The 60948-nt window shown below is 37.2% G+C and overlaps 2 protein-coding genes across 2 annotated transcripts in view; one reads left to right on the top strand and one right to left on the bottom strand.

The window, feature by feature from the left end:
* The first annotated feature begins 302 nt into the window (after positions 1-302).
* Positions 303-22857, top strand: LOC149838915 (casein kinase II subunit alpha-2). Its single transcript, XM_090006877.1, has 10 exons — positions 303-602; positions 730-859; positions 3821-4015; positions 5255-5412; positions 17858-17948; positions 18087-18152; positions 21005-21087; positions 21253-21316; positions 21438-21506; positions 22518-22857. Exons 1-10 carry the CDS (start codon positions 517-519, stop codon positions 22575-22577), a joined length of 1002 nt encoding a protein of 333 aa, XP_089863003.1. The 5' UTR covers positions 303-516; the 3' UTR covers positions 22578-22857.
* Positions 22858-56320: 33463 nt separating this feature from the next.
* The window catches only part of LOC149838914 (uncharacterized), an 11203-nt gene continuing 6575 nt past the window's right edge, over positions 56321-60948 (bottom strand). Inside the window, exons 6-11 of the mRNA XM_090006876.1 lie at positions 60129-60350; positions 58620-58736; positions 58359-58502; positions 57759-57860; positions 57527-57595; positions 56321-56783 (exon numbers count right to left, since the gene is read on the bottom strand). Of these exons, the coding sequence (XP_089863002.1) occupies positions 56562-56783; positions 57527-57595; positions 57759-57860; positions 58359-58502; positions 58620-58736; positions 60129-60350 (876 nt within the window). The 3' untranslated portion in view covers positions 56321-56561. The remainder of the gene's footprint in view (positions 56784-57526; positions 57596-57758; positions 57861-58358; positions 58503-58619; positions 58737-60128; positions 60351-60948) is intronic.

Genomic DNA, 60948 nt, shown 5'->3' with positions numbered 1-60948 from the left:
ATCCAACTTAATCAGATCTGACCTAATCGTGTTTAGATTCTGATCCCAACTCGGATGAAAACAGATGAAACTGATTCCGGATCTGACTATTCTAAAACCCGATATTTACACTTAATAGGATTCGAGTTTTAATCAGATTTCAATGCAAAATTAATATTGAATCCGAATGCAATTTTTAATCGGATTCGGATTTAGCTATCGAATCCGATTACATCAGATCCGCTGACATCTCTACCTATATCGACGTGACACTGACACGGTCAATGTTATGTTGCTTACCCCATTTATCGCCTGGCTGATTCATCGTCATCATCTTTCATCTCTCTCAGCTTCCCACGATAGGAAGTTGAGATGGGGAGGGGACGTCGGCGCTCCTCCGATACCTCCTACTGATCCTGGTGCACCACCACCATCATCACCCATCATCATCACCATCGTCTTCTTCCCCATCTCGCTTCTCGACGAATATCAACAGAACCAGAGACGTCCAAGGCAGATCCCTGAGGAGAAAGAGCCATGTCCAAAGCTCGCGTTTACGCCGACGTCAACGTCCTCCGCCCGAAGGACTACTGGGACTACGAGTCCCTCACCGTTCAGTGGGGGTACCTATTCAGACTCTCTCTCTCTCTCTCCCCCTCTGTTTAGGTTGTTTCGATGGAGGGAGAAGGTGGGGTGCGAGGGTTTTGGTTCATAGGGTTTGATTCTTCTTTGTTGGTGTGGAGAATGCAGGGAGCAAGACGATTACGAGGTGGTTCGGAAGGTTGGGAGGGGAAAATACAGCGAGGTGTTCGAGGGGATCAACACCACCAACTCCGAGCGGTGCGTCATCAAGATCCTCAAGCCCGTCAAGAAGAAGAAGGTGGGGTTCGTCAGTTCAGCCCCCTCTTGGGATCACGATTTTAGTTTTTTAACATTTTCTTTTAATTCGAGATGAATTTGTGATTTGGAGATTGTGAATTTTACGACACTCACAAATAAATGATGTCGGGATTTCTGCTATCAGATACTAACTCGATTCGTTTAGAAACAACACCAATTGAAAGAGAAAATCGTGTAACTCTTTTGTTTACAAAGTGGTAATGGGATTGGTGGAATGATTTTGGTGTGCCCTATTTTGGGGAAGGCAGTTTTGAAAGAAAAACATGAGATGGGACAGAAAAGATGTAAAAGGACATCCTCTATCCGGTCTCATGAGGACCCCATTTGGAAGGGAGCTTTAGTAATACCAGGTGTAATTTTGATCTTCAGTCACATGTCTGAGTTATGAATCATAAAACGCCATCCAGATTCATCGTTGTAATTTGGTGTGTGTGGGGGGGGGGGGACCGGCTATGTTTATGTATTCTTTTTCTTCTTTCCTGCTTGCTTTCTACTCTTTTTTTTTGGCATTTGTGAAGGTAGAGGGTTTTTTACTTGTTGTTTCACATCATTGCAACCTGAGAAATAGTGGTGTTTTAGCTTGTCCATAAGCCCAGTGCTTGGTGATTTTGGTCAAGGTGTTACATAAGCTAGAACTGATGTCTGATGCATGGAAGGCCTTCTATAAAAGAAAACTTTGAACTCGTGGTCTTGAGATTCAGGATCATGATAGGGCTTATTTAAGATTACTCAAATTACTTGGCTTAACTCAAATTCTAGATCACTTGGTATGTATTTAAGATTACTCAAATTACTTGGTTTGGGTGATATTAGTCCATAAGCAACTTACATCATTGGTAATACTTCTGCTTAATTGTCATGTCTTTCCAAACCAATTTGGCTAGGTAGCCTTATTCAAAAGTCATCAGCATTCTACCCTTTTTTGTTACCCATTCATAACATTCCTACTTGGTGGACTTGCAGTGAACATGGGTAACGTAAGCATTTTTGCTAGCTTTTTGACCAGGAATACTGACCTCTTATTTTTTGTCATGAGACCTTTGTTAATTAAGGAGGTTTTCTGAAAATTAAGCTGACAAAAGCTAGTAAGCATTGTAATTTTATTTTGTTTAGCTTTGGTTGTTTGGGTTGAATAAGTTTGTAGCTATCATGCATCATCCAATGTTGTGAAAAATGTACCTTGAGATGTATAAGAATGATCTTGAGTGTGCAAATTTATCTTACAGTACCTTATCGTTTTCTATGATATGATAGGACCTACATTAAAAAAATGTAACAAATAAAAATGCCAAAAAGAAGAAGATCATGACTGACAATGAGTGAAGCACATTGAAGAAAACAAAATATTTGAAACATTGAAGCATGAACAGAGTTTATAATTAAGTGCCTATAACAATGAATACAGAGTGAATTCACGTTATAATATGAGTGTAAAATTGTGAAATTCTATCACAATAATTAATTAATGAACTTGATGCACAATCTTAACAGTCGTAGCTCATTACATGATAGCATAAATAAGAATGGATGAAGCATACATAAAATATTAAGTAATATGTAACTTGAAAGCATAGTAAGTATCTTCCAGAACATCTTAAAACTTTTCTACATCTTCCAAACTTGCCAAGTTTGACCTCTCACTTCTTGTCAACGATTCTCTGCACCACTTCATTACATGCTTGAGAACTTCCTCCCACTTCATATTGAACCTTGCCTAACTTCTAGTGGTGGTGTTGGTGGCTAATGGCTATGTATCTTTTAGTGGTGATGGTGGTCGGGCTTCATTTTCCTCTATCTTCTAGCATCAGTTGCACCCTTCTTCTCTTCCTTTTCTTGCATGTTTGTTGTCATTTTTTCTCATACCTCGTTTGAAAGTTGATGAGATGAACCTGGCCTTATGAATCCATTCTCATCTGCAAGATGATATTTAGACGATTATATTCCACCTTAATTGAAGTGAAACACAGAAGGCAATATACATCATCAATGCCAACCTATCCGTAAAAAGCCTCATGTTGGGTCATTTTTTTTTCTCTTTGCCAATAGGTTATGCTGTCTTCCTTAAATGATGAGTAAACTTCCCCACATAGTTTTGACGATCACATGGCCGGATTGTGGAAATAATAAGAATCCTAAATTTGGAAATCAAGATGACCAGAAATAGGTGGTGGATTTTGGTTTCAAGGGATTGAGTGTAAAAATGTGGCAATGTGCAGATCTAATTCCCCTCAGCATAGAACAGGCTTCCTGTCCTGAGTTAGAAGGTTTGAGTTTGGATTAGAATATGGGTCAAGCTTCCTCATCTCCCAATTTAGATCATGCTTCTCAACGAGGTTTGAATTTGAATTATAATATGGACAGAGCTTCCTGTTTAACCTGAGAGATTTCAAGGTCAGATCGTGCAAAGGAAAATACCATTTGTGTTAAAAAACCTTGTAATAAGTGGTGAAATTCACATGATACTAGTAAGATCTTAAAGATCTAGCAGGAATGGAAAATGAAAAAATGGCAATGCAGAACACATGATGCTAGTAAGATGCTGACTTATACAGTAACATATGACATAACACGATACAGTAGTGTATTTATGATAAGGTCAATAAGCCTCGATGTATCCATGTTTCAATATGGAAGGGTTTATTCTATTGTAAGGTGATACAATGCTATGATTTGTTGTATCATATTGTGTGATAAATAAAATATTTATAACATAGGTATGTCCTGCAGTTACTTGAAATGGCAGGTCAAATTGTATAAGCTTTTTGTGATTTTTTCCCCATTCTTGTTTGTAATGGGAATATCTAAAGTTTCATGGTTTCCCAGAACTTTTCTTCAGTGTTCCGTCTTCCCAGGATTTGATGTCTAATGTGATATTTGCTTATATTTTGTTTTATATGTTACCACTTGCCAGATACATGTGAAAATTCTGTTGTTGGTGCAGATAAAGAGGGAGATCAAGATACTTCAAAACCTTTGTGGAGGTCCAAACATTGTGAAGCTACTTGATATTGTCCGTGATCAGCACTCAAAAACTCCTAGCCTGATTTTTGAATATGTGAACAGTACAGACTTCAAAATCCTATACCCAACATTGACAGATTATGACATACGGTATTATATATATGAGCTTCTTAAGGTTTGTAACTTTGTACATCTTGATTAATTTTTTTGGATTGACTTTTCCCTTTTAGTTCTTATTTTCTGTCGTCATCCTTTTTCAATGAGAAGTAGATCCTTCCTTTCCACGGAGACTAACTTGCTAGCTGACTAAGAATCTACTTCTGGCTATTTAGATAACTAGCTTTCTGATCTCTATTTTGATGTAGCCTGTTTTCTCTGATCATCAGTGGTTCTCAACCTTTTCTGTAGATTTTCTTGTGGCTATGTCTAACCTCCTTGTTGTCACCTTTTTCTATCTTATTTTAAATGAAGTTTTACCTTTTGAAAGGAAAGAACAATATCAAATCTGCTTCATTTCCATTGTTCGGGTATTTATTATATCAAGAAGTGTTTCTGTTATTTGAACATGTCAATTTGAAGATTTTCATACTTTTGTTTGGTTAAATACCTCATTGAAATATTTTTGGATGTTAATAATCCCTCATTTAACTTGAGAAGCATATGCTTGTTTTGTTTCTTTTGTCTTCTCCTTCTCTCTCTCTCTCTCATGGTTTATCCTCTTATTTATTTCTGTTTCTTAACTGACATTGATCTGGCTTCTCATATTAGTCATTTGACTGGATCTTGTTTGTATTCGGACTTTCAGAAATAGTGATTGATGTGTTATGTCAGTATGCTCTAGAGAAGATTGACCATAAAACCTTTTTGTGAACTGCAATTTTTTAAAACTTTTCAAAATTGGATTGTTTTTTGGAGTCACATGAACAAATCAGGAATTTCTCTTTTGTTCATTTAGTCATATTGACAGTAGAAATAGAAGTTCTATATGGTAAAACCTTTAACATGATGGGCATGTTTCACAAGAGCTGGTTTCATCATCAAGCATGTTGGTAATCAGGATTTGAAACAAGTGAATATCTGGAGGGATTGGGTTTATTTTGTTTTGGTGGATGGTTTTCTTTTGCACTTTCATATTTGATTGCATTTTGAGTCTTTGTAGTTTCTGTCTTAAATTCTGAAAGTGAATTGAAAATGCATATATGAATTCTGTTCATTTTTCACTATATTTTATCTATAGAATGAAGCAGTTGGGCAAGCTTTCCTGCCCTTGGAGTTGGTATTTCATGATTGTGGATCTATGCTAGCTGAGACCACTTGTACTCTTCACTTGAGATATGTCCCTGTTGGAATATTATTACTACAATTGTAAACTATTTTACCTCCATGTATTATTCGTTAGCTTTTATCTTCACAGGCACTGGATTATTGCCATTCACAAGGAATAATGCATCGAGATGTTAAACCTCACAATGTTATGATAGATCATGAACTGCGAAAGCTTCGTTTGATAGATTGGGGACTTGCTGAATTTTATCATCCTGGCAAGGAGTACAATGTGCGCGTTGCTTCAAGGTAATGCTTAAACTGAGTCCATTTGCTTATCTCATTTTGTGTTTATTATTGAATCTTCTGGCAAATATTGTCCCGTATTTTTCAAATCTTGTAGCCTTGTGTTGTAGCATGTGGCTATATGTTCTAAGTTCTACTTCTACTTAAGGATGAAACTATGAGTTCAGAGCTGTCTACGTGGATACTTAGACTTCATGTCCTATTTCAACATGTTGAGACACTAACATGGACATGTTAAAATGTAATATATATATATATATATATATATATATATAGAGAGAGAGAGAGAGAGATTTTTGTAATACCCTATAAGGGAAAAATAGTCTTTTTCATTTTTACGCATATTCTTTTTGCTCTTTTTCTTTTTCTCTTTTGTATTTTTCTTTTTCTTATTTTTTCCTTTTTTATTTTTGTTTTTTGCCATTGAGGGCCCACATCATATAGACGTTGGGCCCCTCCAACGGTCAATAATATGACCATTGGAGGGGCTCCAGTGTCTATATGGGGAGCCCCTCCAAGGGTTCTATGGTGTATAAATAGGGGTCTCACCCCATTGTAATTCTTAAGCTTTTGTAAAAGCTCTTTCAAGGATTCAATAAAGTTTCTTTTTATTTCATACCTTTGTGCATGTGTATTCTATAGTAAGTGTTCATCTTGTGCCTTTGTGCACATATTTCAAGTGTTCATTTTGTGCATTTGTCCACACATTCACGTTAAGAACTTAGTGCATTTGTGCACATAGTCTCTTTGAAGATATTTTCACATGGTATCAGATCTTGGTCTCTAGAAGAATAGCTCATGTGTTAAGTCATCACGGTGGTAGCCTCAAAGAACGTGCTCATTCCTCATTCTTGTTCTTTTGGCGTGGAAAGCTCTTGCAATTTATTTCAAGTGAGACACACTACATCAAGTAAGCTCAAAGAAGACCCGTTGTGACAAGCTTTCAAATTAAGAAGATTCTTTCTTTCTCATAAAAGCCTCTCCATGGGGGAAAAGAATTCTTATTTTTTTCTTGGAGTCAAACTCAATGGGTCAAACTATCATGTTTGAGGCTTGAGCCGGTATTATGGAAGCTCATATCAAGGGAAAAGGACTTTGGGGCTATGTCAAAGGTACGATTCTCCAACCCGAACAAAAAATCACTATAGTTGATAAAGGTGAAATTAAGGTTCTTGATGGAGAAGAAAGAGAGAAAGCCTTTGAATAATATAACAAAAAACATAAATAATGGAAAATGAAGAATTATAAAATACTTTCATGGATTTTTTCTACGGTGGAGACTAGGATTAATGCCAATATTTTGAAATTTAAAAAGGCATTTCAAGTTTGGGAATATCTTGAGAGGATGTATACCTCAAGAGATTTATCTCATAAATATTATCTTCAAAAAAGGGCATTGACTCTTCAAGAAGGGAAATTATCTATTAGAGAATACTTTGCCAAGTTATCATCCATTTGGGATGAACTTGCACTCTTTGAACCAAAATGGAGTGGAGAAGCTATTGAGCTACGATAGAAGCAATTAGAAGAAGATCATTTCTTCAATTTTTTGAATGGGCTTAGATCCGAATTTGAGCGAACTAGATCCTTTCTTCTATTTTCTTTTACCTCTCCACCTTTAGAAGACGTTCTTACTAAACTAAATTGAGAAGAAACTAGATTGTGAATGAACAAATCTAATCAAAATGTGTTAGTTGTTCCTTCAACAAAAGATGAAAATGAAGGAGCTTATGTTGTTTCTAGAATGGGGAATAATTTGAAAACATATAAACCTTCTTATTTTAATAAATTCCAAAATCAAAATCAAAATCAAGGAGCGAGAGAAGATGGTGGCCAAAATGGAATGTACTAAGGAAGAGATTAATGTAAAATCATTTGCCATTTTTGCAAAGAACCGAGACACATTAAACCGGTTTGCCCAAAACGGAAGAAGAAAGTGGCCATGTCTACAACATTTCAACCACACAAAGAGGAGGGTTTATCTACTTCCAACAATGGAGCACTATCAGTAAGTCAAATTATCAAAGCTCTTCAACCTCTTCTTAAGAGATCTATTTTCGGGGCCACCATGTCAACCTTCTCTCTTCCCGGTAAGACTTCTTGGCTTTTAGATTCGGGTGCCTCCTTTCATATGACACCAAATATTTTTGCTCTTTCCGAATATACAAAAAATATATCTCATTTTGTCTAATCTGCGGATGGTGCTTCTCTTGAAATCAAAGAGATTGAAAAATTTGAAAATCAAGGATTTTTTATTCCTAAAATTAGATTTATACCTAAACTAAATTTAAATTTGCTTTCGGCCTTTCAACTATCGGACCATGGATGTGAATTTAAGTTCTCATCAATTAAATGTTGGATACATGATCGTCGGTTCGAGAAGTTGATTGGGGAAGACTCTACAAAAATAGATCTATACTATATGGAATTTCTTCAAATTCTAAAATACTCTTTTTGTAATATTGCCCAACATAAAGATATAAATGTTTGGCATAAACGTCTTGTGCATCCCAATATTGCCAAGCTTTCTTATTTGCATTTTGTTAAAGATCTTTGTAAAAGACTTCAATTGTAATGATTGTATTCTTAGCAAAATATGAAGCTTGCCTTTTGAACAAAGATCTATGTTTACTACTAAACCATTTAAACTTGTGCACTCGGATGTACGGGGACCGACACCCGTTATATCTAAAGGAGGATTATTTTATTATATCATTTTTGTTGATGATTATTCTAGATATTGTTGGATATATTTTCTTAAACATAAACATGAGGTATTTACGTCTTTTAAGACCCATCACATGATGATCAAAAATCAATTTAATGGCAAGTTAAAGATTCTTATAACCAATTCTGGAGGAGAATATCTCTCAAATGAGTTTAAAAACTACCTTGAGATTAATGGAATTATTCATAAAAAATCATGTACCAAAACACCTCAACAAAATGGCTTAGCCGAAAGAAAACATAGACATATAGTTGAAACCACTAGAACCCTGCTTATTTCTCAAAAAAATTCTAAAAGATTTTGGGCCGAGTCGGCTCTGGCATCCGTTTATCTTATAAATTGTCTTCCTTCAAAAAATTTAAATAAAATATCACTTTTTGAAATTATGTATAAAAAAGAACCCAATTATAATATAATAAGAGTTTTTTGATGCAAATGTTTTGTTCTTACCGACAAAAAATGATAAAATTTCACCACAAGCTATTCCTTGTGCATTTCTTGGATATTCAGAAACACAAAAGTGATTTAGGTGTCATGATGTTAAAAATGATAAATTATATGTTTATAGAAATGTAACCTTTTTAGAAAATGTTAGTGGTTTTGAAGATTATGAACCTCATGGAGATAATGTGGATTATTCCTTCTTGTTTGAATTATTATCTAGAAATGATGATGTTTCTAGTGATGATGAAATGATATTTGATGCTTTTTGTAATTGTTGAAGCCGGCTAGGGTTTCTAGCAAATCAGGAAAAAGGAGGGAGAGAGAGAGTGGGAGGAAGAATCATTAATTCTCATTAGGTCTAATCTCACTTAAATAGAGAGATTAGACTAAAACATTGTTTACAATAATGCCCCTGACCTCTTAAGTAGTTACCAAACTACCCATATAACACTCTTAACACTCCCCCTCAAGCTGGAGCATATATATCAATAAGGCTCAGCTTGTCACAACATTTTGAAAAATTTGAACTCGCTAAGGGTTTTGTGAAGACATCGGCAATTTGGTTCTTTGGAGATATGTGCTTGGTGCAAATGTACCCAGTCTGGACCAGGTCACGTACATAGTGACAATCCACCTCAATATGCTTTGTCCGTTCATGAAACACTGTGTTATTTGCAATATAAGTAGTAGCTTTATTATCACATATCATCTCCATAGGTAATGAGACTTTCACTTGGAGATCAGTCAACACAGATTTAACCCACATCATCTCAGCAGCAGTTTGAGCTATAGCCCGATACTCTGACTCAACGCTCGACCTAGCAACAACAGTTTGTTTCTTACTTCTTCAAGTAACAAGATTCCCTCCAACAAACACACATAATCCGGTTGTGGACTTTCTATCAACAATCGACCCTGCATAATCTGCATCTGAATAGGCAATAACATCTAAAGAGGGGTTTCGTTTAAACCATAGTCCTTTGCTAGGGGAGAACTTTAGATATTTGAGAATCATCATTGCAGCCTCCCAGTGAGCTTTTGTAGGTTTGTCCATAAATTGACTTATCTTGCTCACGGCTAAGGATATGTCAGGTCTGGTCAGAGTCACATATAATAGCTTGCCAACCAAGGAGCGATAACTGCTACAATCCACATACTCGGATTGTTCATCAAACAGATGAGACTTGGGATCCATAGGAATCTTTGCAGGTTTGGCACCTAACATCCCTGTCTCCTTCAGCAGGTCCAAGACATATTTTTGTTGTGACAGAACCAATCCTTCTTTACTCTTTGCAACTTCTATGCCTAAGAAATATTCGAGTGGTCCCAGATCCTTAGTCACAAAGTGTTTCTAAAGATGGGACTTTGTCTCAGAAATGTCTTTTTCATTGCTTCCTGTGACTATAATGTCAGCAACATATACTATCATGACTACAATCCCTGTGCAAGTTTTTTTAATAAAAAGAGAGTGGTCAGAAGCAGATCGGACAAACCCAAATGCTGACATGACCTCAACCAGCTTGGAGAACCACACACGGGGACTCTGTTTGAGACCATAGATTGCCTTGTTCAACTTGCATACCTTCTGATACTCCTCTTGAACCTCAAACCCCAGAGGTTGCTGCATATAAACTCTCTTCCAAGTCTTCATACAGAAAGGCATTTTTCACATCAAGCTGGCATAGAGACCAACCATGGTGCACTGCGACAGACAAAACAAGACGAATAGTCCTAAGACGAGCAACAGGAGAGAAGGTTTCAAAGAAGTTCACCCCATAAGTTTGAGTATAGCCTTTTGCAACCAGGCGAGCTTTAAACCTTTCAATGGATCCATCGGAGTTATACTTAATAGTATAGACCCATTTACAACCAACAATATCAGCCTCAGGTGAAGGATCAACTAAGTCCGATGTTCTGCGAGAAAGCATTGCGTCCATTTCATCCTGCATGGCCGTCGCCCATTTGGGGTCCAGAAGGGTGTGATGATGATTGAGAGGAACTGATGCAGCAGATAAGGCGAATACAAAATTCTTCATATTTTCACCAAGTCATGCCTCGGAAACAAACTGAGAAATAGGATGAAGTGTACATTGTCTTTTTCCTTTCCGAAGAGCAATAGGTAAATCACCATCTACAAGAGGATCGTCAGTAGGGTCAGGAACACTCACTTCTGGAGAAGCTGATGGCATAGGCATAGAGTTGGGTGGAGCTCGATGTGTGTACACCATAGGATGATTTTTGTAACGAGACGGAGTCAGACTGGAAACAAGAGGCTCAAAATTGGCAGATTCTAATGGAAAAGGAAGAATAGGAAGAGGGAATGAATCACCTTGACTATCATGTATTCTCGGAGAGGTACTAGAAAAATATGGGATAGGCTCAAAAAAGGAAACATCCGCACGGACATACTCTCTCTGGGATATGGGATAATAACACCGATATCTTTTTTGGTGTTTGTGATACCCAACAAAAACGCATTTGATAGATTGGGATGACAATTTATCGCGGTTGGGACCAAGTTTATGAACAAAGCACACACAGCCAAACACCTTTGGAGATATAGGAAAAAGAGGAGCTTCAGGTCTGAGAATTTGAATGGGAATACGATCCCCCACAGAGGTTGAAGGCATACGGTTTATTAGGTATCCCACAGTTAGAACCGCATCTTCCCAATAAGACGCAAGCATATTTGATTGAATCATAAGACAACGGGCAACATTTAGAATGTGTCTATGTCGGCGCTCCGCTACTCCATTCTGTTGTGAGGTATGAGGACAAGAAGTCTGATGTTGGATCCCAAGATTTTTGTAAAATTATAATAATTTAGATGATTTGAATTCAAGAGCATTGTCAGTGCCAGCAACTTTGACGCAAGAATTAAATTGAGTTTTTATTTCAATAATCAAGGATTTAAGAATAATAGGGGCTTCAACCCTATTTTTTAACAAGAATACCCAAGATAATCTGGAAAAATCATCTACAATGACTAAATAATAACGACACTTAGAACGACTAAGAATTCTACTTGGACCCCAAACATCAACATGAAGAAGATCAAACAAATTTTGACTTGAAGCACTCTGACTAGACGGAAATAAACTCCTATTATGCTTTCCAAGCTGACATGCTTCACATAGTAGAGTAGTGGACGACGAGATATGAGGAATAACTCTACGCAATTTAAGCAACTGAAGATGATCAAGACGATGATGCCAAAGCAGCGAACTACAAGAGGGATCAACTGCGGAATGAACAGAGCCAACTGGTTGGTGTAGATAATAGACTCCACCTTCCTCATAGCCTCTACCAATTGTCTTCCCCGTCAGCAAGTCCTGAAAAGTTCAACAGATAGGATCAAATATTACTCGACAATTCAACTCTTTTGCAACACGACTAACTGATAACAAATTTTGAGGGAATGAAGGAGCATGGAGAACATTTAATAATTGAAGAGTAGGGGAGATGGAGATATTTCCCTGACCAACAATGGGAGAGGAACTCCCATCAGCAAGAACCACCTTTTTATGATTAGCAACACTATGCAAGTTCGAAAAATCACATTTATTTCCACATAAATGGCTGAATGCCTCTGAATCTATGTCACATGGGTGCGGGTGCGGGTGCGACACAGGTGCGGCACAATTTTAAAATTTTTGGACACGGGGACTCGGCAAAAAATATATATATATATATAATTTTATTTTATTTTTAAAATGCCACAGCACAATCCGTGTGACTGTGCACAGTCACAGACTGTGCACACTGCACAGACTGTGCACTGTGCACACTGCACACACAGTCTGTGACTGCAGCACAGTCACAGTCTGTGACTGCAGCACTGTCACTCTTTTTATATATTTTTTCTAAATAAAAAATATAAAAAATTGGTTTTTTAGGGACATTTTTGGACTCGGTCAAAGTTGACCGAGTCCAAAATGTGGACGGACTCGGCCTGGACTCGTTGACCGAGTCTGACTCGGCGTTGACCGAGTCCGGGCCGAGTCCGAAGCCGCACCCGAGTCCGCACCCGTGTCGGGGCGTGTCGACTCGGGTGCGGCACCTCGTTAGCCGAGTCCGTGTGACATAGCTCTGAATCAATAATCCAACGACTACCTTGGCAAGAAAATTCATCACCTGCAGAGCATGCAATATCAGCCACGAGGGAACTAGATGGAAGATGTGCCAACAAATCATCATACTCAGCACGAGTGAGAGTGACTGAATTACTAGGAGGAACAGTGGGGGACTCGAGTTTGGCCACTTCTGTTGTAGGAGCAACTTTAGCTGAAGATGCAGGAGGTCGACCATTCTTGTCAAAACATCTATCTTCTAAATGCCTAAATCTCCCACAATAGGTACACTAGAGCTTGTCTCGTCCTCCCGTGCCTCGACCACGTCCACGACCTCGAGAATTAGGAAGAAAACCTCGGCCTCGGCCATAAGAGACAGACAGAGCAGAGGTTTGTGATTCCGATTGAGATGAAGGAAGGGACATAGCAAGCCTGCTAAAACGATTATATGCCTCAGCCAGAGTGGGAACATCTGAGCCTGTCAACATCTGAACTTTGGCAACAGAGAATTCAGCTGACAAGCCAGTCAGGAACCGTGCTACCATGGTATGCTCTTGGTGTAGTTTTTGTTTGTCACAACATAACGGTCTATGAACATTCAGTCTCTCAAAAGCTGCCTTCACGGAGGCATAATACTGGGCTAGAGTTTGTTCTCCTTGCTGCAATTTATAGATCTCCTGTTCTACTTAAAGAATACGATTAACATTGGTTTCTTGAGAATAAGTATCTTGCAAATTATCCCACATTTGTTTTGCAGAGGTGTAATAAATAAGCCCGTCAGCTATGTGAGGTTGCACACTATTCATAATCCAAGACATGACAATATCATTGTCTTCTTCCCATGTAGCATACTTTTCAGTTTTTTCCATAGGCTCATTTTTCAACAAAATATGTTTTCTACGATGCTCTGAAACAGACATCATGAACGTACGCAACCATCTAACATAGTTAGTCTCATCCAACTTTATAGATGATCTATATGAAAAAGGGTTTGCAAAGGCTTTATAATCAGACACGGTTTCAGTCTTCATGTCTGACTTCTGCATTTCAGCCATGGAGATACAACCACACGCAACTACCAGCTGCTGAAAACTTGGATCTGACGAGCACACCAACTACCAACTATGAAGCCGACTCTATCAGATTTTAATCATATTGATAAAAACTGATATATATATATATATATATATATATAAACTTGTAATACGCTGTTCAGATCGAACACTAATGTGCACATCAACTTCCAACTAGGAAGCAAACTCTACCAGATTTTAACCACCCTAATAATAAAATCTGAACTATTCATCTTCAAAGAAAATTGCAACAACTTGCATACCACGACTGCCACAAAAAAAATCTGACAACCTGCATACCACGACTGCATCATGATGGAGACTACAGGCCTTTTTGGCATTCACACAACCATCATCTGCCACCATCGACACGGTCAGGGTCTCCTTGCTGCTACGTGAACATACTTGCTACTACACACACAGCGCACGCCCGATCAGCGTTCTTGCTGGAGAGGTTAATCGTTGTTCAGATCACAGAGCACCACGTTGTTCAGATCATGTTCCTGCTGGCTAGAGAAGTTCCAGATTACGGTACACCCTGTACACAACAATCGTTTTAATCACTGCACACAGCGATCAGCTTTGACGCAATTCGAATCGCTCTTCACGATGTGCACAGCACCACCCGATCAACGTGTGGATCGATCACGTAAGATGTCCAGAGCTGCGTCCTGCTCTAATACCATGTTGAAGCCGGCTAGGGTTTCTAGCAAATCAGGAAAAAGAAAGAGGGAGAGAGAGAGAAGAGAGGGAGGAAGAATCGTTAATTCTCATTAGGTCTAATCTCACTTAAATAGAGAGATTAGACTAAAACATTGTTTACAATAATGCCTCGGACCTCTTAAGTAGTTACCAAACTACCCATATGCATATGTACGATGACTGCTTCTCAACACTCTCAACAGTAAAGATACACAAGAGAGTAGTAATTCTCAATTTGTTGAGCAACCTATCCAAAGCGAAATATCTTGTGAACCAATTACTCATATCCATAGAGATAGAAACACTTTTAGAAGTGCAATTGAGAAATATAGTGAATCTAGTGAACCTACCTCAATAAATAATCCTCGTAGGACCAAAAGAACTATGAGAAATCCTTCTAGATTTATATCCTATGAATCATTCTCACCTAAATATAGAGCATGTCTTAGTGTCATTCATTTATATGTAGAACTTAAGAATTTTGAAGAAGCTAATAAATTGGTAGAATGGAGGGATGCAATTGATAATGAACTTAAAGCTCTTAGAAAAGCTAAAACTTGGGAATTTCAAAATTTACCTAGAGGAAAGAAAACAATAGGATGTAGGTGGGTCTTCAAAGTCAAAACTAAGAGTGATGAGTCAATTGAAATGTATAAGGCTTGTCTAGTTGCCAAGTGGTATAGTCAAGAATATGAATAGATTACGATGACACTTTTGCCTCCATTGCGCGAATGATCACTGTTAGGTGCCTAATTACAATTGCTTCTATTAAAAAATGAAACATATATCAAATGGATGTTAAAAATGCATTTTTAAATGGAGACCCAAATGAACAAGTTTATATGGATGTTCCTCCGGGTATGGATGTTCCTAAAGGTAAAGTTCTTTATCTATGAAAAGCTCTCTATGGTTTGAATCAAGCTCCCAAGGCTCGGTATGATCGGTTTAATAATTTAATGATAGAAAATGGTTTTATTTCATGTTATACTGACACTGCCCTGTTTGTAAAAAAAACTGATGCAGGAATTGCAATTTTATTATTATATGTTGATGATATGTTAATCACATGTGATGATGCCAAAGGGATTAAGAGTATCAAGTCTACATTAACAGAAAAATTTTAAATGTTAGACTTAGGGTTTCTGACATATTTTTTAGGAATAGAAGTTGTCTACTTTCACATGGGTTATTTTTTGTCTCAAATTAAACTTGCTTATGAGATTATTGACAGATAAGTAATTACATATGACAAAATTTGCGAAACTCCTGAAGTAGTAGGAACAAAGTTGAAAATTGATGATGGGGTTCCTCTTAAAGATCTCACTCCTTACAGGCAACTCGTTGGTTCTTTGATGTATCTTAGCATCACTAGACCGGATATCTCTCATGCTATTCATATTGCGACTCAATTTCATCATGCTCCTACATCAGTTCATATGAATGCTATTCTTCAAATTATTCGATATATAAAGGGATCCATAAATAAGAAAATATTTCTATCTTCATTTTTTGAATTAAATTTAATTGCTTATACTGACTCTGATTGTGGAGGTAATCCAAATAACCGTCGCTCCACCACTGGTTTTTGTGTCTTCTTAGGTGAATCATTAATTTCTTGGAGATGCAAGAAACAATAGAAGGTGTGTCTGTCATCTAGTGAGGCTGAGTACCAAGCCATGACAACTTCAACAATGAAAATTGTCTGGATTCGGCGGTTGCTATAAGATATGGGGGTTCATGTTCATGGACCTACAAAGCTGTGTTGTGACAACAAGAGTGCAATATATAATGTCAATAATCATACATTTCATGAATGCACAAAGCATATCGAGATGAACTGCCACTATGTTAGGAAAGAATATTTAAAGAAAGTCATTGATCTACCTTATGTAACATCATAATATCAATTGGTTGACTTCTTTACTAAGGCGCGTTGTTCTCATAGATTCGTTTTTTTTTTCTTGGCAAACTTTTGGTCATTACACTATAAGTTTGAGGGGGGATGCTAAAATGTAATATATATATATATATATATATATATATATATATATAAGGGCAAAATAGTCTTTTTCATTTTTACGCATATTTTTTTTGCTCTTTTTTCTTTTTCTTATTTTTTTCTTTTTTCTTTTTGTCTTTTGCCATTGAGGGGCCCACATCATATAGACGTTGGGCCCTCCAATGGTCAATAATATGACCGTTGGAGGGGCTCCAACATCTATATGTGGAGCCCCTCCAAGGGTTCTATGGTGTATAAATGGGGGTCTCACCCCCTTTGAAATTCTTAAGCTTTTGTAAAAGCTCTTTCAAGGATTCAATAAAGATTCTTTTTATTTCATGTGTTTGTGCATGTGTATTCTTTAGTAAGTGTTCATCTTGTGCCTTTGTGCACACATTTCACGTTAAGTACACACATTTCACGTTAAGAACTTAGTGCCTTTGTGCACATAGTCTTTTTGAAGACATTGTCACAGGACATAGGCCATGACATGATTAAAGGGAATGGTCAAATCTTTGCGGACACAATCAAGATTAGCTTCAATATTTTTTTGTTTCCTTTATTCTTCTCTCCTTAAAAATTTGCTATTGGTTGTTGAAAATTTTTGTATTCTCAAAGAAAGAGATCAGAGACAAAATGGGGAACCTTCAAAATTTTTATTTACAAACCCATCTTTGGATGGCTGTTGATTATGAGAGTATGTAGCTATGATTTTTCATAAGGTAAGAAGAGAAAGAGGAAGAGAGAGAGAGAGAGAGGGAAAGAAGACAAAGGGATTCTTTGAGTCTCTGGGCTTTCAGCTCTCTTGTAGCTACCAGTTTCTCTTGATCAGATTCTCTCCTTATGATTTTGATCTTTTTTTAATCTTGGTATGGGATTTTATGTTTTGCCTTCATCTACTTATGGGCCCTTGTATATGGGAATTCAGAGTACATGTTCCTCGAGTTTAGTACCACCACTATGATGAGGTACCTTTCATAGTTGGTGCAATTTTGTTTGTTAGGTTGTCATCTGACAAACGCGACTGTATTTCCACTGGCATCCTCCTTCATGCTTCTCTTGAAGTCTTCATTCAAAGGAACTTGCTAGGATGTAGATATTATTATGGAAGAATGTGTAACTGAAGGCTAGTAGTGGGTAGGTACTTTCAAGCTGGGGTTGGATTTTGGGACTTGTACAGTGCAAGTGTATTTTTATTTTTACCATTACCTGCATATAACTTGCAAGTTTGTGTTTCGGTTTTTATTATGAATTTAGTACTTGCATATGTTCAAGTAATTTAAGACTTGCACAAGTGAAACTGCTTTATATATTTCGAAAGCATTGGTAATCATTGAGTGGTGTTTCATTGTATGTTTACTTGGTTAGGCATTATTGTCAGTACGTTATATACTTAATGTTTTTCCGTTTTCTTTACCTCGTTACTTTGCAGATACTTTAAGGGCCCTGAACTGTTGGTTGACTTGCAAGATTATGATTATTCTTTGGACATGTGGAGCCTTGGTTGCATGTTTGCAGGAATGGTTAGTGTCTTTCTTGCGTTGGTTTACATCTGCCACTTTAAAATTCTTGAAGGATATGGTCTTGTTTTAATATGAGATTCACACATTGTCTCTTTCATTCTTGTTGGGTAATTAAGGAGCTTTTCTAATAACTTGCAGATCTTTCGAAAAGAGCCCTTCTTCTATGGCCATGATAACCATGATCAACTTGTTAAGATCGCCAAGGTACTTATGAAAGGAAAATTCCATTCTTATCCACACAGATATTTGTGTCTTCTTGGGGCATTGCTATGCTTATGTTCATAATTGACCCTTCATGGTTGGAAACGTCATAATGTTGCATGTGTTCAGGAATTATTCCAAATCCATAATATTATATGTTGGTTTAATTAGAAATGCCCACCACACATATGCCAAATCCCATCTCCCCCTTTCATGACATTTCCAGCCATCAGCCTTCAGTGGTGGCTGCTGCGATTTGGATAAAAGGTCTCTCACTAACTTTTTCCCTCCAGAACGATTCATTGCAATCTGCCAGTAATCAGAGAAGATAGAGGGGTAGCGGGCTAGGACTAGGTAGTCATTTGTTTGTGTTCTAAACAATGCTTCCCTCAAGTTTTGTTTCCTGGTTGCCTGATGAATGATCATTGTTGTAAGAAGTGCCACACAGTTAGACTATTTTGTGATTTGATGGAGGTCACCATGTGGGATGTGGTGAATAAAGAGTGCTCATGGTTATTTTGGCCTAATGTCACTTCAATACACACACGAACTTATTTCCTCCATCTAGCCACTATTTTATCTTGTCAACAACTAAGAGTCAAGCTTGGAGACTAGGGTTCAACCCAGTGTTGTGAAAAGCGTTGAGGCGTAGCGAGGCGCTCCACCAAAATCTGAGGCGAGGCATAAGCCTTGAGGCGTAAAGCGTAAGCCTCAATTTTTTTTTGAAAACTTAAAAAAAACTATAAAAATATCTAAAATTATAAATAAATAAAAAATTCTTTATTGATGAAGCAACAACCAACAAGAAATAAAAAATCTCAAATAAATACTGAAAAAATATGAGATTAACATGTAAAAGTAACATTAATGCAACAATTTGATCTAATTAAGTATCTAAGAAACCAAAATTCTCTCACAACATGAGATCTTCTTATTTATGTTGTTTTTCATACATTAGAAACCAAAATTCTCTTCAATTAAATTGATCTCTTGCCGCATTTGCAGGGAAAAAAAACAGAGCTAAAAAAATATCCAGAGAATAGCCATATGTAGTAGAGAAAGCATGGGCCCCTTCTGTGTTCAATCCAATTTCAGCAAGTAATGAAGTTAACTGACGCAAAACCGAAGCATAAGTGTTATCAAAATCCAAATAAAATCTCTCTCTCTGGATCTCGACTACTTGCCATTCTTCTACAGAGGAAGAACCGAAAAATCATTTCCTTCTCCCAAAAACCCTTCTTCAGATTTCAAGGTATGTCGGTTCGTCTAGATGACGAGTTGTGGAGCCTGATTCAAAGTTTTTGCCCTTGCAGTAGGGGATCAGGGGGGGCCGTAGGGGGGCAGCGCCGCCACCCGAAAGAAATTTTTTTTTGGGCTTATGTTTGCGATCCGGTTTCTTATGGATCAGACCCGATCTGATGATCAGCCCATCTCCATCCTCTTGATTAATTGGGGGTGCCACCATGACCTGCGGTGGATTCTAAATCTGGGGCCGCTTGCTCAGGTTTTCGTTGTCGACAACCATCGACTGATCCATTTGCATAATCTCAGCAGCAGGAACAACCAGGTCATCGTTCTCTGCACTCGGAACGATGAGGCTATTGCCGATGTTTCCTATGGTGTCTACGTTTTGAAGCTCGCTGATGCAGTAGATTTGGATAGCGACCCCATTTGACCAAAACAAGGTGAGGCCCGTACGCCTCACCTTGAGGCACGCCTCACCCTGAGGCGTACGCCTCAAGGCGTATGAGGCGTGCGCCTCAGGGCTTTTGCGCCTTATGCCTGTGCCTCAAGGCACAAAGCCCCTTGCCTTGAGGCGCGCTTTTTGTGCCTTGAGGTGCGCTTTTTGCGCCTTGAGGCGCGCTTTTTGCGCCTTGAGGTGCGTTTTTAATAACACTGGTTCAACCTAATTAGCTTTCGGAGGGGCTTGAACCTGGCAAGATCCGTCCCAGTAAGCTGCTGGGCTAGGTTTAGGCTAAGACCTTTTTGGGTTCGAGTACAAACCGTTTCCATGACCTTCCTAGCGACCGACTGGACTTCCTATCCCAGATAAGAACTGTTTTTTTTTTTCAAATACCACATTTTTTACTCCTATTAGGGATGTCAATGGGTCGGATATTATCCAACATCTGACCTGAATCCGAATCTGATTAGTCGGATCCGGTAGCCAAGGGAGGAGCCCATTGATAATTGTATCCGGACTCAGTATTGGATCTTTCATCCGAATTCGAGTCTGACTTTGAATAAGCTCCGAATTTGACTAAAATCCTAATCCAACTACATTTAATTGTTGGGTTTTTAGTTAGTCAGATCCTGATTCGGTTTTAACTGATCCCATCTGACTCTATATCCGAATCTGATTAAGTCAGATCTGATTAGATGGGACTTGGTATTCCCTAGATCCAACCCGAGTCCAAACCATTTACATCGCTAACTTGAATGCTCCCTCTTTAACAGAAATAGTTAGCGAAATGTATGAAGATTCCATTTGAAAACACAAGCAACTGCATGAGAATGCTGGATGTTAATGTAATAACATCTTATTTTTCCCAATTTTGCAAGTCCTGCTACTTTTTTGGTTTGTTGTAAAGACTCAAAGTGGTTCATTTTTCATTGGGTGGAAATATTAGGGAAAACCTAAATATTTTAAATGATTAATTTTGATGCCTTTTCACAATCTTGTTCACATGTTATTCTAAAATTTTCCTCTGCTGCAGGACTGATATACTTCCTGTTAAATGACATTTAGCATTAATAATATTGCACAACTCTTTCAGCACCTAAGATTTGGGGTTAGCTACTGGCTGTTTTTATTGCTGTCTGAAATCTTGTTTCTTTTGCTTAATTCTTTTCAGGTGCTTGGTACTGATGAATTAAATGCTTACCTAAACAAATACCGCTTAGAACTTGATCCTCAACTGGATGCCCTAGTTGGCAGGTATCATTGACACAAGACATCTAGCTGCTTTCTGTTTTACAGAATGTTCTAATTTTACTTGAGAATCTAAAGTAGTTGCACAGAATAGGATAGTGCTCTTCTATTACGTTATAAAAAAGAAGCTAAATTTGTGACCATGTTTCTTCCTTTCTGCACACTTTTCAGGCACAGCCGAAAGCCCTGGTCTAAATTTATCAATGTGGATAATCAGCATTTGGTTTCCCCAGAGGTTCTATTGTTTCCTCAGAGGAGTCACTTTTTTTATTTATTACTTCATAATTGATCCATTTAAGTTTAGATAATCTCGTCCTTTGGTTCTGTCAGCTAACTCAACAGCTTCTGACATACAGGCTATTGATTTTCTTGATAAACTTCTTCGTTATGATCACCAAGATAGACTGACGGCACGGGAAGCAATGGTAATTCTAGTTCACAGTGACTTCTGAGTTCTGATTGATTTATATTAATGCTTAGTTATTTATCAAATTTCATTCATTTCTCCATTATCAGCGGGTTGAAATCCTTTTTCCGCTTTTTGATTTGCACCTGTTCTCTGCTATTTGAGCTACCCTTTCATGCATATTCAATATAATGACCATCTTGGATGTCTTTTGAGGCCTTTGTTTTGGCTGTACCCTTTTGAGGCTTAATTTTGGACTATAAGAGGGTTTGCTAGTATCCTTGCAACCAGTTCGTGTACATGAAAATTCCCGTTTTTACTTAAATACTTTGATGATGTACTCAATTGAATTTGTGCTATCACTACCGCATGCACTCTTGTGTAAAATAGCTTTCAGGACCACCATTAAAAACATTTTTGTGTTCTTTTGAGTAACTTGCCTGTTGCCTCAATGGTCAAATACCAGCAAGAGTCCTTTTCATTACTGATGTTAAATGTTTAAAAGTGCATTAATTTTTTATACCTTTTTTTATAGAAGAAACTATGCAGCCTTCTCCCATTAGGTTTAATGAGTTTTTTGGGTGCTTTCATCATTTCTACTTTCAAGAGTCCATCATTCATCTATTTCTATTTTTTATTTCTTGCCAAGTTGCGAACAGCAAAAACATATGCATCATTTTCTGGAGGATAGAGAATCAGGGTATTTAGTATTTACGTCCAAGTTCAATGCAGCGAACTGGGCCATGCCAGTTGGCTACTCCTGCATATGAAAAATCTGTTTATGCGTTGGTGTGTGATCCATCACCTGATAACTCACAGTGGAGTGTACATAACTTGGTTCTGTTTTGCAAATCAGTTTGTAAGATCTGGCATGCACTGCTCTCCATTTCCTACAGTTGGATGTGGCTTAGCCATGCACTGTAGAGCTAATTCACTTTCTCTGCCTCTAAACAGAGTAATTTTAGCCTCGTGATGCTTTGTTAAGGGTATTTACATCCTGATAATGATGTTTGGCTTCCATCCTTTGCAGGCACACCCCTATTTTATTCAAGTTAGGGCTGCAGAGAACAGCAGAACTCGCACACAATGATTGTGTCATTTTAAGATTCACTGGAGTCGATTTTTTAGATTCACAAACTTGTGTATGATTTATCCTACTATAGGTTTTAATTGAGCAGCCAACTGTTGGGCGTTATTTCGCTGATATGTATTCCAGCAAAGCAGTGCTTGCAGATTGTCTATTTAAGGGTTTGCTGTACATCAGGAATGGTATGCTTGAATGTACGATACCGAAAAATTGTTTCACATGTGTATTAGGCAGCACTCAACGTACTTGATCAAATTAAATGAACATATATGCCCGTCTGGAATTCTTCTTTTTCTTGGATTGGTGCAATTTTAGGTGCAAATGCAGCAGATGCACTTTTGGACATAGTTGTTGGAAACGGGTACAGGTAAGGGAATGGGTACGAGGTACTGGTACTGGTGAGGATTTCAAAAGTTTCAGATATGTTTTTGCTCGCATTCTGATACAGTTTCAAAAGATTCTGATAAATTCTCAGTAAATATTGGTACGGGTTTGAAAAGAATTTGTTCGAGTTTATAAACAATTGTTAAGAGTAAAAAGTTTCATAAAGATACCGACAAATTAAATTAGTTAAACTTGCTCATTTGATCATCATTTTCTATTTTTTTATGAGTTGTAATATTTGAAATTCTCAATTAAAATAGTGTCTGTAATTATTTGCGTGTACAATGTTGATAGATACAAATAGAGACACATTTCTACTAAAGATGCCGAGTTTCTCAAGTAATCGGCTTGAGTTTCTTAAATTACTAGACCTAGTGTTACCACATGTTACTACTCAGTGTTCAGATTGCACCACACCTTATCGGATATGATTCTGAGAGAGGATTTGGTGCAATGTGATTGCACACTCACATTTGGAAGTGGAAAAAAACTAGTTAATGTTAAGGTAGGAAAGAAAAAATTATAACTTTTTCATATCTTCCAATCAAAAGAAAGTTTTAGAAAGAAAAGTTTTTCTAAAAAGTTTGATTTTTTATAACGAAAATTCCTCCACCTAGAGTGAGGGGGTGGAATAATTTTTTTTTATAAAAAATTCTTTTTGCATTAGAGCAATCATTCACCCACAACTAGGGGTGGCAAAACCTGACACGACCCGCCAACCCGCTTCTTAGGCGGGCTTGGCTTAAACGGGTTCGTGTCATAAATGGGTTGACCCGCCTAACCCGTTTATTAAACGGGTTGGGTTCATGTTAGGGGTATGCCAACCCGCCAACCCGTATGACCCGTTTAATAAACGGGTTAGGCAGGTGGGTCAACCCGTTTATCCGACCCGACCCGCCCACCAGCATGTTTACCTGACCCCAACCCGCTTGCCAACCCGTTTACCCGAACCCAACCTGCCCACCAACCCATTTATTAAACCTGGACATCTGCTCGAGAAAACCCTAAGTTCAATTGTTTGAGGGATGCTCTGTGGTGGGAGTTTGGGAGATCGAGAAACAGAAGATCTGCAGATTCTGCACGGAGTTGATCGTGGCGAACATCGAGAGAAGGCGTCGGATCGAGGAGGAGGTCTGCAGGGAGATCACGCTCGAGCAAGAGCTTGTGCTCCTACGGGAGAGTCGGATACTCGATGTGATGGCTTCTCCAGTCCCAAAAATTAAGGCAGAGAACTGCTTCTCGCTCGCTCCTCAACCGTTGCCGAAGTTGAGATCGGTAATCAACCGGTTTCGGCCAGAGGTAGGAGCTTTCCGGTCGGAGGCGGGGGATTTCGGCTGGTGGTTTCTGGAGCCGAGGGTTGTGGAGAGAATGTCGGCGGCCCGCCCGAACTCGTTCGAACTTAGGGTTTTTTGTAGCTCGTTCGAACTTAGGGTTTTCTCGAGCATATGTAGCGACCCGCCCGCCAACCCGTTTACCCATTTACCCGAACTCGACCCGCCAACCCGCCCCAACCCGACCCATTTATTAAATGGGTTAACCGTGTCATGTCGGGTTACATGTTTAATAAATGGGTCGGGTTCGTGTTTGCCACAGCCGACCAGTTTAATAAACGGGTCGGGTTCGTGTTGAGGTATGCTGACCAGCCAACCCGACCTGATTGCCACCCCCTACCCACAACACATCTCATTCCTTAGGCTGCCATAAGAAGAGCTTCCTCCGTCTTCATCTTTTTTCCAACCATTGTCATTTTCAGGTCTCTTTCATTTTTTCACTATGCTCTTCTCATACTATATAAACAAGTAAAAAAAATTCATTTAAAAAAGTTGTCATCAAAACTTCTCATAGGCAAAACTTTCTTTTACTATGAGACTTTTTCCCGCTTTCAAACCTTTAAAAGTACAGCAAACTACCCCACAACGGCTGCCTCAGCTGCCATCCAAATTGTCACTCTCACATATGGAAAGGGCAGTCCCGTGCATCATCATCCCTATCCCATTAAAAGGAAATTGAAAAAAAGAACTCACGTGCCGCCCGATGGTTCGGATTGACTTGCCTCTTCTCTCCAAGTCCGAGTTTATTTCCTTCTCATAGAATTCAGATCATCAGATGCGAGTCATGAGTATCAAACGGATTAGGATAAGAACAGATTCAGATCCGAATCCAAAATATAAACAGTAGATCAGAATCTGAGTCCACATTGGGATTGAATCTAAGGTCCTAGACTCAGGATGCATGTGATAAAACTGGATCCAGTAAAAAAGAGATTAACAATGTATGCAATATGATCAGATTATGGATCCAAATTCAAAGTTAACATGAGTCAGCAAATTTGAATCCGATCCAAATGTACATTGGAGTCATAATTAAGGGTCCATATCTGAAAAATAATACGCTGTATTCAAATTGGATATCTTACTATATTTGATACATTTGCACCTAGAGCAACCTAATGACCTTGCTTAGAAAGTCGGACGAGTCACAGACCTAGACCCATGTGAACGCTAGTTTCTACATCAGTCAAACCGGGAATGAATCGTTTGGGTTGACTCCAATTCCTTTGTCGAGTTGGTCATCTTGGTAGATTTGTTTGAGCATGATCCATTTCCATTTTCCCATTTAAAATTCTTCTTCTCACACTCATCTAACCGGGTGCAGAATTACCACGCCAAGACCCAATCAGCATCTCCCTAATAAGGCGGCTTTTGTTACACTCACTCATGAAAAGCTTCTTTCCTTTAAAATGGCCACATTGGAGGAAAGTGCATTCTCAAGGGGCAGAAAAACTGTTTATGTGGGTCCCACTATCTATTTCCCATGAACATGAGAGAGCCTCTTTCGTCTTTCGTAAGAAAGGGCATGAGAGAGAGATTTTCCCGCTCCCTTCTTGAACGTTCAGTTTCTCTCTCCTACTTTCTGTAACCGCCAATACCTAAAACATCCACTCCCACACAAAATGGTCATTCAGGAGGCGAGGGAGGGAAGGGAAAAGTGTGGGGTCTCTCTCTCTCTCTCTCTCTCTCTCAGAAAACAAGAAGAGGAGGGGGATCACCCATTGGGAAGGTAAACTCTGCTTTATAATCAGATACCCATTTCTAATTATGCCACGGAGTTTCGGTTTTGCGTGTGTGTGCACGTTTGATGTGGTCTCAGTCATGCCTATGGCATCTTTCGTCAATTGCATTGCCAGAAACTTCTTTTGTTCCCTTTACTTGCAATTCAGTTACCCTTCAGAACGTGATCGATTTTATGAATTAACAGGAATTGGTTGGCCGTCGTTGATTCTTGTTCCTGAAAATGAGTCACGTCGTCAGGGTTATCCGGCTTTTCTTGTTGCTGCATCATCTGTCTTCTTTCGGGTTTGTGTCGGATAATGGTATGCAATAATCCAAGAAACTGCATCTGATTTGGAACTCCCATCCAAATGAGCAAGAGTACAAAGTCCTGCACTTTGTAAAAGAGTTGCTTCAATGAAAATTCTGAGTAGAAAGTACCCATATGCACCTCCTAGTAGATCATGAAGCTTCCGATCCGTTTTGTTTCTTTTGATGCATTTTAGTGGTACTTATAATGAATTCTGTTTCGTATCTATAAATTTGGGGTTCACTGCATCAGTTTCTTATTCAAAAGGTGTAGGACAAATAAGGCTACCAACTAATTGCTTATATGGAGTTGGATCATCTGCGAGTATTCTTTCTAAAGTTTTTATCTAACACACCTCTTTAGGGGTTTTAAGAAGTGTGGGTATTTAGCAACAACAGATAATGTCTGAAGTGGTCAAACAGCAATATGATTGATAAAGTTGGTCATGATATAACTCCTTTCCCCAATGGAGATGTTGCTGCTTTTAACCTCTCCATGAATGGAACAAACGGAAATAGTTCGTATGTGTCAGGTATCTCATCAGCTTTCGATGTAAATTCTACATCTTGGACTATTACATTTATTCCATTGGTCTTTGGGTTATTTTCTGCAAATATCAGTGCTGATTATGTTGGACTTTGTAATTCTTCACTTCACTTTAGTGTTACCGCAGGCATTACTTGCACTACCCTTATTTTATTAAAGCTGCGATTCTTAGTTTTTTTCTAGTGCATCAGTATCTGGATTATTTTCCAAGATGCAGCTTATCTTGTAGTTATTCCCTGGAAATTGAATTAGTGACCCAGGTGCTTTCACCACTTTCTTGAAGATGATGATTAAAAGAACATACCGTGCACAGTGTCTCTTACATATCGGATAATCCTCGGTACAACAGCTAGTGAACTGTCCTGGGAGCACTGATAAATTGACTGGCTACATGAACTGTATAGGTGATATTAGGCCTGAATAAGGTCAAGTATATGAGACTTCTAACTAATTGTCTGTAAAAAGAACTCAAAAAAAGGCCGGGCTAGTGAACTATCCTGAGAGCACTCATAAATTGACTGGCTACATGAACTGCATAGGTGATATTAGACCTGAATATGGTCAAGTATATGAGACTTCTAACTAATTGTCTGCATACTACATGATCTTCTAACTCAACACCATCTCTGACTCTCATCTTTAAATTTGTTTTCATGAGAGAATTGACTCTTTGAGTCATCTGTCAGTCTTGCCTTTACCACCAAATATGTAGCATATTTTTGTTGAGACAAATACAATCCTCTTGGTGAGTATGCTATCTCCGGTTCAAGAAAATATTTCAAATGCCCCGAGTCTTTCATCTCAAACATGTTGGCCAACTTCTTCCTGGTCTCCTTAACTCTCTCCATGTCATCTCTCGTGGGTATCATATCATCTACATGAATAAGTAATATGCATTTTTCTAGCTTAGAGGAAGATACAAACAAGGCAGGGTCATGATGACTTTGCTCAAAACCAAGTAATTTCACTGCTGAACTAAACTTCTCAAACCAGGCTCGTGGTGCCTGTTTGAGTCCATATAACACTACGAAGTCTACAAACACTACATTCTGGATCTGAATATCCCTGTGGTAGTTTCATGTACACTTTCTCTTTCAGGCCTTCATTCAAGAAGACATTCTTGACATCTAATTGCCACAAATTCCATTGTTGTACTGCAGCCACCGCAAGCAATGTACAAATAGTTGTCATATGAGCTACATGAGTAAAGGTTTCATTAAAATCAATTCTAAACCATTGACTATAGCCCTTAGCTACTAATCTTTTCTTATATCTCCCAACTAACCTATTTGCCTTATAAACCCACTTGCTCCCAACAATATTCTTCCTTAGTGGAGGTTTTACCAAATCTCACGCCTGCATCCTCTCAAGTGCGCTCATTTCTTAAGCCATAGCTCTTTGCCACTCTTTTTTTTCTGTTGCCTCTACATAAGACTCAAGCTCAATATAAGAATGGATTAATGCTAAAAATGCATGATGTTGAGAGGAGAAAGATCCATAAGATACAAAACAAGAAGAAAGAATCAAAGTTTTAGAGCTTCTACGTACCTTATGAGGTTGAACCTGCTCCCCTTGAATATCCACCCTTTCATTCACACCTTCCTTTTCACCAAAAGAAACTAAGGATAAGTCAGTCTCATTTATCGTCCCAATAAGGGTCTGCGGTTTTGCTTCTCATTAAGTATGCACAGGTACATCAATTAGGGTACGAAAATACCCATTACATAATATACTAAAATTACAACATGCCATTAATGAGCATGTGTTTTAATAAACAAGATGAATTGGGTCTGGATCCTAAGATCCAGACCCAGTCGTGAATGACGTCTTTTCACCCTCCCTCAAGTTGTACATGGTTTTGAACCATGAACAATTTGCCTTTTAACATCCAAAATTTGTCATTGATATGTCAGCAACTTGATCAGCAGTCCGAACGTATTCTGGTTCAATTTTCTTTTCTTCGACCTTCTGTCGTACAAAATGTTGATCAATTTCAATATGCTTGGCACGACTGTGGTAGATGGGATTGAATGACATATTGATAGCACTTTGATTGTCACACAGGAGAACGCTTTTGGAAATCGATTCTCCTACTTCTGTCAACAGATGTCTGATCCATGTTACTTCAGTTGTAGCCGCTGCCATTGATCTATATTCAACTTCTGTGCTCGACCTGGCTATGTCCTTTTGTTTCCTATTGCTCTAGGAGATAAGATTTAGGCCAATAAAAATACAGTGTCCTGAAACTGACCTACGCTCATCTGGATCTCCTGCCCAATCTGCATATGTGTAAGTAAGAAGTTCATGCATGTGATGGCCATGCATACTCTTTCTGTACAGAAGACCATCTCCAATAGTTTCCTTCAAATATCGAAGAATACATTTAACAGCTTCCATATGCCCAATTTGTGGTTCATGCATGAACTGAGATACTTGATTGACATAATAGACAATATCAGGCCGAGTGAAGGTAAGATACTGAAGCATTCCTACTATCCTGCAATATCCTGTAGGGTTCTCATACAAATCTCCATCTTGGGAACTGAGTTTCTGATGAAGTACATTGGGTGTGCTTAGAGGCTTGCAATCAGTCATACCTGCCTTGCTGAGAACATCAACGGTATACTTATGTTGAGTAAGTGTCATGCCTTGAGTTGTCCTGTCAACTTCTACTCTAAGAAAGTATCACAGTTTACCAAGATCCTTCATCTTGAATCTATGATTCAAAAGTTCTTTAACCTGCTCAATATGTTTATTAGAGTTACCTGTAATGATAATGTCATCAACATATATCAATAACAGGGTAACTACATCTTTGCATTTGAATATGAAAAGAGAATGGTCAAGAAGAGACTGAATAAAGCCATATTTTTCTACTTCAAGCGAAAAACTGTCCAACCAAGACCGAGATGCTTGCTTCAAACCATATATAGCTCTATTTAACCTCCACACGTATTCTTTAGAGTTTCCTTCTGCATACCCAGTGGGTTTCTCTATGTATACTTTCTCCTTTAGAGTTCCATGTAGAAACACATTTTTCACATCCAGTTGGCTGAGAGTCCACTGCTGCTCAACAGCCAATGATAGTATGATGCGGATAGTGCCCATTTTCACAATCAAATTAAAAGTCTCATTGTAGTCTTGTCCTTGCTCCTGTGTAAAGCCTTTGGCAACCAACCTAGCCTTGTATCGCTTGATAGTACCATTTGGCTTATACTTTATCTTATACACCCACTTTTACCCAACCACATTTCGATCGTGTGGTCTAGGAACAATATCCCAAGTGCCACATTCATAAAGAACCTCCATTTCTTCGTTCATAGCTTCAATCCATCTCTTAGAATTTATTGCTTGATAAAATTGTAATGAAGTGGATTGAATCTGATACACATGCAAGAACATGTAAGAACACACTTTCAATCAAGTAGAATGCTTGATTGAATCACTGAACCACCCACACAATGGTCTAGCAAAATTAATATTGCATATAATCTCTCAAGAGAGTGATACAAAAATACAAGGCCTTCAAGGCCAATTTATAGAACAAGAGGGGGCTGTTGGGGCAGCCCAATGTGACTGTTGGGCTGCTCCCAACAGTTAGAATTCCAACTGTCAGAATTCTGGCTGTTGGGAGCAGCTCCAACAGTCATATTGGAGCTGCTCCCAATGACCCAAAAAGTAACTTTAAAAAATACAAAAAAGAATGAAAGAAAATAAAAATGGGATAAAAAAGGGTTGTCAGCCCCTATTGGGTCGACGCCTATTACAGTGAAAGTACTGAAATACCCTTGATGGGTATTTCGGTTTACAACATATGTATGTGTTTACATATATACATATACATATATATATATGCATATCAAAACAACATAATTTAACACCCCCCTCAAACTCATGGTACAACCACCGAGAGTTTGCCAAGTAGGAAGTGAAATCTAGGAGATGGTAGCGCTTTGGTGAAGAAGTTTGTAAGTTGGAATTCTGATGGAACATAAGGTAGTGTGATAGTCTTTCGCAGGAACTCTTCACGAACGTAGTGACAGTCCATCTCAATGTGTTTCGTTCTTTCATGAAATATATGATTGCTTGCAATGTAAATAACGCTCTTGTTGTCACAACATAATTTTGAAGGTTCTGCAGTATGAACCCCCAAATCTTTGAGAAGTTGTCTCAGCCAAACTAACTCCGACGTAGTGGTTGCCATGGCCCTATACTCAGCTTCAGTCGAGGAGAGCGACACCTTCTACTGTTTTTTGCATTGCCATGAGATTAGAGAATCACCTACAAAAATACATAGACCAGTGGTTGAGCGTCTATCATTGACATCCCCTCTTCAATCAGAGTTAGAATATGCAATGACTTCTAGTGAGAAAGCGGATGATAAAAACAAGCCAAAGTTAATAGATTTTTTAATATATCTAACAATTCTCATTACAACACTCATATGTACTGTAGTGGGAGCATGCTGAAATTGACTAGCAGAATGAATAGCATGAGATATATCAGGACGAGTAATGGAAAGATAAGACAAAGCCCCAATCATTTGTATGTAAGGTGTTGGATCTTACAAGTGCTCTCCATCATCTATCTTCATTTTAGTATTTATGACTTCCGGAGTATCAACCAATTTTTCATCCGAGAGTCCTGATCTTTCAATGATCTCCGTTGCATATTTTGTCTGTGACAAAAAGTAACCACGATTTGAGTAAGCAACTTCTATTCCAAGAAAATATCGTAAAAACCCAAGATCTGTCATATCAAAGTTGACTTTAAGCACATCTTTGATATGGTTAACTCCCTACTTATCATCTCCAGTGATTATCATATCGTATACGTACAGTAGTAGAATCACCTTTCCTACATTAGAAGACTTAAGAAACAATGCAATATCAGTAAAACAAGATTTAAAATGAAGTTGTGTCATCATATCACTGAACCTATCATACCAAGCCTTTGGAGCTTACTTTAGACCATACAAAGCCTTACGTAATCGGAGAGTTTTTCCATATGCTAAAGACAAACCAGGAGGAGGATCCATGTATTCTTTTTCATCTAGGTTGCCATTTAAAAAAATATTTTTAACGTCCATTTGAAATATAGGTCATTTCCTAATTAATGCTATAACAATGAGAGTTCTAACAGTAGTCATGCGAGCAACTGGGGCAAATGTCTCATCATAGTCAATCTCATATTTTTTACTGTATTCCTTAGTTACTAACCTAGCCTTATATCTTTCTAATGTTCCGTCGTACTTGGTTTTTACCTTGTAAACCCATCGGCATCCTATAGTTTTTCTTCCTTTGGGTAATGTTTGGATCTCCCAAGTTTTTGCCTTTTCTAATGCTTCCAACTCGTCATTCATGGCCTTAATCCATTCATGCCGGTGTTTAGCATCATGATATGATTGAGGTTCAGAATACGAGTGAATGTCCATTAGGCAGGATCTAAACATGGGTTCAAAGGAATCATATGATACAAATCTACTAGGAGCTTTCAAAATTCTTATGGATTTTCTAAGGTTGGAAGAATCTTCTTCTTGGCATTAGGAGTATCTTTCTAAAGCACTTTGTGGGTGATCTTCAGTACGACGAGCATAGGTTTGTAAATTATCGTGAGGTGGGTCCACATTGTCAAGACTCCTACTCATATTCTCATTTGCCTGATAAATGTTTTGACTCTCATGAATACATTCACTGTTGTCATTGACTAGGTCAAATAGGAATGAATAATCATAACTCTCTTGGATATTATCTTTGGTAAACCCGTTTTCATTTTCAAGAAACGTAACATTTCTAGAAACATATAACTTGTTTCTTTCAATGTCATAACACCTATATCCTTTTTGGTTTTCGACATAACCCAAAAACACACAATGAATGGCTTTTAGGGAAAGTTTATCATTTTTGTTGGTAAGAACAAAGCATTTGCTACCGAAAACCCATTAATCTTTTATAATCGGGAGACATTTTATAAAGTTTTTCAATAGGAGAAATGTTTTCAATATTTTTTGAAGGCATTCTATTTATCAAGTAGACTGTCGTAAGGGCAACTTCAGCCTAAATTTTTTTTGAAACATTTCTAGATACTAGAAGAGTTCTAGTGGTTTCAATAATGTGTCTATGCTTTCTTTCGGCAAAACCATTTTGTTGAGGGGTATAGGGACATGATTTTTTATGAACAATCTCAATTGTGTCAAGATAATTTTTAAATTCTCTTGACACAAATTCTCCCCCAGAATCATTTCTAAAAATTTAGATATTGGTTTTAAATTGATTTTGTATATAACTATGAATTTTTTTAAAACAATAAAATACTTCTGATTTGTGTTCTAAAAAGAATATCCAAGAGTGTCTGCTAAAATCGTTCACAAACACAACATAGTAAGAAACACCTCCTTTGGATATGACTGGTGCAGGTCCCCATACATCCGAATGCACAAGTTCAAATGGATTCTTAGTTATAAGATGTCTTGTTTCAAAAGGTAAAGACTTCATTTTGCCAAGAATGCAATCTTCACATACAAAATTTTCCCTTTTACAATTTGAAAGAAATGAAAATAATTGTAATTTAGTCACACTAGGATGTCCTAGTCTTTTTTGTCAAATTCCTACATCTTTCTTTTTCACAAAATTACAAAAAGATTGTTTTGGCAATTCAAGATTGTCCATAATATAGAGATCTCCTTTTCTATGGCCTTGCCCAATTGGCTTCTCGGACTAGAGATTTTGTATTAGGCAATCATTAGATGAGAAAACAATTTTGCAACTATAGTCCGCAATTTGAGAAACTGATAAGAGGTTTAAATTTAATTTTGGTACTACTCTAATATTTGGTATGTGAAATATAGGCGTTTTTCGATAAATGCCAAAACTTTTGATTTTTAAAGAGGTGCCATCGGCAGTAGAAACATAAGAATCATTTGAGTTAAACTTGCATTCAGACAATATAGACTCATTAGGGGTCATGTGAAATGAAGCACCAGAATCTAAGATCCAAGTGGTCTTACCACAATTGTCACTTGTCGATACAGCCATTCCCGAATAAAAGGGAGATTGAGCTTTAAATATAGGTTGCAATGCTTCCATCAATTGAGCCAAGGATAGCGAACCGATGCATTTGGAGTCGTCTACTTCACTCCTTTCCACCGAAGTCACTCTTTTGTCTTCTTTATAATCCTCCTTCTTTCTTTTGGGACAAAAAAGTTTGATGTGTCCCGATTCATAGCAATGATAGTAAATATTTTTTTCACCTTTCTTTGACTCATGATCACCCCTCTTTTCATAGTTGTTGGGGTTCCTTCTATTCTCATTTCTTATAAAATAAGATGGTTTATAACTCTTTGTATGGTTTTCGAGCTTTGACATAGCAAACACAGATTCTTCATCCTTAAAAGTGGATGGCCTTTTCAACCTATTCTTTTCCATAGTTAATTCTTTAAGTGTCTCAACTATGGAAGGGACCCCTCCTCTATGAAGAAGAGCAGACTTAGTTCCTTCAAATTCGGGCCTAAGCCCATTTATGAATTGATAAAAATGCTCTGCTTTGATTTGATTTTCACGGAGCTCAACATCTTGTGGGCAATGCCACTTTGGCTCAAGAAGAGCCAATTCATCCCAAAGGAGAGAGAGAGAGCATTGTAGTACTCTCTTATGCTCATCTCTCCTTGAATCATGGTTCTTACTTTATTTTGGACATTACATATATGCGCAATATCCTTAAGACTATACATGTCTTTAAGGTATTTCCAAGCATCACTAACGAAGTCAAACTTCGCCAAACTAGAACATTTGTGAATATCCACACTATTGATGAGTCATCCAATAATTTTGAAGTGACCCATCCTCCATTCTTTCCATTTTTTCTCATATTCGTAAACGACTTTAGCCATTTCCTCTCCTTGAAGCGCAATTTCTTTTCCATTCTCCAACTTTGTAAAGATGAGTTTAGGCTCCTTGTCGGTGCCGTCAACTAACCCCCAAAGCCCTTTTTCCATATCTTATGTTTAACTATGGATGCCCACATCACATAGTTGGTGTCATTTAGGCGTATGGGAATGGAGACAATCACTTCCCTTTCATTCTCCATATACAACAAGCGTGAATAAAAAAACAAGAGAAGATGGGGAAGAGTGGAAGAGTGGAAGAGAGAAGAAGAAAGTGATACAAGGCCTTTTTGGAGATGGTCCGCTTCCCGATGCGACTCTCAAAATTTTCCCAAGTCCAAGATCCTCCTTTTGATCACGACCTTCTTTCTAACAAGCGTCTTTTGGAACACCAAAGCTCTGATACCATGTAATGAAGTGGATTGAATCCGATACACATGCAAGAACATGTAAGAACACACTTTCAATCAAGTGGAATGCTTGATTGAATCACCGAACCACCCACACAAGGGTCTAGCAAAATTAATATTGCATATAATCTCTCAAGAGAGTGATACAAAACTACAAGGCCTTCAAGGCCAATTTATAGAACAAGAGGGGGCTGTTGGGGCAACCCAATGTGACTGTTGGGCTGCTCCCAACCAGAGTTACCGGAAGCGCCCCTATAGAAGGGGAAGCGCGCTTCCCCGATACGCGCTTCGGAAGCATGAAACGTCGCGCTTCCGAAACGCGTGGGGAAACGCACATTTCAAATGGGAAGCGCGTCCCCCTTTAAAGGGGTACGCGTCGCCCTTTAAAGGGAGACGTGCTTCCCTTTAAAGGGGTACGCGTGTCCCTTTAATGGGGGACGCGTACCCCTTTAAAAGGGGTCGCTTTCAAAGTTATGACTAGTTTGCCCTTAAATATTTTTTTTACACGTGTGCTTTAAAAATCAACACGTGAATATGCCCTTTAACTAAGGGTAAAATCGGCATTTTACATAACCCGTGAAAAAACAAAACCCTGAGGGCTTAGGGTTTTATTTTTTCACGCATCCGAGTCCCTCTCTCTCTCTCTCTCTCTCGAGTTTTCGGCGAGTTTCGAGTTCCAGCGACCTCCGGCGACCTCCTCCCTACTTCTGGCGATGAATCCATTCAGGTACGCTCACTTCTCTTCTCTCACTCTATTTCTTTTTTCTCCTCTCTCTCACTCTCTCTGTTGGGTCCTTGGTGAAAAGGGGTCGGCATGGGTTTTCTATCAGACTTGCCGATGTGTTCCCCTTCATTCATGCTGACCCCAGGCTGGCTTTTTGGGAAGCTCATTCCGACCTTGCTAATGGCCATGCTGGTATGCCAACAGCTAATCGGTCAGGTGGGATTGAGTTCCCACCTTGCTCTGCTGGCCTGCCAACAGTAATCGGTTAGGTGGGATTGAGTTCCCACCTTGCTAATGGCCCTGCTGGCCTGCCAGCAGTAATGAAACTTCAACACATTTATGGATGGTATTAGAGTATTGTGTTGGTGGAGATCTTATGACCCTGCTAAGACAGGTAGTTCTCTTCTCCTATTCCTATTTTCACCACAGAATTCCACAGAATTAAATATTCCATTAGCAAAGTTTTTTTATTATACTTCCTAGGTCCATGTCGTGCTTCATATTTTTTGCTCATGACCTTTTAATGGTCATTTTTTTTGTTGGAATAGGTAACAAGACACACAGACATGATTTATATTGCTCCTCATATTGGACAAGAAAATCATGCCATTTTAGTTAATTTTTATTGCTGACATTCTCAGAAGATTCCCCCTCTCTCTCTTGTCCTTTTTATTTCATGTAACTGATAACAAGAATATTTAATGTAGTTTTACATTTTGTAGTGGAAATTATATAGTTAATCTTGACTCCAATTTTGGCCATGTGAAACTCGGTGTGGCAGCCAGACAATAATATTGTACAACATTGTGAATATTAATTTTGACCAAATGCATAAAATGTTTATATCCCCTATATATGGCCATATCCATGTGACATTGAGATAAATGTAATCTCATTGTCTCAGCAGTTTGTGGAAACAGGAGCTATTTAAATTTTGAAACACATGCCACGGGGTAACTTATTTGGTTTTAAATGTAAAGGCCTGTCAACAAGAATTTGATTTCATAATTTAAATGGTTGAGAGTGTCAAAGATAATACCTATTTATGTAATTCATACTTAATAGTGTTATAAGTTGATGGGCCTTGGTTAAGCTGTCTATAGTTCAAACTTGGGACCAAGTCTTTTTTTAAACCACGTTTACCAAAACCCATCTTCTTCATTCATCCCTCTAGAATTTTCTAAGCATCAATAGCAGAAAGGTTAATCAAAACCATTTTCTAAGCCCCATTTTTTTCATTTTTTTCGCTTCCCCCTCGCTTCCGGTTCACTTCCTAGGTCGCTTCCGGTTCGCTTCCGAGACGGTTCGTAATTTTCTTTTAAGTGGTCCCACGCTTCCCCACTTCCTAAATTTTTGAAAGTGCCTCGCTTCCCGCTCCCGCTTCCTTGACTGGTAACTCTGCTCCCAACAGTCAAAATTCTGACTGTTGGGAGCAGCTCCAACAGTCATATTGGAGCTGCTCCCAATGACCCAAAAAGTAACTTTAAAAAATACAAAAAAGAATGAAAGAAAATAAAAAGGGGATAAAAAAGGGTTGTCAGCCCCTATTGGGTTGACGCCTATTATAGTGAAAGTACCGAAATACCCTTGATGGGTATTTCGGTTTACAACATATGTATATGTATACATATATACATATACATATATATATGCATATCAAAACAACATAATTTAACAAAAATGTTGTGGGTTGATCTTCCTTGCCCAAAGAGGCTAAGAAGAGTTGAAAATCCATCGTAAAATTCTCATAACTAACCCACCTATCAATTAGATGTCGAGATCGGGTAGACCTTCTGTGAATAGGTGATTGAATAGAAACAGAAGGAGGATTCTGCTCCTGATTATAGCTGAGGGGTATCTCCTTCTCACGTCGAGAGTAAACAATACCTTTATACCTTTCTGGGGCCGATAGTGACTCAAAAATCACACTTTCCTGAGTTCTTTGCTCAGCAGTAGATACGTTTCCCTCATCTCTTTGATGACATTCAGAGGAACAAACATCATCAATACTAGAAAAGAGATCTGAGTTCAACCAAGGGTGATAAACTTCAATTTTAGGAGTGATAGCATTATGAACAAAATTTGATTCATCAAACACAACATTTATGGATATTTTGATGCGCTTGCTTACGGGATCATAACATCTGTAGCCTTTGTAATCATCAGCGTACCCAACGAATCTGCACTTTAAGGCCTTATCCTGAAACTTATGCCGCATTGAACTGTCAACATGAACATAACACATACACCCAAATACACGCAAATCATGATAATTTGGATGCACATCATGCAAAGAGAAATAGGATGATTTGTTTTCCAAGATGTTCATGGGCAATCGATTTATGACATAGACTGTTGTATGAAAGACTTTTGTCCAAAAGGTAACTGGAAGATTACTATCATGCATCATGCTCATTGTAGTCTCGACAATATGGCGATGCTTCCGTTCAGCAATCTCATTCTGTTGAGGTGTATGAGGCAAGACACCTGCCTACTTATCTCATTTGTCTGGAGGAAACTAATAAAGTCATTTAAAGAGAATTCACCCCCTCCATCACATTGAAAACAAATGATATTCTTAGAGAATTGATTTTGAACAAAGGAATGAAAGTTCTAAAATAACTTAAAGGTTTCAGATTTACTTTTCATAAAGAAGATCCATGTTTATCGAGAATAGATATTAACAAAGATGAGATAATATCTAGTGTCAGACATGAAAGAAACTGGAACATCAGAACATATAATCTTAAATGGTCTTGAAGCTCTTTTATTAATGAAATGAAAAGGAAGAACATGACTCTTACACTGAAGACAACTAAAATATTTTTTATTGTCGACACTTAAATTTAGACTGGACTTGGGAATAAGACTACTTGAAACAAGCTTATCAATAAAACGACTACTACAATGACCCAAACGACCATGCCAAAGATTCGACTCAATACATTCAGAAAGATTAAAAACACTGTCAGGAGGAACTGAGGATGATGATGTAAGCTTCAAGGTGGAATCAACAAACTGAACACGAGAGGAAGGATTCTCTTGGAACACATACATATTCCCTTGTCGTTTTCCTTCAGCGAACGTTTCCCTCGTGTGAAGGTCCTTAACACAAACAGAGAAAGGAGTAAACTCAAGTGAAACATTAATGTCATCTACAAGCTTAGAGACAAAAACAATATTTTTCTTGATATTAGGAGCATTGATGACATTTGAAAGAGCAAGAGAAGAGTTGGACATAGGAATTACAGAATTTTCAATGTGCGAAATATGGTGGTGAGACCCATCTCCAGTGACTATACTATTTCTACCAACATAAGGAACAAGATTTAAGAGCTTACCAGCATCACCAGTGACATGAGTGGCTGCACCAGAATCAACATACCAAGTGCCTTGATCATTCTATTTGATATTTAATTCAGCCAAAGCAAATAATAACAGTTCTTTGACTTCTCCACTATTTTCAATGTATCTGTTCTCTTTCTTGTCTCCAATTGCTTTCCTCTATTTTGTGGGTTAAACCAGCAATTTGCCTTTATGTGCCCCCCTTTGTTGCACAGAAAGCAGGTAGGTATTGTCCTTTGCCTTTGCAGAAATAGGTAATATTCCACGAGCTCCTTGTCCATTCCTCTCTTGACCTCCTATTTCTCGAGATTCATACCTGCCACGTCCTCGACCATAGGTGACTCCTGTGGCAAGAATGTCATGGACTCCAATGGGGTTGTGATTACCTTCAGAGAATCCTTTCAAAGTCATCTCATACTGTAAGAGCTTAGCACAAAGATCTTCAAATGTAGGTAAGTCTGGTAAACACAAGAAGCAAGTAACCATCATATGATAATTGGGTCCCAGCCCGCTCAAGGTTTGTTGCACCATATCTTTGTCACTGACCGCGCAACCCACGATGGTCAATTGATCTGTGATGGTTTTCATTTTGTTTAAGTACTCCATGACAGTCATGGAGTCCTTTCTCAGCATTTGAAATTCTTTCTTTAAAAATAAAACTCTAGCCTGAGAAACTTGAGAATACGTCTGAACAAGACGATGCCATAACTGCATAGTTGTGCAGTCATCTGAGATTGCCATAAGCACCTCCTGTGACGGGTGAAAGTGATGTAGGCAACCAAAGCCTGATCTTGCTTTATCCAGGATATATATTCTGGGTTTCTGACAAAAGTAATAAAAGTGTCACCCTCCCCAGTCTTGCCATCTTGTGAAATGAACTTTGGAGGAACAGAAACAAAGCCATATAGATGTCCAGAAAGATCCTGACTTCTTATGAATTTGATGATTTGTCTTTTCTAGGTGAGAAAATTGGAGTTGTTCAGTTTTTCATATACAAGTTGGCTAAGAAAGTTGAAAGAAAGGACATATTGAGAAGAAGAAAAAGAATCCATAGGTGTTTGAAGGCGGAAGCAAGATAGAATTAGAAACAATATTGGAGTGGAACAAAAGAAGTCAGAAATAAAACTTAGAACCAATACATAATTTCAGAGAACTCGGAACTTGACTGCTTTTTTTTTACAGCAGACCTGAGACAGAAAATGTAGTTATGCAATAAACTGATCTGAATAAAGATCAGTCAATGAGATGCAAAACAGAAACACGTTATTTGGATGTAACGTGTTTTTCTTTTCGAAAAATGCAATGAGCTTAATCTGATTTTTTGGATGTAACGTTATTCTAGAATGTAAAGAAAAGGAATATGATATTTTACTCAGATCAAAATATGTCCTTACTTTTCTGAAGAAAATGAGGAACAACTTATGAAATCACGCAAAGGATTTGCTCTTGCGTGATCATGTGGAATCACGTCAAGCAGTGTGAGAAGAAAAAGAAAATGTAAATAGACGTGAGATGCAGACTTTAGAAAGTGCAGATTTTAGAATAAGAAGGATGATGATTAATAGTGGGTGACAATTAAATATGTAAAGAGAGAGATTAGATGCAGATTTTAGAAATAGGGAAAAAATAGGATACGTTAATTGGAAAGAAATATTCTACAGAATACGTTGGTTGAGAGATTCAATAGATTCAAGAAGAATAAGAAAAAGAATACCTTAGAAGAAGACGTTGGAGAGAGGATCTCAGCTATGATACCATGTGAGAAAGCGACGAGAGAGGAGAGAGAGGCTCTGATGGTTGTAGAGAAAACCCAATAAAGGTCTGCGGTTTTGCTTCTCATTAAGTATGCACAGGTACAACAATTAGGGTACAAAATACCCATTACATAATATACTAAAATTACAACATGCCATTAATGAGCATGTGTTTTAATAAACAAGATGAATTGGGTCTGGATCTTGAGATCCAGACCCAGTCGTGAATGGCGTCTTTTCAATATCCTCATAAAAGACATGCCGGGATACCCAAACCCTCTTTCAAACAAAATCACAATACTTGTAGCCATTTTGACCATTTGCAAAACCAAGAAAGCAACACTTAACAGTTTTAGGAGACAACTTATCTCTATATCTATTAGGCAACAGAACAAAACATATACATCCAAATACTCTCATCATATCAAAATTTAGAGTTTGTCTATACAATTTTTGAAAGGGAGATATACCCTTAAGCACACTTAAGGGTATACGATTTATCTGATAGATACTTAGTTGAATTGCATCTGCTCAAAACACTTTGAGCACTTCACCCCAAAAAAAGAACTCTTGTTGTTTCCAGGATATGCCTATTCTTTCTTTCAGCCACTCCATTTTTTTCAGGAGTATAAGGACAAAATCTTTGATGAACTATACTTTTCTCCTGCAGGAACTTTTCAAATACACAACTGACATATTTACCACCAGAGTCAGTTCGAAGTGTCTTAATCTTAGTAGCAAACTGGTTTTCAATCATAACACAATTTTTTTTAAAGATTTAAAAAAATTCACTTCTATTTTTCATAAAATATAACCAGGTAAATCTTGTACAATTATCTATGAAGGTAACAAAATATGATGATCCTCCCTTTGACAAAACATGCGAAGGACCCATACATCAGAATGCACTAGATCAAAATAACATTCTGATTCCCTATCACTAGACCCGAAAGACAAGTTATGACCCTTTGCCAACCTACAACTCTCACAATCTTTAACATGATTTGACACAACTAATTTAGGTTCACAAAAACTTATTGAAGACACCAATTTTTGTAACATAGAGCTGAAAATATAACCCAGTCTCTGGTGACACAAAACAAACTCATCTAAGCTCCCAATCTGATCCCAAACTTCTGCTGCTCACTCATGTCAATCCAATTCCAGTCTAGGTAGTATAAGTCTCCTCTTCAATGGCCAATCCCAATCTTCTTCCTTGACAAATGATCCTGCACCACACAACCAAAAGGAGAGAATAATATTACAATTGTTAAAATATATTGTGTATATGACATTTGTGTTATATATATATATGTATATATAGTTCACTGTGTATGTAAACTGAAATACTCAATCATTTCAGCTTGTAATAGGTGTCAGTCCAATAGGGATTGATGAATTTCTTTTTTTTTGTTTTTATTTTTATTTCTTTTTATTTAGTTTAACTGATATAACAGGTGGTATTGGGAGCTTGTCCAACTAGCTGTTGGAGCAGCCCTAACGACTAGAAAACTAGCCGTTGGGGCTAGCCCAACAGGCCCCTTAAGCATGGGAGTGCCTATAACACTCCCTCTCTTGTATTTTTTATGCTTGTTGCCAAGCATATTTGAATAATGACTTTTATTATTTTTATGGGTTCTTGCTCTCTTTTGAGAGATTGTGTGTCAGCCCTTGGTAGCTCTTTGTATTTGGCCCATTAGAGGCTTTTGTACATGTGAGTGTGCACCTTTGTAGCTACTTTGTGGCATTGTGTTTGTGCACTTGTTGTTCATTACATGGAATCGAGCCTTTGGTGCTCTTGGGCAAAAGCTTGAAGAGAAGATTTGTGGGATTGGTGAAGCATTCGTTCGTTGCCGCGGGAAGTGCACCATCAAACTTCTTCAACACTTTTTTCTTGCTTTCTTCTTCTTTTCTTTCTTCTCATTCTTATCTCCATTCTTTCCTTTACTATGGCCAATAAAAAATTTGTAACAGTTGTTCTCATCAAATTTGATGGAAAAAACTACAACATGTGCACCGCGGCGGTGAAAAGAATCCTCATGAGTAAAGATATGTCATTTTATTGATGGATCCACATTGAAACTACAACCAATTCTCATAAAATTGGTTATTGGAGACGATGGTGGATCCAAAGAAGAAAAGCCTTAAGGGGATTGAAAAAGAAAAGGCTATGATTGATTACAAAAAAGCCTATAAAGAGTGAGAAGTAGGCCATGCCAAGGCTCTTTTCCTCGTTATGAGTAGTATTCATGAGGAGCCTTGCTTCAATATTCTTGAATTTGAAAGAGCCGATGAAGCTTAGGAATATGTTAGACAAACATATACCCAAAGATGTGGCACACAAATGGGATCTCAAAGATAATATACATAATTGCAAATAAGATGATAAGACCATGAAGGAATACTATGGTGCCCTCAAGAGGCTTTGGGATCAATTGGCTAAACATGAGAGACTCCAAATGATGCTCAATAATAGAAGAAATACAAGCATGAGGAACAATTGTTCCAATTTTTTAGAGAAGTTTGATCCGAATTTGAACAAGTTAGGGACAATATTATTCATAGGAAAAATCATCTTCCCTTACATGAAGTCATAGCTCAAGTATGCATGGAGGAGACAAGACTAAAATCTATGTCCGAATCTAAGTAGACAAGGGATAATGTGTTGGTTGTCTTAAGACCGGGTGCCAATACAAATGTTTAAAAACCACCATATTTTTCAAAGCATTACAATGAGAAGCCTAGATATAATGACAACAAAAAAAGAACTATATTGACTTGTCATAATTGTGGAGAAGTGGAATATATTAGGCCATTTTGCCCCTAGTTCAAAGAGAGAAAACAAAAATGTGGCATCCATGGGAGCGTCTCACAAAGAAAGAAGTGGAACCAATGAAGATTCAAAATCTATTGAAACCATGTTCTCTCAAATCATGGAGGCCCTTCATTTACTAATAAAAGTCTCTTCTCTTTTCGGTGTCGTGGTCTCTACATCATCACCTCCTTGTAAGGTTTCCTGGCTTTTGGATTCTGGATCCTCATTTCATATGACTCCACATTCCTTTTTACTTTCCGAATGTTGCACTAATTCAATACCAAAAAATATTTTTACCGCCGATGGATCCTCTCTTAGCATAAAAAACATTGAAAATTTTGAAAACACTTCAAAATTCTCTATTCTAAAAGTTAGACTTGTCCCCAAATTGAATTTAAATATTTTGTCTATTTCACAAATTACCAGCTATGGGTGTAGTATCTTCTTCTCATCCAAAAACTATTTTGTGCAGGATCTCCAGTCTGGAAACAGATTGGGGAAGGCCATAGAGAAAGAGACCTTTTACTATACTGATCTTCTTCTTCTTCCAAAAAGCATTTTTTGTTATAATATTCAAAATGTATATTTAGTTTATGGCATCAAAGATTGGGACATCCTAGTTTGTCAAAATTATCTCATATACTTCATTTAAGCAAATTTTGTAATAAATTTTTTTATTGTGAGGATTGTATTGTTGGCAAAATGAAGGCTCTCTCCTTTCCAAAAAGAACCTTCTTTTCTTTTAAACCATTTGAATTAGTGTGCTCCGATGTATGGAGACCTTATCTTATTTTATCTAAAGGTGGTTTATCTTATTAGATAATATTTGTTGACGACATATAAGATACTCGTGGATATACTTAGGCACAAAAATGAGGTTTTGAGAACTTTAAAAAATATCATAACTTTGTCAAAAACCAATTTGAGACCAAAATTTGTATCTTCCGCTCTGACTTTTGGGAGAGTTTATGTCAAATGATTTCAAAACTTATTTTGAAAATGATGAAATTATTCATCAAAGATCATGTGCTTATACTCCTCAACAAAATGGATTAGCTGAAAGAAAACATAGGCACATAATTGAAACTATTAAAATTCTTTTAATTGCAAAAGATGTCTCAAAATTATTTTGGGTTGAAGCATGTTTGACGGCCATATATCTCATCAACTGACTTCCATCATCTAAGCTTCAAAACATTTTTCCTCATGAAAAACTTTTTAAAGTTTCTTCCGATTATCTTAGATTAAGACCTTTTGGATGCACGTGCTTTGTTCTCACTGAAAAAATGATACTCTCTCCCAAAGCTATATCATGTGCTTTCTTTGGAAATGGAGAAACTCTAAAAGGGTTTAGATGTTTTGATTTCACAAATAACAAACTATATATATCTAAAAATGTTTGCTTTTTGGAAAATGAAAGTTTTTTTCAAAACGTGCCTATGAAAGACTTTGAGTATTCTTTTTTACTTGAAACCTCAAACTAAGAATGATTCTTTATATGAGAATGATAGAGATAAAGAGCCTCAATCAAATCATGATGGTAAAAACATTAAAACCGAAGGGCCTAGCATAATTCAATATAGAAGACGTGACAATGATAAGCAATCAAATGCCTTAGAAAGATACTCTACTTTAAAAAATCAACAAATTGAAGGAGTCAGATGATCAGATAAGACTTCTAGACCCCCTGATAGATTTGTTTCATATGAATCCTTTTCACCTCAATATAGGGCTTGTCTAGCTAGAATTTTGGCCTATTTTGAACCTACCACATATAAATAAGCAAAAGAATATCCCAAATGAGTGAAAATTGAAAACTATGAATGAAGAATTAGGAGCACTAAAAAAATACATGACTTGGGAAGTCTTTGATTTGCCTAAAGGTAAGAAAATTATAGGTTGTAGATGGGTGTATAAAGTCAAAACTAAGAGTGATGGAACCTCAGAAATAAACAAGGCCCGATTAGTTGTCAAAGGGTATACACAAGAATACATGATAGACTATGATGAGACATTTGCCCCAATAGCTAGGATGACTTCAGTTATGACCCTTACTGTTGTTGTTACTATTAAAGGTTGGCCTATATATCGAATGGATATAAAAAATGCATTTTTAAATAGAGATCTAAAAGAAAAAGTTTATATGGATTCATCTCTTAGATATGAAGTTCTCTCTGGTAAGATACTTCGATTGAGAAAAGCTCTTTATGGTTTGAAACCCTCACCCAAAGTCTGGTATGATCGCTTTAGATATGTTATGTTAAAGTTTGGTTTAAAATCTTGTTATACTGATACTGCTATGTTTACTAAGAAATCTGATGCAGGGATTGTCATACTTCTTTATGTTGAAGATATGATCATTACAGGTGCAGACAAGCAGGAAGTAAAGTATATTAAATGTATCCTTAAAAAATATTTTGAAATAACTAATCTTAGATTTCTTAGATTTTTCTTGGAATTGAGGTTGCTTACTCTCCTAGGGGATACTTGCTTTCTCAAACCAAGTTTGCTAATGATATTATTGATAGGTCAGGCATTATTGATGAAAAAAAGGTGGACACACCTGAAGTTATTAATGCCAAGATGAAGATTGATGATATGACACTTCTAGATGATCCTACTCTATATCATCAAATGATTGGCGCCCTAACTTGTTTAACTATTACTAGGCCTCTTATTCCGTATGCAGTTCATTCTGCTAGATAATTTCAACATTCTCCCACCACAGTTTACATGAGTGGTCTGATGAGAATTGTTAGATATTTACAAACCTCTACCTCTAGAGGTCTTTTGTTATCCTCCTCTTTCTCTCTTGAGTTGATTGCTTATTCTGACTCAGATTGGGGAGGAGATCCAAATGATCGATGTTCAATTACTGGATTTTGTGTTTTTGTAGGTGATTCTCTAGTGTCATAGAATGCAAAAAGCAACAGAAAGTATCTTTATAATCCACTGAAGTCGAGTACTGTGCAATGACTACGACCACATCAGAGATCATTTGGTTACGAAGATTATTTGAAGACATAAGCGTTCATCTTTAGACACCTTCCAGATTGTGTTGTGATAATAAGAGTGTAATATATATAGCTGGCAACCATACATTCCATAAACAAACCAAGTATATTGAAATGGACTGCCACTGTGTGTGTGAAGAATTTCTGAGGCACACAGTCATTCTACCTTATGTTACTTCCGAGTATCATCTCGTAAACTTCTTCACCAAGGCGCTTCTATCACCTCGGTTTTATTTTCTTCTTGACAAACTTTCAGTGATCACACCGTAAGTTTGAGGGGGGTATTAACATGTACTGTGTATATGACATTTTTGTTTTGTATATATATATAGTTCACTGTGTATGTAAACTGAAATACCCATTAGGGGTATTTCAGACATTTCAGTTTGTAATAGGTGTCAGTCCAATAGGAACTGACGACTTTCTTTTTCCTGTTTTTATTTTTATTTCTTTTTATTTAGTTTGACTGATGTAACAGGTGGTGTTGGGAGCTGGTCCAACTACCATCCGCTAGCCCAACATGCCCCTTAGGCATGGGAGTGCCTACTTTCTTGTATTTTTTTATTAAAGAATTAAATAGAAAAATACAAAACATAAAAATATTTATCTTTATTGAGCATAAATGTTTAAGAGAAGTATTGGAAAATGAAATGGGATAAAAGTTTATACACATACAAGAGAGATACCTCAATAGAGCTGTTAGGCTACAACTCTATTGAATAGTCAACTCTATGTTGACTAGTCAAAAAAGAACTTAATAACCATATTTAGTATTTGGCCAAATAGTCCCTATAAAAACAGAAAAAAACAAAAAAAAAAGAATAAAATAAAGTACTAGTTTGCCCCTAATGGGCACAACCTATTACAAGAACTGAAATGACCAAAGTACCCCTAATGGGTATTTACCTATTACATCATTTATAAATAAAAAATATATACATATATATATATGTATGAAAATACATATATATACATGTACAACTTATCACTTTGTATCCGTTTTGTGGCATTGTATTTGTGCACTTGTTGTTTCATTACAATAATTAAGCTTAGTAATTTAACCAACAGAAATAAGATGGAAGTTAGTTCTGGAATCCTCATTGCAAAACTGCATGTTAGTGTCATTGATACAGTTGAATTGAAACTGAATGGAAACAGCCACTTGATTGCTTTGTCATCATCAAAGACCATGTCATTGTTGAAGCAAAAGGAATTAGGTTTCGTGCAAAATTTTTGGAATGTAATAATGCCTTGCAGTAGTTGTTATATCAGGTGATCTTTTGACTATAGTTGTGAATGACGTGAAATCATGGATGTTATCCAGAAGATTGTACTTCAAGGAAGGCAGAGAGAGAGATTTTTATTTTTCCTGAAAACATTTATTTTCCCCCATTGAATGTTCCCACTTAAGCAGGAATGGGTGGTAACAGGGCTCTCAAGGAAAATGGTGGTCTTATTTCGTTGAAATCTGATGGAGCTTTTGAACTGTTTCATGCAACACCGAAATAGAGGATTCATGGGAAAGTAACCGATGATTCTCACTGAATTACCAAGCACACCCTGAAGAAACATGACAAAGAAAGAGTATGACAAACCTCAGAATCATTGAAGTTCTCCCTTTTAGAGAGATCAATATCATCCATTCTTTCTTTTTCCCTTTTTCCGAAGAGCAAGTGCACACTTGCAACTGAAAAATAAGAGCATAATGCCAAGAAAAAGAGTTGTGATGAATTCCAGAACTATTGCTGCTCCAAGAGCTGTCAATTTCCAAACAATGACATGAAAAAAGTTAGAAAAAAGGTCCAATACAAAGATCGAAGTTTGGTTTAAATTTTGAAGTGCAAATGCAGTTAGAGGGGATAATTAATGATGCACCTAGGGACTATGGTGAATAGATTCATCCCGTGGAGCAAATTCTTTTGCTTGGCTCATCTTGTTTCATCAACCTTTTCATAAACAGATGGGGTTATGAAGACAGAAGGAAGATGTATAATTTGCTGATTTCATACTTACACCGGGCAAAGAGCAGCTTTAGCGGCCTGAAGATATCAACATTGGCCCCAGAGAAAAATGTGAGCTTCTCATTACAGGCAAGGGCGCATCTACTTTGGAAGCTTTGAGAATTATTAGTGCTAGGATGTATGGAAGTCCCAAACCAGACATATCCATGGGTTGAAGCCAACATATTATGTTCCTAGTGTTTTTAACGGTTTGTGTATCTGAGGCTTGATTCGGATTAAATGCATGCTAATAATGTTCTAACATTTGCAGACTACTGCACCTTCTTCAGAAAGCATTACATACTTTACTGGCTGTTCAGGTCCATTTTTCTTCAGGAATTATCACTCCAACTTTTGGCAACGGTAATGATCCACCCTCACTGATTTTCACCACAGTTTTTCTCTGACCTTGTGCTTCTGTAGTAGTGAAGAAGATTTTGCATGTTTGTACTACTTTTGAATGTAGCCTTCATACTCCAGAGATTTCAAATGGCCATTGTACTCTTGAAGTCTAACCTGTCAGTTTTATTGTAATTTTGATTGCTAAATCTTTTGTCTATTTTAAATTGTTATGGATCTGGCATCATCTTTGAGAGGAATCCTGGGTGGTCCTTTCTGTTCTTTGAAGGCATCTACTCAAACCAGATTCAGTTGAGTCAATCTTACTGGGTGCAAATGAATGTTAAACATGTCATTTACTCGTCAACCGACTTGGCATCTTTTCTAGGATTTGGGCATCTTTTCTAGGATTTGGACCAAGACAAACTAATGCCAGATACCAATGCAGTTCGGTTGCTGCAGTTCACATTTGAGGTAAGCCCTTCCTGAATCTTGGATGGCTCGATTGACATTAGCTTAAGAGTAATAACGAGTGGCATCTTTTTTCTTTGATGACCATGGATGGTCGTTAAGAGTGTTTTTGTGAGTCATAATTGAATTATGGTTCTTGGTATATTTGATAAATTCACAGCTTGATACATTAATGCTGCCCATGAGCTAAATGGAATGCCGTGTTGGTCAATGTCTTTGTAGGCCAAGGATAGCCTTGCAAAAACTTCACTCTTTGTAGATTTGGGACTCTTGGCTGAGTTGTGAACTCTTGTAGGCCACGTTTGGAAGTGAGAAAAAATCTCATAAGGAAATTTTACATGAGTTCTCATATGAAATTTTTTCTTTTGTGTGACGTGAAAATCAGACTGGGGGAGAGAGAGAGAGAGAGACGGTCACATGAAAAAAAATTCTTCTCCGAAGATGGAGAAATCTTTGATATGAAAAGCTTAGATTTTTAGATTTTTTTTCACATGAAAGTATTTTCTCCTATTTTCCCATCATTTCCCATGCCCATACACGCACATAGAGTGCCAGGCATTTGTCCTTATTTTCTTTTCCCTGCTCAAAACATTTTCCCAATATAACTTGTAATGGTCAAGCATATGGAACCCCACAGAAGGTTTGAGTCCATTCAGTGGGGACCCAACATCACAAATTTTGACATCAGGACTTTCTCAGCAAGGGAAAATGTTGCAATAAATTAGCGTTTTTAAGGAAAATCTTGGGAAAATATGGGCAGTAAGATTTGAGTAATTTTAAAAATAAACATATAGAACAAATAAAAAATTAAATAGTGTCAAACTACAATAAGAGAACAATGTTTTGAAAAGGTGTTGCAATTTATTAAGATTTTATTGTTTTTTGAATATGTTGCAATAAAATCAATGATATTTTCAAAATATCACAGATATTTGTGAAACAACTAATCCACTACTTGACACCTGTTTTAGTTTGTCCTACAACCCCAGATCTTGGAAGAGCTCAAGGTCGGAAGGATCTAACAAGGATGAGAACCCTCCAGCTGATTTTATTTAGTCTCCCACCAAGGAGCTATGATGCTTTGCTTGTGGGAGCCATGTCACGTTATCTGGGAAGTTTTGTTTAAAGAGACCTAAGTATTTGATTTACATAAGTAGGTGGTCTTGCTTTAGTTAGAACTATTCAATTAGGATTGGGTTACATCAAAGGTCCACTTTAAGCTCATACTTTTTGCTTCAGTTATGGATCAACATCTTGTACCCCGGAGAGAATCCTTGGCATATGCTCTTTGCATATGCTGATTAGTGAAAATAGAGGCAATATACTGTATCACCCCAAAATTTTAACCCAAACTTTAGAGGATTTTTTTTTTGTAACAACGGAAACAACAATTTTGTTGGATTAAGCATTCAGGCGCATTACAGGAGTGTTCAAGCAAAAACATTTATTTTATTCTAAATAAATAATGACATCAGAGTTTTCAAATAACAGGAATATTAATAAATCAAACTTTAATTTGAGATTGTCTCGATAACACAATAAATCAAACATCCTGATTAGCACCTCATCTCGCAACTGTTCTAGATATTTTACTCTTTACTTGAAAATTGGTAAATTGATTAGAATTAGATTAAACTGTCTAAGTAGGTAATTACTATGATTTTTGTAGATATACTATGTAACAAGTATGCAATGTGTATGATTAAATATAGACAGTAAAGCATGATATTAAGCATGACATAAGAAATAAGTAACATGAATTTAACTTATTGCATATCAGATAAGTAAACACTGATTTAAATACTTAATCACATATTTAACTTTCTAATCACAAGTAAACAAGTGCAAGTATAACACTCACATTGTTTTGTACGATCTCACAATTATAAGTCTCTAACTAGCATATGTGAACAATAGCAGGCTCAAATCAAACTCACAGATATACTGAATTTATTTTATGTTAATTTAAACAATTACATGCTAAAAGTAATTATTAACATGTTAAAGTGCAAACCTGCCAACTCCCTGTTCAACTGATGTACACAAGATGTTTTAAGTTAATGTTTTTCTTTAATTATCCCACGGGTACACGCGGGCCAAGGCAACCATTTCAGAAGAGAACATTCAGGGGTTTATTATATATTGATGTTTTATTAACCCGAATATTCTAACTAAAACTGTAAATCCTAAAGGAGCAGTTAGTGACCGAGAGAACCTCCCAAAGGCCCAAAACCAAAAATAGGATGCATCCCTAACTTCTGCAAAAGAACAAAGAGCTACCACCTAGGACTCATAGGTAGTCTGAGTCTCCCCCAACTCCGAGGACTGAGGACCAACGAGTCATTGTTGTTCGAAGCAATAAACACATGTCCTCAGAGTTTTGTATCACCTACCCTTTCCAAGGTAAGCCCGAAAACTAAGTGGGTTGCTCTCTTGTTAATTTATATTTTCCGATGTATCCGAGTTTTTTTCAAATTGCACCTAATCGTTTAAGACATAAGAGTTTCTCAAAAATTTGATTCCTACTACTGTAGTAGTAGGTCCCCACAATTTATACTTTATAATGGTGCAATAACTCAAAATTTATCCATTTAATTGTGTAGACCCACTCAGAGTGCTTCGGTACCTTTAAACCGTCAAGCACAGATACTCCGGTACCTTTAAACCAGTCAGACTCACAAAATTTAAATTTAAGTTTCTCATCATTGTCATTGATATTACGCACAAGTTTCACAACCCATGTACCTGAGTCAGGTACCCAACCCAACTTTGACTTTGTATTTCATTCCAGTCATGATGATTAATTCGGGTGTGCGTTGACCTTTTTGAGTTATTAACAATGAAGCAATTATAAATGTACCCTTTTGAAATCATATTTCATGTGTGCATGTATGTGCGCAGGATCACCCTCTAGTATGAATGTGCATACAGTTTAAATAAATTCAATCTCATATCCTCATCTCTTGCATTTTCAAGTAGATAGCCAACACAATCAGGCTCAACTGTTTCACTTTAATAGAGTTTAAGTCTTGCAACAATTTGTACATGGAAAAGTATATTTACAATTTCATTTTTGGTGCAATCTAGAAAGTTCATCTTTATTAAGATTTATTTCAATATTTAAGTAAATGAACCATGAAACAAATCATATGTTAAGATTCTTAAGAATACACTAGGAGATATCATTGTTACCACCTTTGGGGTTCGCACTTCCGCACCAAAACCAAATTACCGAAAGGAAATTAGCTAGGGGTCAAAAGCGCAATTGTTGCATAATTACTAATTCAATCGAAGCTCAACATTTAGTACAAATATGTAGAAAAGGTACTCAACAACATGTAACAGTTATTCTGATTATTCCGATTATGAGGCTGGTTGAATCATTGTCCTATGATTAAGCTTTCTCTCAATGCATCCAAAAGTCGTGGTCATATTTAGTTATTCACGTAGCTAAAAGAATTAAAACCTACTGACTCCCCTAAAAATCATAGCATTTCTATTTAAACTCTTTATTAAGAAGGCATATTAGACATAAAAAGACAGTTTACAACAAACCAAACTCAAATCTATACTGGAACAACATTTTAGACACCACTGGAAATCACGCCGAGACTGATTTCTCAACCTTTGCTATTTAACTTATGTAAGAAGAAAAACACCCAAGATATACACGTGAGATTTGAATTTGGTAATTGAACATAATACAAAAAGAATTTGTATTGAACACTGTATCTTTGAGTATAAGACAGAAATCGGGCAGTCAATGAATTCAACACAGATTCCAAATTGTTATTGAACTTAATACACTATTTACACATAACAAGTAACTATAATTAATGAACTATTCAGATTGTAACATAAAGCTTACAATTAATCTTCACCATCATTTCTATCAATTCTAAGCTTTTTGTCCCACCCACACTATGAGAGACTAACAAAATGATAATATAGCTGCATCAAACAGAATTCCTATCTCTATGAGATTTAGATGCTCCTTGGAGCTCCAGCCAACAACCACAATGTTTTTTTGTTTGAGCATTAAGGTTTTCTGGAAACTCAATTTGGGACGTGTGGATGCATACCTACAACTAAGCTAGAAACGATAGTGTTGTGATAGATATGGACTGCATATTATGATATCGGAAAAAGATAATAAATCATGAGGGTGATCATGGCGAAGGTGAAAACAAGGATGGTGGACAACGCCAAACGATATTATCACAAATAAGTATTAATGCAAGAGATAAAAGAAAATTGGTTATACAAAACAATACAAACCCACACCCTACAACCAAGAGAAAGAATAGGTAACAAGTAGAAAAAAAAAGATTCAAACCAATCAGAGACAAAAGAACATAACTTGTACGCCTAACACAGGAAGTCTGTATTAGCAGTAAAACACAGAACCCCTTTCAAAAACTATGAAATGATTAATCTCTTTTTTTTTATTATTCGAGATACAAAAATTAGTGTATTATGCAACTATTCAATGCTTTATGTATTCACTTATTATGCAGAAAATGTGCAACTGACTATAAAGGTAACGATTTTGGTACTGAATAATCAGAAAAAAAAACATACCCAATATCAAACTACGCATGTTGTTGAGCTTTAAATCCTTTTCCTTTCAGGTATATATTGAAATTTCATAGCACAACAATCCGGAACATGGGAACATAACGTTGATAGAATCTTACTGCTCACAATATGATACACCAGGGAGCTGAATATAGCTTTCCCAAGCTCTATTTGTGCAAAAGAAATCATTTCTTTGTGTGTAGCATACACACAGAACCGAAATTTTGCATTTGTGCACAATTTAAACCTAAATAGATGAGTTGTGAAGCATTATTTTACATACTTGAAACAAGCACACTACAAAAACACAGTAAATCCTACCTTTGAACCGAAAATCCCCAAATTTGTTCGATTGCTTCCCTCTAGCCGCTGTGAAGTCGAGCCCTCCTCACGCCGACTCCGCGAACACGAACGAGAGAGATGAAAATTCAAGGTAACCCTCGCCGCCGTGCTCATGTGAGCCGTGTGTCTTTTCACCGGCTGGTGCAAGAAAGAAAGGAAAACGAGAGGGAGAGGAAGAGAGAACGAAAAGGGAGAGAGGGTATTAGCGAGAGGAAGGGGATGGGGTGTCTTATGCTGAGTGTGAGGGTCGGTCAGAGAGAGAATCAGGGCGGAGATCATGGGGGAGTGGGGGTCGGTTACCCCAACTCTCCATCGGTTGAGTGAAAACACGTAGCCCCTCTCTCATTTAACTCAAAAGCAAACCCTTTTTAGGGTTTGCATAATCTTCTCTTTTAACGTTACGTTTTTTTTTTGTTTTACTTGTAATTCATGTTTTAATGCATGACCCTTTTTTTATCGTGCTTTCATTTTAACACACCTATGGGTGCGGGTTTGGTTCGCCCGAACCCGTGACCCATGACCTTATTTGTTTGGGTCCACTCTTAGCATATCCGGATCCATGAATGGATTCAGATCTTCTTTTAGATTTTTAAGGTGTTAATATTTAAAATTTTGAATAGGGATCCAAATTGAATTACTATGGATCCAATTAAGCAAATCTGGATCCGCCAAAGGATCTGAAACATTATAAAATTTTAGGTACGATTTCGAATAAAGTACCATGGATCCAAAAGTAAATATTTATTTGGGCATTATGGTTTCCAATGTGCAATCTCCATTAAAATTTCAAAATATCCAGTATCCGAGATCCAATTAGAATTTTAATTGGACCCTTACCATATTTAAATTTCTAAAGTCCAGGATCCAAATGAAGTAGTGTGGATTCAAACATCGCATAAGCTATTACAGATCCCCAAAAGGTGTTATAAATCCGATATAGAAATTTTCTTATTAAGAATCTGATTTAAAACTTCGTGGATTCACTCAATTTGACCTGGATCCAATATCAAATTTGACCATGATATGGAGGATTCAATACCAGAGATCCGATTCATTTGACTGAAATCTATTATTAAGTATTCAAATTAAGGTTCATGATCTGATATTTAAGATCCGAATGAAATATCGGAGTTTTGAACAGGATATTAAGGGTCCAACATTGATCCCAATAAGATATCTGAGATCCAATTACGAATAGCAATTATAAAAATAGTTTTGGACATAAATTTTAAGTTTATTTATTTGATAAAATTCTTGGGTGTTACATATACAGAAGCAACTGAATCTTTGGATGAGCATATTGGAAAAAACAGGATTCGAATTAGTAAAACAAAAATTGAATATATAAAATATAAGTTTAGTACATAAGCTAGTGAGAGCAATGCCGTAAGAATAAAAACATGCCGGTTCAACAATACCATAAGTTTTAATATTTAGGATTTATATTACAACAAAATCAAAAATTTGATGAAGATATCACTAATAGGATCAATGCCTGTTGGGTTAAGTGAAGATAAGGTAGTTGTGTGTTATGTGATAAAAGAACATTTTTACAAGATTGCTATAAGACCAACACTATTACATGGAGTTGAATGTTTTGATAACCATTTTCTCCCACTTCATTGTATCAAAACTCTCCCCAAATCACCTTCACCACCAAAATCGGCCAATTTTTTGAAATGGCTGATTTAGCCCATGTTTTGTTTTTCGATCTTGATCTGGATCAGTCAGCCAATTCAGCAATTTGATAACATTGATTCAAGCACAATATCTCATACTAAATTTCTTCAAAAGGACTGCTATTGTTCCATTAAAATCATTTGATGTCATAAATAGAACAGCGATCAAAACCTCTCAAGGGGCAGAAGAAATGCTCTATTTTAAATCAGAATCAGTGTAACCAATGGATGCATGTAGTAAAATTTGAGTGACCAGCTACAAAATCCACAATGATGAGCAGATCCATTACAGGTATGAAGGAGATCAGATGGATGATGAATGGCCAATGCTACCTCCCAGACACTCAACATTCCAAAGAACCTATGGCAACATCAACAGACTTTGCCAGCTCTTCTGCTGCACCAACATATGATTGGGGCGTCAGATTGAGCAGTCTGGACTTGGCTTCCTCCGGCAATTCTAGTTGTTGAACAAACTCTTGAATGCTTTCTTTGGTAACAGCCCTCCCCCTTGTTAACTCCTTCAGTTTCTCATAAGGCTCTGGAATATCGTACCGCCGCATCACCTGAAAACCACAAAGCAGATGGTGCCAACTTCAATGAATGACAACCACGTCTATATTTGAGCAACATTCAAATGCACATTCTAATATGCATGAGTAGAAGTTAGAACCATCAACAAACAGGTAGGCTGGGCCCTATCAGATTTGGACCCAGATCTGGCTTTGAGGTGCTAATACTGGGTCTGGCCCAGATCTGATCAAACCTAGATTAGTGAAGACCAAATTCAGATCCAGGTATGGATGGTAAGAGCCAGACCTGACAAAAGTTTAAAAGTTAATCAAATCTCGGCTCAGCTTCCATCTGATTTATGAACTTATAAACCAAATCCAGGTCCATGTATGTCTCAAATCTTGAGTCAAACCCAATAAGAAGATCTGGACCTATTTTAGTAGGCCCTAATACTGCTGGGTTGGCATCAGATTTGATTGGGTCAATCCATTGTCAGAGTGAATCCCCTCCAAGTCAGTAACTGATGATCAGAACTAGTATCATTAACAAAAATTCCTGTCATTCACTTTCACAAGAACAAAACAGAAGCAGGTAAATGATTATCAATACATTGGAATTTCCTTGAAGGTGTTAACCTTTTCAAAGAAATTCTATTCTTTCTGGATATCGTGCTTGTTTAGATGATTCATCAATTCTAAATTGTGACGTCTGTTATCCTTCAACTAAATAAAGTATCATATTTATCTCATAATTAAGAAAACAAGGCCATTAAATTAGAGTAGAACTGGAAACTTACAGTCTGTATCGGTTCTGCAAGCACCTCCCATGACTGCTCCAAGTCCTTGCATAATTGAGTTTCATTTACCTGCAATGTAGACATTCTTATCAGATTCAACAGCATATCGAGTGATAGCAGAGAAAACAACAATATATGAAAAGCAAACAATTTGAACAATTGGGAAAGTAACTGCCGAACAGAAACAACTGAAAATGGAGACTTATTTAAAAATTGTTATCACCAAGCATACCTGAAGCTTCCTGATACCTTGTAGAGCACTCTTATAGGCAAGAAGAGAGTAACCTAGTCCCACACCAAAATTCCTCAGAACAGTTGAATCAGTCAAATCTCGCTGTCATTAAAGAACATAGTATAAGAAAATAATTCTATGCAATGACAAGCTTCAGCTAGCTTATTCAGCGTGTGTGTGCCTGTGTGGAGAGAGAGTCTGGCACTAGCCAGCATCAGTTCGTAACAACATGCTAGTCTTTATTTTCAAAATCTGGGGGCCAGAAAAGGAGACGTGGAAACTGTTATATGGCCATTTACAGGCAGCATAATATAACATTTGAGAAATCAATTCCCAAAAAGGCAAGGGATATGTTAACACCAATAGCCATTGCCACACAGATACAACTGTAGGAAATGGTTAAATGTACTTATCCAAAAAAAATAGAATTTGACAAGAAACTGGTTCAGGAGTCAACATGAAGTAATCTGTCCGACTCCGACATAGCTAATAGCCTAGCTCCTGCTAGAAAACAAACCTAGTCCAGAATAAATAGGTCTACATCAGTTTCATCACAGATAATGACCATCCCAAAGATACATCAGAGACTCAAAATAGTACCTGCCAACGTGAAATAGGCAGCTTCATACTCAGATGGTTGAGAGCTGCATTAGCCAAACCCAGATTACCTTCACTGTTCTCAAAATCTATAGGATTGACTTTGTGAGGCATAGTTGAAGATCCAACCTCTCCTGCCCTTGTAATCTGGAAAACATAGTTTCACAAACAGAATAGCTTTCTGATAAGTAAAACACAAAAACTAAACTAAACTAAACAAAACAAAACTCAACTCTCTCTCTCTCTGTACATAAGTATAGTCACCTGCTTAAAGAAGCCTAATGATATGTATCCCCAAATATCTCGGTCAAAGTCTATCAAGATGTTGTTGAACCTGACTATGGCATGGAAAAGCTCTGCAATATAATCATGTGGCTCGATCTGCAAATATTGACCCATGATCATCGCATCTATTTAATTGCAGGCATTTTGAATTCTACTAGGAACAACCCCAATGAGATGTAAAAAGTTTGCAAACTTTTCTCATCTAAGGACTATTAATGCACACACATGGGGATTATCTCATCTTGGCATCAATTTCTTCATTTTGTAAATTATTTATCCAGCCAATTCACTTCCAAGAATAATATTGTCCAAAACTGTTAATACCACCAGCAACAATACATTAGGGAACACAAACGAGAGAAAATTAAGCACAACACAGTTTTTCAGTTTCTTTTGCCCCAGCCAGAAGCAGCTAAAATGGGATCAGGGGAAATGGTAGTAGTTAGTTCCAATCAGATGGCAAATACGGAACAAGAATCTTGGGAGCAGTTCTTGCTGGATCCAAGGCTACATTTATTAGCATGACAAATTATTGGTCTGCAACCAAGGGAAACAAGACCAACCATGAACACAACCCAAAATCACACACGGAAGCTGCCTCACCAAGGAAAGAAAATACATCTGTAAAAGCAACCCTAAGCACACACATACAGAAAGCTGACAAGCGCTTTCAGGCCCTGAGTGGATGAAAGTATGAAACTTGTCAGCTCAGTTACATAGTAACCAAGTTCCAGCAACATAGTTGAGTGGAACCCAGCTACAAATTAATGTAATATAGTTGGCAACTCAAAGCTGACCCACTAGATATGCACCAGTTAAATCATGTTTTTTATATTTCAACTAAATAACATAGAAATCACTTGGAGGCACTTACTAGTGGGATTTTCCAATGGAAATGGTTATAAAGAATCTGATTCCAACAAAATTTCTACCACAAATGTCTTTATTTCTTTAAGCTTCTGCCTCATTGCGTGAATAAGCAATACAGGAAAAACAAAAAAGTAAAACAAAGAAAAGCTCAGAATATGATATTCCCTTTCTGTTATTGCAAATAATGATTTGCTTCTTTAAGGAAGCAGACCATACATCGGATCTATGCCTATTGGGCAATGACTATATATGGGTTTAGCATTATTATCATCAGATAACATTAATCAATTTTTTAATAAACAATAAAAAATGTGTGTGTGAACTGCTGCTAAGGTTATCCTTTTCCGATATAACTTTAGTCTATAACTAGTTCAATAAACATTTCCAGCTTGTTCTATCCAATTTCCAGTCATGAGATGCCCTACATTGTTTGTGTGTGTGCACGTCACTGGGATGTTGCTAACCAAGTTAACTTAGTTGTCAACCCAGTTAACTGTGTCAACAAACATGACAAAGTAATAATAGCCTACGAGAAGCCGCATGATGACTTGAAAAAAGCAAAGCAAAACAAAAAGACTAAATAGAAACCAAATTATCATAAAAGAACTATAAACTTACTTGTGTCACATAAGGATTGAAGCTTATCCCTAGAGAATTCACAAACTCTTCTGCAACTCTTGGCCAGTTGATGTTAGGATAAGCAACAAGATGGGCATTATAGTTTCCAACAGCTCCAGCAAACTTCCCCAATGGTTTTACTTGAGAAATCTTCTCCTTTTGTTTGCTAAGTCTAAAACAGAAAACAGCCAATTCCTTCCCCAGTGTAGTTGGTGAAGCTGTCTGTAATAACATAGTTAGACAGACAATGTATAAACACATAAACTGGGAGTAGATATACTCTAGAAGAGAACAAAAAAAAACTGGCAAAACCCAATAGTGCTAATGCAGCAGATATTTTGCTTCTATCATTGGAAAAGAAATGTTCCCTAATGCATTTTCATTAGAGCATGTCTACATGTTTCAACTTATCCTATTTAAGCTACTATCAGGTGAGTCCTCTCATAAGCATTTTATTCTCAGGCTCTGAAAAACCATGATCCTTAACTTACAAGTTCATACAGCCATGTTGACTCATGATCAGATTTTACCTTGAAATTATTAACCTACACGTTCAACATTTTATCTTTACCAAAATTGGATAATTAATGCAAGATTCAATATGATGTCTCATATAAATATTAACTATGTAATGCGTATTTCTACAAGGACCCTGCACCTATCTTGTATCCTTACTGGTATTATGCACAGGTCAACTAGGTTTGAAATGTAACTTGGACCCATTTTTACCTATCTTATGATCCACTCATTTTGTAGTCTAAGCTTGACATCAAAAATGTCTACCCTTAACTATACATGCTTTAGACTTTTAGTTCATAAC

The sequence above is a fragment of the Nuphar pumila genome, chromosome 5 (genome assembly GCF_984573655.1).
Source record: "Nuphar pumila chromosome 5, dmNupPumi1.hap1.1, whole genome shotgun sequence".
Taxonomy (NCBI): Eukaryota; Viridiplantae; Streptophyta; class Magnoliopsida; order Nymphaeales; family Nymphaeaceae; genus Nuphar; species Nuphar pumila.
The sequence above is the reverse complement of the archived record's forward strand: the minus strand, read 5'-3'. Positions and strand labels throughout refer to the sequence as shown.

Bases quoted from the DNA above. Each gene is read 5' to 3' on its own strand.
- LOC149838915 (XM_090006877.1), top strand. From the start codon at position 517: ATGTCCAAAGCTCGCGTTTACGCCGACGTCAACGTCCTCCGCCCGAAG. The intron at 603-729 runs GTACCTATTCAG...TGGAGAATGCAG, and splicing joins TCCCTCACCGTTCAGTGGGG to GGAGCAAGACGATTACGAGG. The intron at 21,088-21,252 runs GTATCATTGACA...CACACTTTTCAG, and splicing joins CTGGATGCCCTAGTTGGCAG to GCACAGCCGAAAGCCCTGGT.